At 42.6% G+C, this 70,799-nt stretch overlaps 4 protein-coding genes across 5 annotated transcripts; 3 read left to right on the top strand and 1 right to left on the bottom strand.

Moving 5' to 3' along the window:
• The first annotated feature begins 19,970 nt into the window (after positions 1-19,970).
• Positions 19,971-30,015, top strand: rgmb (repulsive guidance molecule BMP co-receptor b). The gene is made up of 3 exons (XM_030103995.1): positions 19,971-20,480; positions 25,451-25,992; positions 27,724-30,015. Exons 1-3 carry the CDS (start codon positions 20,363-20,365, stop codon positions 28,486-28,488), a joined length of 1,425 nt encoding a protein of 474 aa, XP_029959855.1. The 5' UTR covers positions 19,971-20,362; the 3' UTR covers positions 28,489-30,015.
• Positions 30,016-33,594: 3,579 nt separating this feature from the next.
• erap2 (endoplasmic reticulum aminopeptidase 2) lies at positions 33,595-40,869 on the top strand. Its single transcript, XM_030103993.1, has 21 exons — positions 33,595-33,655; positions 34,279-34,655; positions 34,775-34,961; positions 35,035-35,204; positions 35,296-35,434; positions 35,511-35,645; positions 35,746-35,866; positions 35,969-36,123; positions 36,224-36,337; positions 36,422-36,553; positions 36,694-36,825; positions 37,145-37,213; positions 37,312-37,487; positions 37,589-37,668; positions 37,756-37,939; positions 38,021-38,177; positions 38,271-38,455; positions 38,573-38,734; positions 39,500-39,640; positions 39,869-39,950; positions 40,520-40,869. Exons 2-21 carry the CDS (start codon positions 34,489-34,491, stop codon positions 40,664-40,666), a joined length of 2,835 nt encoding a protein of 944 aa, XP_029959853.1. The 5' UTR covers positions 33,595-33,655; positions 34,279-34,488; the 3' UTR covers positions 40,667-40,869.
• Positions 40,870-42,069: 1,200 nt separating this feature from the next.
• Positions 42,070-53,364, top strand: lnpep (leucyl/cystinyl aminopeptidase). Of its 2 annotated transcripts, none has more exons than XM_030103992.1 (22): positions 42,070-42,533; positions 44,971-45,065; positions 45,661-45,863; positions 46,271-46,382; positions 46,563-46,820; positions 46,926-47,116; positions 47,300-47,438; positions 47,858-47,992; positions 48,110-48,230; positions 48,325-48,476; positions 48,561-48,674; positions 48,780-48,911; positions 49,062-49,196; positions 49,757-49,917; positions 50,010-50,098; positions 50,183-50,366; positions 50,517-50,673; positions 50,835-51,019; positions 51,102-51,263; positions 51,530-51,670; positions 51,776-51,857; positions 51,991-53,364. In XM_030103992.1, exons 1-22 carry the CDS (start codon positions 42,506-42,508, stop codon positions 52,120-52,122), a joined length of 3,108 nt encoding a protein of 1,035 aa, XP_029959852.1. In that variant the 5' UTR covers positions 42,070-42,505; the 3' UTR covers positions 52,123-53,364. The 2 variants fall into 2 exon arrangements, with proteins under 2 accessions (XP_029959852.1, XP_029959850.1); XM_030103990.1 differs by having other exon boundaries at positions 46,923-47,116.
• A 4,680-nt stretch (positions 53,365-58,044) lies between these two features.
• Positions 58,045-61,794, bottom strand: slc14a2 (solute carrier family 14 member 2). The gene is made up of 10 exons (XM_030103994.1): positions 61,683-61,794; positions 61,176-61,247; positions 60,933-61,092; positions 60,279-60,468; positions 60,021-60,149; positions 59,607-59,799; positions 59,305-59,452; positions 59,054-59,188; positions 58,878-58,927; positions 58,045-58,799 (listed from the first exon to the last, which is right to left on the bottom strand). The coding sequence occupies exons 1-10, from the start codon at positions 61,767-61,769 to the stop codon at positions 58,341-58,343; spliced, it is 1,623 nt and encodes a 540-aa protein (XP_029959854.1). The 5' UTR covers positions 61,770-61,794; the 3' UTR covers positions 58,045-58,340.
• Between the last annotated feature and the right edge of the window lie 9,005 nt (positions 61,795-70,799).

Below are 70,799 nucleotides of genomic sequence, written 5' to 3'. Positions count from 1 at the left end.
TTATTTGATCACAGCGGCATTTCGCATTTAAAACCAAGCCAAATATGAAGCGGAGAGCTGTGACATGGTAATGAGGTACAAGAGGAGGAAATGGGTTTTTGTCTCTGGGTAATTTCAGCCCTGCCTGTGTTTGTGTGTGTGTGTATGTGTGTGTGTGTGTGTGTGTGTATGATGACTGATGTGCCTGACCGTGACCTCTGCCCCAGAATGCTATGGACACCTGTCTTCCCACGCAAGATCCTCCAGGAGCCTCCAGTTCAATGGAGGCCTGATTTATTAGACCCCAAGGGCTTCCTCTCCCTTGCTTTCTGTGTCTGGCTCATACTCTCCTTCTTTCTCACTCTCTGACACACACACACACACACACACATACTCACATATACCGACAGCCATCATCCTGAAGGGCCATAGAGAGAAAAAGAGAGAAATGGCTCCTGTCATTTTTCCTCTTTTAACTGGGGCTGTGCAGCGGTCTCTGTCACAGAGCACCCGAGGGGAGGACATCCAACAAAGGAAGAACCTTTCACACTTTATTGTCTTTTACCACAGAGAGCTCAAATCTCTTTTCTCACTCTCTCACTGTCTTCTCCACGTTTTTTTTTCCTACACTTCTCTCACATTCCCCCTATTCGTCTCCTTCCCCCCGTTCTTCGGCCTCAGTACATCTCTTTCCATATCTATATTTCATAAAGTTTGACGCGCTGACAATGCCCTTTGAGTGTGCCAGCTTGTCAGAAAAACGGAGAGGGCAAAGAGGGAAAAGGGAGCGGAGCGGAGTGGGACTGCTGAGCAGCTCAGAGACATATTGAGTGTGAGAGAGGGATGGACATCTCAGAGCCAAACGGCGGACGGTTAGATCACCGAGACCTTCGGAGAGCTGGAAGCCGAAACAGGAAGCTGTGCATACGAGCGTTAAAACTTCACATATTAAACACGTCAACATCGAGACGTCAGATGAAAAACACTGTTGTGCCTCATCATATCCATGTTACCTTTCATAGTTTGCTGGAATCCAGAGTTCCACACATTTTCTGGAGCTTTTTTTTTTTTTACGTCACAAGATAAATGGGTTTCCATGTGTGCTCGATTAATACACACAAATTCTTCCAAGGCCAAAGGTGACTTCAGGTGATTTACTGCAGCCTTGCTGCTTTAATGTTTATGTTTATGAGGATTTTCTATTCCAAACTGAAGCTGGTTTACAGAAGCAGGACCTTCTTACTGCCCTGCAGGACTATCTGGACTCATCTGCTGAGTTCATGCATGTTTTAAATGTTTACACATTGAATAATCTCAATCATTCCAATTGGATTAATCATTTATTCGAAGGGATATAGAGGATACCAAATGCAGCTGTTTAAATTTCAGGAAAATCTTAATGCTTTTGGCTCTTGGCTTGAAAAATACAACAGTTACTTGTGACAAACGAGTTTTTGAAATAGTAAAATAAATGCATTTCCAATGAGGGCTGGAAATGACATTTTGATACATTGCCAAAACATAGACAAAAAGACAGCAGCATCTGTTTTGCGATAGTACAATAAACGGATGTATCGTTTTGCTAACAGGAGCTGTCGTGATTTCAACGGGACGTTCAAGATAACGTGATATTTTTAAATGTCATTTTAATTGAAGGTCACTCACCTTAGCGTCGATTTCTGTCAACAAATGCATCTGGACCCACCCTTACTTCTGGAAAAATGACAGGCGGTGTCGTTTATATTAGAGGCCGACGTCAACAGAGTGACAGGTCCGCTTGTTAGCAAACATCCATCCATTTATTTATCTTCTTTTCCACTTAGTGCAACTTCAAGGTGTGGCGCACCAGCACTGATCTCAGCAGACTATGAATGAACACCCTGGAGAGGTTATCAGTCTGTCACAGGACAAACACAGAGAGAAAGTCAATCATGCACAATTAGCTTTAGATTCAAGGAGAAAACGCAGCTAAATGCCATGTAATATCCTCATCTTGAAAAAAAAAAGTTCCTTAATTCAGTGTGAAGTAGCTTTTGGAAGTGAGGCAACTCTGTTTGCTGTGGCTACTGACGGCTGTTAAAGCCAGAGACGGTGTGTAATGTTTGTTGTAGCTCGTTGGCTAACAGCATCACATTTTACAGCTCAATGTGTCAGTCATTCATCATTAGGAAATTATTTTAGCCTCATTAAAAAAAAAAAGACGGGCGAATGGTGTGTCATCATCACATCAGTAGATTTGGATTACTCCAGAGGTTTGGAGAGTGGCTGTATGCTAATGACAGGGGAACATGGCTAATAGAGCATCCAACCCAGTAAAACAGTCAGAAATATGACTCTCTTTTCACACTTTAAAGCAAATTCATTTAAATATGAGGAAATTAAAAAAAAAATCCTTAATGGTTCTCTGCATTTTATATAAAACAGTATTCATCAGGATACATCACATGCCAATTATGTACTCAATCTCTTGAAAAGTAGCTTAAATTCAACAAAATCATGTTTCACAGCTTCTACACTTGAGCCCTTTTTAAAGATTACCAGTATAATATTGAGTGCCACTACAAACAATGGGTTATTTTCCCCTCAAAAATGTAAATTTATATTGCAAATGCAATGTTAAAAAAAAGCAGAGCTCACTCTACATCCTGATCATGTGATCATGTTCACACAGACACACACTCACCCTCTTCCTGATAACAACAATGTCAGGGAAGCGCAGAAGCACATGATGAAGAAAAGCAGACAACACCTGAGAGGGAAACTTAATTGTGAACACATGCACACCTTGATGTTTTTCCAGGGTTGTTCCTGCTTGAGTCTAGGGTTGTGTAAAGTTTATTTCTGACCCTGAAGTCAAACAACTGAATTTCACCTGCTGAAGCCTTTTCACCACAAATTGTAGCCATCTAAATCCAGGCTCAAGCGTGCGCTGAGTGTGACTCACTGGGTGTCGGCAGCAATTTTCAGTATCCTGTGCATTTAGCACAGTTTAAAAAAAAAATCTTAATACTTAAATACATCACTATCAGGCAGTCTCAAAGGAGGAAAGGAATACCGATCTAAAGCAAAAGGTACTAATATTATGATGCTTTATGCTACAAATACACCAAGAATAACAGATGTATCAATAACAACCATTTTCCAAAGTATTGTATTTCATTCAATGAATCAGTTTTAGCTCGAAATAGAGGATTAACAGCTGCATAAGTTACCAAACAGGGTCGCTTGGCTTGGTTGATAAAGGTTGACTGGTGAACAGTTGCTCCGTTGGTGAATGATTCAAAAGATTTATAGCATTGTAGTATCATGTGTTCACTAAAACTCTTTAAAAAAAAAAGTGAAATCAAACAAGTGTGTGTTCATGAAAGTGGGATGGAAGGCTTTCATTTGGACTGAGGCAGTTTTCAAAGTGTTTCGGAAAGCATGGACTGACTTTACTTTGTTTTCATTGGGAAACAACCATGTCTATGTTGATGGACACAATACAGAGGAAAAAAAAATCAAAAGCATTATTTTACCTGAGGGGTCCGAAATTATAGGGGGTGGTGGGTGAGAGACTGTCTGTTTTCTGCAGGAGAAGGGTCCAGATTGTTTCCCATCCCCCCATCAGTGGCCCTGTTATTTCCACTTACATGTGTTTTATCCCCAGTGGTCCTTCAATGATTCATTTTAATGCATTTCCAAGTTTGTGTGAATCATGCTGAGTAGCCTTGTGTCTGAATGGTGCTATATAGGCTTAATAAATTGCTTTGCCTTGTGCAGAATGAGTATCGAAGATCGATTCGCTGTTTAAAGTTTCGACTTCTGCATCTTTTTCTCGTTTCACTGAAATAAACTTGATACAAAAATCAGATGCCAACGGTAAAATAACTAAATATATTAAAATACATTCAATATTTAATAATAATTTAAAATAAAATATGTTTTAATCAAAAATTAAAGTAATACTGAATTTCAGTTTTTAATAATTGACTTTTTGGTTCAATCTTCTCTTTTATTTAGTCTTTTTAGTTTGTCCTGGTTTCTGCCGCAGAATTTGATTTTAAAAAAGAACAAAAGGTTCTGAGAGCATAATTGCTAAAAACCCAGAGCAGTGATAAAATACATCAAATATGCGGAACAACTCAAACAGAGCCGCAAGTTAATTTTTTCCACGCAGCTCACTAAAAATTAATAAAGTCTTGCAGGATGATATTATTATACCATGTCTTCAGCTTGAACCTCTGCAGAGAATCAATTATGTAAAATAACTAACCGTCTCTTTGTGTTTCTTACTAGTGATGCATTTAAGTCTATGAGAATTTATCTGTGCGAATAGCTGCAAAGTTACAGGAAGTCCAGCATTGGCCTCACACAGCTGGTCGTATTTGCGCTGTGTGCACTCTCTGAACAACTAGGCAGTTATACACACTACACTGCACACACATGCGCGCAAAAATACACTTTCAGGAGGACCAGGGTGGGGATTGAAGAAATGGCTCGGAGCGACCTTCAACTGAACCGTTTCCCTGTGGACTTCTTGGCCTTTTTGCAGTCGGCAGAATTTTTTTTTTTTTTTCTGAGAGAAGAGGCTTGCAGCGTCATTATTTTCATCTTCCATGCAGGAGATGAAGCGCTTCAGGAAGTAAATGGCTCGACACAGCTGGTATCTTATGGTCTGAGTTGGGGGTAGGATAATCAATACCACCGAGGGAGATCAGTCCAGCTGTGTGTCTCTCAACGGCTTTCACAACCTGTGTGTGTGTGTGTGTGCTGTTTCCCCGGGTGACTGTTGAGTTGGAGCGGTTATAAGACATAGTCGGAGACCCTGCCATGACGGCTTTTTCATTTTAAAATAGTTTTTTCTGCATTTGTGATTAGCGCATACATGACTTTGGAATGCTACACTTTCAAGATGCTGCTCGCAGTTTTTTAGATGGAAACATCCAGAAAGGACTGCAGAGTCCCGCACTTGCTCGATGATTGTCATTCTCGGGCCTTCAGCGATTAATCTGTGTGACTCTTATCCAGCAGAAAACATCATCACTTGAAATAACTTGTGGTTATTTCAACATTGAAAGTGAGTCACGGCAGTTTGGCGCCAGCGGTGGGGGATGCTGTTCTTTTATAGCATCTTGTGTACTCAAGTTTTTCATTCGTTTGACAGTGACGTGCACATATTCAGAGCACATATGTATGTAGTCTCTCAGTTCATCTGTCTGCTTCATTCAATTTGTATGCATCAGTTCTGAGAGGAGCTGAGATACTCACAGCATGGATGAGTTTTTGCTTAAAAACGCTTTTAAAATATGAAAAAAAGAAGATTTTTTGTGTGTGTGTGTGGAATTTGCTTGCTGTTCCATCATTTTGACTACGTCCTGTCTAAATCAAATGTTTTGAAAATATTTATTTTTTCTCAGAATGTAGCTTTAGTGACTGGATCTAGCCTAAAAATCTGCGTCTTCTGAAAAATTTACAGCCTGAGAAAAGCCCAGGAGATTTGACTCGTGAGAAGAAAAAACAAAAATGCTTCTTAAAAGATATCCCAATTGCTTATCAGAAACTACCAAAATAAGGTGAATATTGCAAACACAGCATCACTATTTCCCACTCCTTTCAACTCTTTTCAAACTCGCCACTTCACTGCCACTTTCACTGAAAATGCCTGTCAAATCTCGATCTGCGTCTCAGTCCAGTGTCTTATTTGTTGAGCCTCTTCCTGCTTTATTTTGATACACTTGCCTTTACTGTCTGCCTACTGTGTGTGTGATTCTCCCTGTTGTGATTCAAGTGTGTATTCTCTTCCCCAGCGTTTATAAGCTCTCTTCTCTCGTGTGTCCGTTTTCAGATTGTCTTCATACACTGGTGTCGAGACGTCCCGTACTGCTCCTTGTGTTTTCCTGTGGCCTTCTCGTGTTTTTCGACTTATCTTTGGAACACCCTTTCTGAATACCTTCACTCAGTTTGTGTTAAACCTGTTTGTGAAGCTAAACTTTTTTGCAGTTATGCCGTGTATCTCTACATTTATGATCTGTGAAAATACCCTGATTTATATACTGCGATGGGACTTGATATTGTCTTGTCCGTGTTATCCAATGACTTAAATATTTTTCATTGATCAAAAATTAAAGGTTGAATGCTTTTGCTAATGATAAAGGAATTTTCTTCATTTTATAACAGCATCAAAAGCCTCGCCACTTTTCAGTTCAAACACAAATACTAAGCCTACTTTGTAGATTTTTAGTTCATGTTGAGTCGTGGAAGAATCCATAATGTGCGTCTGACAGTGAAGGAAAATGTTCTTTCGAGATCTTTCAACAAATGAATGAGCTTTACCTCTGATGTGAGCTAAACGCTGCTGACACACAATGACAGTCCAAGAAAGATATAAGCAGGCATCGGACTTACAGAATGGTCTCTGTTTCATACATATTTGAACTTTTTATTGACTGACTGCTGTTGTGGTGTGAAGAAATTGGAAAAGAAGAAAATGTTCCAGTGACAGTATTTCATAAACTGAGACCTGAGACTGAAAAACACTCTGATTGCCTGTTGAAGGCCAGACTCACCCGCTTCCTGGGTGTCAGATTTACTTGTGCGTTTTTGTCCTTGTGCATTGTACAGCAGCTGCAAGTGGTATGTGTGGAAAAATGTGTGTTTGCATGTGTGTATGTGTGTGTGTTAGCATGTCTAAGAGTTGTACCCAGGTGCAATGCCTGAAGGTTCTTATGGTGAGGAGTGTGTGTGTGTGTGTGTGTGTGTGTGTGTGTGTGTGTGTGTGTGTGTGTGTGTGTGTGTGTGTGTGTGTGTGTGTGTGTGTGTGTGAGTGAGAGAGAGAGAAGGGATGACAGGGAGTGTCAGGAGGATTCTTTTCTCAAATCCCCAAAAGAAGAAATAAGGTCAAATTCTAAATATTGTAACAGAATAAAAAGGACCCAAAGAGGAAGCTGGAGGGCATTTTTATGTAAATGAAGATCATCCAGTGAATTAAAAAAGCAGAAGTGAATTTGGAAATTTCTGTAAGCCAAACAGGACTTTGACAAAGCACTGAATTTTTGGTATTGCAGTGGCGTTGTCTTTCCTTTGTTCATATGATTGGATGACACTGAAGCAAGGTAACTTGTAATTTCATGACACAGAGGTGAAAGAAAACATTTCATCAATATTTCCATCCCATTTCATCATTTCATGTTTTTTTTTTTCTTCCAGTTTTTTAAACAGTTGTTTAACCTTCATAGCTGGACTAGTCAGTCAAGTGAACAACATGAGCAGATGAAGGCTTGTTGGATCATGGGGTTTTTTTTGTTGTTTTTGGATGCCCTTGTGGATGCTCTGGTTCTCGAGTATGAGTCTGCCTTTTGGTTCGCTACGATCCTTGACACCAGCTATGTCAATCATCAGTAAAAAGCACCAACATTGACTGATATTGTGTATTTTAAAAAGGAAGAGCCTCTTAAATGTAAAGACAATCAAAATTCACGATCATATGTTGTCAGAAAAAAAAAATCCGGTATGTAAAAATGTCTGTGCTCATGAGACGAGGCCCAGGGTCAAGGCGGGATGCTCCTTATAGCTCACAGTTCAAAGGTCAGTGCCTCTGAAGCACTGCAAAAGCAGTTTCAGTTTTAGAAAGTAAAGAGCAGCTGTTGAACAACATCTCTTCCAGGAAGGCCAAAGCTCTCAAACTTAACAAGAGACAACGTGAGTTTAGAGTTGATCAAGTCATTTTCACTATGAAAATGTGAGAGTTTTTTTTTTGTCTGCTGGTGAAGCTCTAATTACTATTCAGAGAAGAAATCCTTTATATTCCCTGAGGTGAAAATAAATCAGGAAAAAATGATATGTAAACCAATCTTTTAAAGGGATTTGATTGGTTCATTACTCTCTGAACTATGTCCACAAAGCCTTTTTTCCTCTGCATGATTGATATTGATATGATGATCCTCTTTTACATGTGGTGATCTCTTCTGCTTCTGCAGGAGATAGATACCCTACTCCTGTCCCAACATTTCTGATAACTGTTGCTGCTACGAAATTCAAATGATCTTTGTTCATTAGATGGATTATTTAATCCCTGTATCCTGTTTTCTGTATATTTTGAAAAGTGTTTTATGAATGTGGATTGTATGACTTAAACATAATGGATGAAATTTGCATAAAACCGAGGAAAATATGATGAAATAATGAGATCATTGAGTGGAATGGACATAAAAAAACATGAATGGCGTGTTGAAAGACACCTGCGAGGCCTTTTACCTTTCCTCCTGCATTATTCCGTTTAGCCCTCTGGTGATTGGGCGTGTGCGGCTGTGAATAGCGCGCTTGTAAAACCGCACACACACACACGCACACACACACTCACACACTGAGCCAGCTCAGCACACCCACACAAACACATGCAGACACAATGGTGTCTGAGTATTTCTCAACACTCAGGCCTTGAGGAAAGTGGGATAAATCATGTGCGCAAATATTTGGTTCGCAGCCCGAGGTTCCATCTGAATAAGCTGTCAGCAGCATATGTGGGTGACGTGTGAACATGAAAGAGCCTATTTTCACTTTGTGCTTTGCTGTTTCTGCAGATATAAGGAGACCTAAGCATATATAGCTATGATTTTTGCAGTAGGAGAAAAAGGAAAGAAGCGGAATTTACCCTGTATCTGATGGAACTGGTGATAAGTTGTAACAAGAGATATGAAACTAAAAAATATCAAAAGTTAAATATTAATAGACTACAGCTTTTAAACGGAATCGGCGGCTGATCCCAGCTGTTCAACCCTCATTCTGTCACTTCTGGATGAAACATGTATCACAAATGTGTCACAATTAATTAGACCCGCTCATCATCATATTTTTCCAATGCTTCATCCTGGTAAATGATCTGTCATCAATGGAAATTTATGTGCCCTCTCTTAAAATTGAGTTAAATGGGAAAATCAGACATGAAAACGATCTCTGACAAATCATGTCTTTTGAACTTTGATCATGGAGCCTGTGCTACTTTCATTAAGCCGAGCTGCTTTCATCGGTCTTAACACAAACAGGGAGCGAGCGGCTGAGAGCCGTGATTGAAAAACAAGATTTAATGACTTCGAGCACTACGCCGTCTCCTCTGGACACTCATTTGTATGGATTTCCTGTCTTTGAAGCTGATTTATTTGAGGCGTGTCACAACATTTTCAGCGTGCAAATAGTAAATTCAAACACTGTAGCCCGCTTTGAGTATCGAGAGCCCTCATCGATCAGCGTACTGTACGAGTGCTCCCATTTCCACGGTTTTCTGAGAGCCTCTTCACGTCCTAACAGCAACTGTGTTTTTCAATCAGCCTTGGATGCTGCGCCCCACCCTTTCACCCCGGCTGGGTGGGCCGGTCGGCGGGGTGCTGTGCACGGTGTCTGTGGCCAGTGATGTGAATTGACATGCTGTTTAAAAATGGATCCGTCTGAATTATTCAGTCTGTTATTCTAGTGTCACGTTTGGCGATGATGTCCCGTTGTCACGGAAACATAGTCCCATGATCCCGGGCTTACAGCTGAGACCCCTCTGGATGGACAGAGAATTAGAAAAAATAAATAAAAATACTGTAAAATTAATACAGTCACAGCGTGGCAAAGTGTGATTATAATAAGACTTTGCCAAACGGAGGCTGATAGAGGATATTTTCATATGCTTGCTGACAGGCTAGGATTATACAATCCCACAAAAAGAAATTAAATGAGATGTTGTAGTGTACGGTTTCTAGTCTAGGGTGGAGGAAATGCAATACGTTCCAGTAACAGATGAATCCATGCAGGCTGATGTCTGTCTTTCTGAGTACACACAAAAACAGAATGGGTCCCGGGTCGGGATGGTCAAGCTTTATGGATCTCCAGCGAGACATGAACACATGGAAGAGTCATCAAGCTCCCAGCTGCTGATCTGGAGCTTCTCTCCCCGTCTGCCTCTCAGATCCTCTCTGCAGTGAGTGGCCCGGTCTGGGGGGTGAGCACCTCAACCCTCTGGACACTCAGCGCAAAGGAAAACCTGCTTTTCACTGTCAATAAGCTCCTGGTGTGCATGTGTCTTTGTGTCTGAAAGTCTGTGTGTGTGTCTCTTTGTGTGTGCGTATACAGTGAACAATTCTCTGGGAGTGATCGGGCTGCAGAAACGGCTGTGGCAACAGCTGGGGAATCAGACGGTGGGTTTGACTTCCACCTAAACGCTGGGATTTACTCACTACCCAAAGCCCAGACACACACAGCGCGTGAGCCAAGAGGAACATGCATATGCATGCAATCACTATCATATGCGCACACACACACACACACACACACACACACACACACACACACACACACACACACACACACACGCTCACTCTCGTATTTCTATCCTTGTGGGGACCGTCCATTGACTCCCATTCATGTCTAGCCCCTAACCCTGACCCTTACCCTAACCCTAACCCACACCACAACAAAGCCTAACCCTAAAGAAATGTTTTTGCACTTTTACTTTTTTCAGTAACAACAACATGGTCAAGAAAACACTGTTTCTCCTACTTAGGACCGGAAAAAGGTCCCCACAAGGCACGTCGTTCCACGTTTTGCTATCCTTGTGGGGACATTTGGCCCCAACAAGGATAGAAATACGAGAACGCACACACTCACACACACACACACACACAAAGGGCTCTTTTCTCATTTGCACAGCTTGCATCATACTTTTCAGGTCGTTTCATCATCTGTTAGCCATTTTTCATCCTAAGCTTTTCACTTTAAACAAACATCCATAACACTGTCATTGATTTATACAGAAAGACAAAGCGAGAAGAAGAGAGTCTCCTGTGAGTGAAATGTTTCCCTTTCAAGCCGCCAACATGTGATACAACATACAACCTGCTGTTTCAGTTCTTTAAAGAGTCATTCAGCTCCGAGCCGTGTTTGCCCGGATAAACTAACAGCATCAGCGTTGTTTATTTCTCCTCAGCATTCATAATAACACACCAGTGTAATGCCATTACTTTTGGCAGTCCAAACTGATAACTACAATAAAACTTAAAATGCAATTACGGAAGTTTCCATGAGTGCATTGCTTTTGCTGTGTGTTGAAACAGCTGAAGAGCTGCTGTCTCAGTGTTTGTCTCAACAGTTTCTTCTTTTCAAGCTTCCTGTTTACTGCATGATGAGTGCCTCAGCGAACTTCAACTAACTCAGGTTAATTATCTGCGCTCACTTTGACCTGGGGGTCACCATATTTTGACGTCCTAAAGGAGAAAAATTGGCCTGGCCTCAGGAAAATGTAAATTTCAGAATTAATTCAAACATTCCGAAATATAACAAAAACAAAAAGCTCTCCTCACAATTCCGACCAGACAAATCATTTAAAACATACAGACGGTGGATGTGGTGCCTCGAAAAAGCTGCCTTTGAGCTTTGATGTTTTGTATTCGGATTAGAAGCAATGCGGCTCAAATACCTGCTCCCTCTGTGAGTGTAAAGCCGCCCACACTCTGAAAATATGTCACACACAACAAAATACCCTGGTATTTTGTGCAAAGTGCCAGTCAATTTGAATACGCACTCAAAAGTCCCTTGAATAACAATGAAAAGCAAATGTTGTCATCAGTTTATGAAGCTTGCATTCACTCTCTGGACAGGGCATTGCAGGTCCTCTCTGGACGCTTGCAGCTCATCTAAACTGTTTTGTTTATCTCTTTTGTCATTGTGGTTCATGAATATCTTTGCGCGACTGAGGAAACGTGCACTCCTCCATGTGTGCGCCGTCTTCTGACTGATGTAACTTCATCTTAACTTGATGAATGAATCAGTGGTTTGGCTGAACCACACAGCCCTTACAGCTCAGCTAATGCTTCACAGCAGTGCAACAATTAAGCCGTGTGGCATGAACAGGACTTCCTAATTAGAAGAACCACCTAAAAGTTATTGAGTAACCATCTATTTTTAGCAGCCTGCTATAACACGTTTGAAAGATTTAAGTAGCTGAGATCAACAACCAATTTTTAGTTACTTCCAAATCTCTGATTCTAATTTAATGTGTACATTGAGACTCAGACAACTGAACCAGTGGAACATTTTAGTTCATTCAAAGACTGTTAATGTAATGTGAGATGATGTGGCACCTGAGCACAGACATTTCAATTCTACAGTGTTGCACGTGCAGCCCCAGAAGCCGGTGTGTGGCATCTGCTGTCTGAAAAACTCAGATATTCAGTCACATTTCCACAAGATGAATATTCTACTCATCCCTTGAAAAGCTGTGCGCCACAACGCGCCCAAGTTAATGTCAGTCGAGATATGTTAATTCCCGCTGCAGCCATTTAGAGACACACAGCCTGCTGTCTTCACAGTGTGACTCCAAATCCCTCCATCCCCGTCTCGCTTTCATCCTCACCTGTCAGCAGATGAGAGCGCCGCACACCTGCGCTAACCCGCGTCGGAGTGTGTGTTTTTTGAGCGTGTTTGCGTGCGGCCACCGAGGAGCTTGCTGTGCAAGCACATTCGCAGCCAGCATTTTTTGACAAGCCTAATGAATCTCCGGAGAACTGCTACTTGCCAACTCGCTCTTGTTCCGTCTTGTCTTCATTGTTCTCTTTACTGTGTTTATGCCTTCTTGTTTTCTACCCCCCTCCTCGTGCTGTTTGTCTGTCGAAACCGACGCCGTCGTGGGCTTTTCTCCTCCATCAGCTGTCACGTTCCCGTCGTCTGTTCCGGGTAACGTGCCCATGATCTCCCAGAGAAGTAAATGGTCCGAGAGAGGCCTTGCCTTTGATGAATTTCTCCTCGCAACACAGCTGAATATCGCCCAGATGTCTGGAGCATGTTGGAGGGAACCTTCTTAGAGGAAACTTTAATTATACCAACCCATGCTATATTAGTCATGGCTCGGCTCAGCTTGTCTATCCAGAATCCATTACCTATGCCTGAGGAGGCCTTGTTAGTTCACAATTGATTGCTAATTACACAACATTATGATACATCGGCCTCATCTTTCCGTAATCACAGTAATTAGGGAAATAATGTCTACATGAGGTCTACATGGGCAGGGAGGCAGAAGAACCACGACTGTGCAGAACAAAAGATGCAAATTGGGTCGCGCCGAGATTCGGCTTCAACGTCCTTCCAGATGCACCAGTGGCTTTCGCACACACAGACACATGCTCGCATGTCAGTTGGAAAGTTGTGACTGCACCGCTGATCTGTTGCCTCACATGAACCGAGGGGGAGCGTGCGCACGGAGCACAGAGCATGAGTAATGAAACTCTTCACACTCATTTGGCTTTTTGCACTTCAAATGAGATTGGCACCGCTCGGCGTCTAAAACACAACCATTAGATCTATAATGACTCCGCAGCCGACTCCCCGTGGACTGAACACACACACACACACACACACACACACACACACACATAAAAACCCTCCCAACCCCCCCAAAATAGTCTATGTATTATGCATTCCACCCATCTGCCACTCTGTGAGCACTTTATCCCAAGGGGAAGACGGGGGAGGGAAGGGGGGAGGCGGAGAGGAGAAGGAGGCACTCACAGCTGGATGTAGGGGAAGAGAGGGGAAGGCGAGGCTTCTCTCCTTCTCTCACTCCCCCCTCCTCCGTCTGTATATCTGTCAGGCTGTGGGGCTGCTGGAATGTGAGGGGCTCACCTGTGTTTGGGACTTCCTCCTCACAGACAGGTATGAGCATATGAGCCAGAAGTATGAGTGATTTACAGATGTCCACCCCACCAAACGCACACACACACACACTCATACACGGCGAGTGTGTGTCTGTGCATTTACATGGGGCTTTTTATTCCTCTATAAATCCGAATAAAGATTTATTCCACTCTAAAATGACCATGTAAATGCCTGAAAACTTTATTCAGGATTGAGTTTCAATCCGAATAGACCGGCGGGTTTATTCTCCTTTGGAGGCGGAATTATGTGCTGATTAGGTGTGACTTCATTCTCGTCGTTCTGCGCATGCGCCGTCGTGTTGATGCAATTTTCCAAGATGGCGTTCCGGGTTTCGACTCATATGAAGACGATTTATTTAACGGCAGTTTTAGAATAATTGAAGCGAGTGGATCGACGGGTGCTTAACAACGTGGACATTTTCAAAGCTATAGCGTCAAAGTTAATCGAGAAAGAAAGACGAGAAAAACATTGTTTACTTCCGGGAGACATCAGTACATCATGGCTGCCCCGTGTCCAATCAGAACGCTTCACAGACCCCGGCATGGGAGAGGACTTAATTCTTTATTTTCCCCATGTAAACACGACGTTCATGAATATAATTCTGAATGACTTAATTCAGAATTAACCAATTCCGAATTAAAAACACCATGTGACCACACTGCGTGTGTGTGTGTGCGCGTATGTGTGCTGACAGAGAGAGGTTTGTGTTTGTGTCTGGACGACGTGCACGGCCCAGCAGGAGATGTAAACTGACCATCTGTAACCACGAGACTGAAAATATTTGACAGGGTTTCGCCTTGTGCACGTGTGCATGTGTGTGCGTGTCGGACGGCTGTGATCAAAGCAGGGGATTGATACACGTTGACACACAGATGCATCGGCTTGAAGTTTCTGGAAGCATTGAAAATCGAGCGCAAAAAAACCCTTTTTTTTTTTTTTATCCACGCCGAAAAAATGATTTACGGAAGAATCACAGCTCCTCTGCTTGATGTTTGCCGGCCAGCTGTTTGACAAAACAAGTTTACCGCGGAGTGAGCTGGGGGCAAGAAGGGAGAGTTTTAATAGCGCGTCTTTGTCTCGCAGCTGCCAAACATTCACCCTGACCCAAACCAAACTGCAACCCCATGATCCTCATCTGCCCCGCGACATCCTTCAGCTGTTTCCTTCGTACTGCTCCGTGTGTGTGTGAATGCATGTGTGTTTGCTCGGAGAAAAACAGAGACTTCATTGTCACTGTGCGGCCCGACGCAGCTGTGAGCTCTTCAGATGTTTTCACACAAAGGATGAAATGATAGAGAGGACAGGGGTGATCATAACGCTGCATAAAACATATGCTGTGCAGTTTCAAAAAAAATATCTTGTCTCTGTATGTAATGTCTATTTAAAAGATAGAAGTGAAATAAGCACCAGCACCAGTTTAAAAAAAAAAAGGCTGTGACATAGTATTTTTGTTTTTCTTCCGTACCAGTCAATCAGTGCACATCAATGAGACGGAGCCCGGAGCTGGGCGTGTAAGGAGAGAAGGATCGATGTGATAATCTCTCTCTCCGGCCTGCACTGAGGGAGTCTTCGCCCACTGATCTGAGTTCTCTGATGACGCGACATTTCTCTTCAGCATTTTAAGAGATAAACTGAGCCCAACTGATAAGAGCTCCTCCTGTTCCAAGCTGACACTTTCTGCATTGATGGCGGCTGAAACCAACCTCCCTTTTCTCCTCGTCGCAGAGGGAAGTTCTGTGCAGGAACAGGTTGGTCTGATAAGGCCAACTCAGGTAAAATGCCACATGAGTTGGGCTGGCGGAGGTAAGCGGCTATCAAACGGCCTATTAAAGGATTCAGTTTCCACTCGCATTACTCCGGGCTTTGATACCTGGATTTTATCTGTTGTGTTATCGCCTCAAATCAGGAATACAGACACACACCTGCAGGCTCCTGTTGCCTTTACCTCATATCTCTGAGGCAGGTGTGTGGGATTTTTGTGTGAGCGCTGTGCTCGCTGGCACAGACAATGATCTGAGCAGGAATGAATGTCATGTACTGTTTCTTAAGTGCTATATGATTTTATTCTTGTCTATTCATGTATCATCTGTCATCTTGAGAGGTGTGATACATCTGTTCTGCCCTCTTATCAATTAATCTAAGCTCATAATTGACACCGATCTGCTGTTTTTCCAAAACATACACATGTATTTTAATGGCTGCTCTTCAGCTAATTGCATAATGCTGTTTCCAAAAAGGTTTAGAGAAAAAATTAATGTATCCTCACTGAGGGAAGATGAATGGAAAATCTGAGCGTAAACTTGAATGTTTATCCACGTCATTGTTTTCAACAATGCAAAACTCTCAACACTCTCCTGCTCTGCCACACACTCACTCACACACACACCCAGGTGTGTTGTTGGGCTTTGTGAGCTGTTGAATGACAGCCAGTCTGGAGCTGGGGTGTGGTGAGAGGGAGGTGGAGAGAGGCAGAAGTGGAGACGGGAGGCAGAGGTGTGGAGGTGAAGACAAGTTGGACATTCAGAAACAGACTGTCTTTGTGCCTGAGGCCAGTGTGTATGTGTTAACAGGCAAAGCAGCTTGTGGGTGTGTGTGTGTGTGTGTGTGTGTGTATGTGTGTGTGTGTGTGTCCTCTCTGGTCTCAGCTGTGGTGTAATTGATTAGACGAATTAGTGCAAAATATAGAATTAATCTCCATGAACAGGGTCGTGTGTTATCTCGGTGTTTCAGTGTATATGGGCAGATGTGTGATTAGAACGAAATATGAAATTAGTCCTGATTAATAGCGTCGTGCTCACACATGTAATTGAATTAGACAATCTGCATTCTGTCTGTGAGCATGAATGAAATGTTCACCTGGAGTGCATCGTCTTCTGGAGAGGCTGACATCCACACGGAGACTATTTCTGGCACATCACTGCTTGTGGAGCTTCAGTCTCAAGATGTTATTTTAAGGATGTACAGCTGGAGAGGAAAATGATTTTAACCCTGTATCTTCTGCTGGATGTTCAACCAAGTCTCATCAGATAACATACAATAAAACCAAGAAGGAAATTTACATTTATAGATGGAAAAACTATCATTATGTGTGTAATAGTTACAATGATGTCTATAAAACCTAAGTCAAACAAATTTGAAGATATTTTATCTCATACATTTTTACTATAGCAGACAGCAGTGCATGGGGTTTTTTATTATGTATGCCCATGTTTTTTCTGTTGTCTGTTCACTTGTGACTTCAACACTTTTGGAACTTTTAGAAACCTAATCAAGAAATGTGACTGTCCTTTTGAACAGCTATAAGTTCTTATTTATTCATTTGTTTTAGGTCATGACACTTTATTTTAAAATGTACACGTTAAAATCAGTTTCACTGATCATATAAGTATCAATGCGACAGTGGGGCAATAGCAACAGATATTGGGAGTAGAGGTGGCAAATTTTCAACTTGTAAAAACATCTCGGTGCTTTCATTGTTTATAATCAGCGGAGTTTCAGGTAGATTTAGTTTAGACTAAGACTTTAAGTAATAAAGCATGGATTTGCAGGACTGTGCTATTCTGACACTGAAGCAGGATTTGCCCTCAATGCTGTGCGAGCACCGTGTATGACAGCTGTCCATCATGACAGCTGTAAAATCAGCTAAATAAACAAAGTTCATTTGCCAGTTTACGGTTTCCATTTATTCAGAAAAGCAAGTAAATCCAGCCTTGAAACACCGTCCATGTAAACTGTTACTGTTAGATTTAAGCCTTCAAAATATATGGCCACAATAGAAAGACGTTTTAATGCCTAAATTGCGTATTTGTTTGATTGTATTTTGAAAGTCTTCATCAGAAATGTAATTGGATTACTTGACAAGTCAAAAAAGTAAGTTAGCTGGTGGAGTTTCATGTTGCCACATCCCTTACTTACACACCGCTCTGATATTTATTAATCTGACCTGCACTGGAATGTAAAACTGGACTGCACACCTGATCTAAAATGTCTGTACTCTATAAAATATGGAGACATTTACCTTGTTCTGTGCTGGGAGCTTCATTTCATTGACCGCTTTTTAGTTAGAGATCAAGCAATCCCACCTTTGTCAGGTTACACATTAAAACGTAACCCGGTATCAAGCAGCATCAACTGCATTACAGGAGTCAAGATGAAGTTCTTTAAAACTCCACTCATTGGCAGTACTTACACCAGTTAATAAAGCTCAGCTGTTGCTCCTGAGACCGCTCGCTGCTCACTAACTCCCTCTGCTTCCCACAGGAGCAGCTCTCATGCCTTCTCTACACTTTGTGTGTTTAGCTTTCCCAGGAATGCAAATTCACTAACTTAAGTGTGCTCATGCACACATATGCAACAAGATTGACAGCGGATTCTGCAATATTTCCACCCTCGTGGATACACACACACACACACACACACACACACACACACACACACACACACACTCGCAGACTTCCTCACTGGTGAGGTCAGAAGCTCTTGGCACAAACAGGAAGCTCATATAATCCAATATCACAGCCTGTTTGAGTTGTACACATCATCTCCTGTGGCCACACTTACTGTGAGGACTTCATGAGTTTTGCAGAGACCGCGTGTGTTTATTTTACTGACACCGTCATCATGGAACAAACGGCTATGGCCGACTGGTTCGCCGTGATATGAGCGCATGAGTCACGTCGAAGTGAAACTGCCTCAGCTTTGACTCACTGCACATAAAATATCAGGCACGGCGGTGCTTTAGTTACTGCATAGCAGCCACAGTTACGGAGTTATTTACTTACTCGATAACACGTGCGTGTGCACGCATGCACACACACACATGCATTCACAGCTGTGTGCAAACAAGCTTTGTCAGAATGTGGAGGGGAGAGAAGGACCACAGCAAACAGCCCTGCACATACAAATAAATACAAAAAAAAACACATTTTGCAGTCATGCATTTGGAGTGAAAACTCATCTCAAACTTTGGATGCTTCGGTGCCAACTCTGAAAACCTGTCCAGCTTCACAACCTGGATCTGAAAGTGTAAGTTTGGCTGAGGCTCAGATTCTTTGCAACGCAATTTTTCAGCTGTATTTCCCTGCCAGAAGGTGGGTGTGCAGTTATTCAGTTATGAACTGCAGCTGTAAGTGGAGGGGACAGTCGTGACAAAAACAGAATATGCTGTTTTGTATTGGGCGTCTGTCACTATCTCAGGGGGTTGGGGGTTGGGGGGGGTTGGGGGAGGGGGGGGGGGGAATTCACGTTCTCTACCAGTGCATTTTCGGTAGTTTCGTTCCTTTGACTTCACGGATTTCCAGGAGCTTCACTGCAAACTTTTCACAGTTTTTTTGGATTGCTGTGTCTGTGCTGCTTCATGCTGGCCCTTTCACAGGTCGACTCGTGCTGTGAGAAAAGTAACCCGCACAAATCCAGAGGTCAAGACAGAGAGAGCCTGCAAAATAATGAGACAACCTGAAAAAAGAAAAGGCTCCCAAAGTGAACTGGGACTCAACCCAGTCACACTATGAAATGAGAACACTTGCTACTAGTATCCGGTTCATGCAAACTCCACACAGTGTCAATCCATCAATATTCTCACTGTTTGAAACACGCTGACCATTACACCGCCTTGCAGCTTTACATGTCCATGAAAAATGATTTCTTTTTCTTTTTTCCATCACACCCAATCCAAACATAAACCTGCTGTGTTAAACTTCTCCCAACGTAAAACATGATTTTATTGTTTCTGTGTCCGTATTCTTCTTTATTTCCTAGAGCAAACAGGTTTGTGACAGGTTATGTCATGCTGTTTGGAAAGCACGATTTATCTCGGACTGAATTTCATTACCACAGCTGCTACAGACTGCAAAAGTAATTTGTCCCCAACTTTCTTCTCAGGAAGATGAATATGTTTTTGTGCTGTTTGGGTGAACGGATTCATCTTAATGTTGCACTATAAACAGTTTGCATAAGGCAAAAGGAGAATATGGTACATTTTTCTATTATAGAAAGAAGAAATAATGCAAATGAATAATAATAGAGATTTGTCTTTGCTTCCAAATACAATGGCAACACCACGGTCTTCTCTTTAGTATAAACAGCGATTTAATGGAATCACACCAACGTTTTACAACTTGTATCACTTTTAGTGTTGCTCTCTCTCTCTCTCTCTCTCTCTCTCTCTCTCCCTCTCCCTCTCTCTCTCTCTCCCGGTAGGCGGGTTTTCCGCCAGCAGGGTTTGGTTGATTTCCTATTGATTTGTCGGAGGGGCAGAGGAGGAGGTGGAGAAAGTGAAAGAGGAGGAGTGGCGGAGGAGAAGCCCCGGCCTGGCGAGGGAGGGAGGGATGTGATTGTGCGTGTTTGGGACGACAGAGAGGAGCGCGAGCACAATCAAGGCAAAAGTCCGACAGCGGGGAGAGCGCGCTCCCAAATCACGTGGGGCTGTGGATTTATTCAGAGAAAAAGTAAAAGTGCCGTCAAAGTGACTTTTTTTTGCTCCTAGATTTTGTTTTTCCTCTTTCCTTTCTCTCTCTTTTTCTGCCTTTCCACCCCCCTCCGCCCTGCATTCCGCGGAGCAGCTGTGTTTTAATGCCCCTGCGCACCCGAGAGGCAGAGGAAGGAGAGAAGAGTGAGGAAGAAGAAGAAGAAGAAGTAGTGAGGAGGCCTGGACACCACCCCTCCTCGCCCTCTGGAGGTCCGTCCACTCTCCCCTCCTGGCCCTGCATGGACGGGGATGGGGAGAGCCGGATGCTGTTGCAGCGGGGCTGAGCGCCTCGCCTCCGCGTCTCCGGTGCGCCGCTTCCGGCCGCTGCTCCTGCTGATCATCGCTCTCTGCTCCGGTGCTCACATAGGTAAAAAGAACTCACTGCTGTGACTCGTGCCGTCTCCCAACACCACCAACCTGTCATTTCACCCACTTTTGGAATCAATTTCTCAGCACTTGCGTGCGCTCTTTTGCACTTGGTGGTTCACCTCGGTTGCTTTGATTAGTTTCCAGGCGCTTGTAATGGTCGCGGGGCTGATCCTGATCCTCGTCCGGATCCTGGTGCCGGGCCCAGTGCTGCCTGACAATGGCTCTCTCTAAAGCGGCAGTGCAGCAGTCTGAGCACGGATCGAGTTTCTCCTCCTCTCTCCTGGGCCGTCATTCTCCCGTCTGCGCCTTAATGGCTCATGGAGGAGGGGAAGAGAGCAGAGGAGAAGGCTACTGCCTCTCCTCCTGCGCACAAACAGCACGTTTATTCAGTGCAACGTACAGGAAAGTACAATCTGCTCTTCTTATCAGGAAGTTGAACAGTGTATATTTGTCCAAACCTTCAGTTGAGCACAGTTTATGTTGATTTAAAGCAGAATAACAAAATCAATGGGCCACAACATGCCATCAGATAAAATGCTGATAAATATGTAACGGGAAACAATTAGGAATTAAAGTAAATAAATGCTTCCTTGTGGATGTTTATCATTTGACATTTACCATCAGAAAGCCCTGTGCTTTGTCCTACAACAATTGTTTGACTGAAAAAGAGGAAAAGAAAAACAAAGAAAGGCTGTTAACCTTCCTAGTAATAGAAATAGCAGCCAACTGCTGTTCTTTATAGATGCTGATCAACACTGCAAGCTCGTGATGCTTTCAGTGAAAGTAAAGTGATCTAGATTCTTTTCTTCTGCAGTCTGGCCGTGTGTGTGTGTTTCTGTGTGTGTGCAGGGGGTCAGCAGCTATAACAGCAGCTGTCTGTTGAGCAGTCACACCTCCAGTAATTAGTTTAACAGGGCTCAGGCAGCGGGACAAAACCGCCTCTGCATACAATTTGGTGTTAACGGAGAGACCCGCTTCACACTGAACATCCTCCTGGCACCTACCGTGTGTGCGTCACCTGGAAAGAATGTATATTATTCAGGCTGTTGTGCCAAACACAATGTTTTGTTTGTTAAAAGTTGTGCGTGTTTGAGGCGTTTCAGGTGCATTTCATTGTGGCTCCTGCTGCCAGCTCCATGTGGCTGTTTTTGGCAGGAAGGCAAGCGTGTCTGAATTGTTGAGTATTGTTCGCAGCGTCTGGCGAGCCAGAGAGGGAGAGTGAGTGGATGCTGTTGTGAGCTCCTGTAAAGCTTTGTATCTCTAAGCTTGGGAGGCTGTTTGTGTGATCTGAACTGTGCATGTGAGAGAGTGCACACAACAGTGTGATCAATAAGCACTTCGCAGGCCATTCCCTCAGCTAGGAGATGATCCCAGTAGATCCTTTTTACTGATCTCCAGAGATCAAAGAAGTTGGGGGGGGCGGCCGGATCGGGAGACAAAGAATCGCTAAAGCAAGGGCTGCGAGATTGAGCCGGGGGTCCTTTGACCTCTGTCTGATGGGAGAGACGGTGCCTCAGGACGGCGAGGAGGCTGGCCAGGGAAATCAGGCTGAGACGACTAACGGCTGAACGCTGGAGCACGCTGACGGAGGCCAGTGATTCAGGCTGTAAAGAAAATCTGACAACAGATGGGGTTTAGGACAAAAGATGAGATCAAACCCAGGAGATGATGAAGTCAGTTGTGAGTGGAGAAAAAAAAAAAAGCTTAATACAGGACTTGGAAGCGCTGGTTGTGACTCTTTTACTGTGTCTAATAGAGACTTTCCTCAGCGGATGATACAAACCCATCTCTATACACAGTAGTAGCTCACGTTGGGAGTTCTTTATTCTCTTCTTAACAGTATTTTAAAGTCAATTCAGTATCCGTCGCCGAAGCTCGACTTAGTGGAAATTGCTTATTTATATGCATAGATTGGATTTTCTTTTTTTAAGTACACCTATGAATACTTTAGAAAGAGGCTTAAGAAGATAACTTCACGAACGGGAGATCATGGGAAGCCTTGTAGAACAAAAATAAGAAACACAAGCTTTAATTCTAAACATAATAATATCCAGAGAATCAGTAATCGTATGAAAATCCCCATTTTGCCTAATTTATTCAGGCAGGCACTAGTGTGAAGTCAACTGAAGAAAAACACAAGAGGAGCTGGTGTAATGTTCTCCAGCAGTCACTACGGTTTCAAGCTTTGAACTCGAGTCTTTTCTTTTTAAAGTTTTGCTTTTTTATTTCACGTCACTTCTCTGGTAAAATGTTCCAGAAAAAGTTATTTTTGTGTGTTTTTGTTCGTTTCTTTTTGGCCAGCTCTTGATTCTAATACCGTCTGAAAGAGAATAAAGTCACTCTGATTAGATTGGGAGCCGTATTGAGGCAGAGCTGGCCAAATCGAAGGGAAGGAGGAGGTTGTTGGTGTGCGTATCAAAGACACAATGTGTCCTCAGTACTCAGACAGTCTGTGCAGCAGTGGCTGGTATGGCAGGCTGTGTGTGTGTACGTGTGTGTGTACATGTCAGTATTTAACAGACAGGAGAGAGATTCTGAATCGTGGTGTGAGTGGGGGTTTGTACCCTTGCACCCTGATTTTTTTTTTAAAAATCAGAGCAGTACTGCCCCCAAATGGTGGCAACCAGCTCCTTCCTTCACCCCCAAAAAAGCAAATAAGTCTACAAAGAAAAGCTGGAATGTGCTTTTATACTTGAGTGTGGTAATTATTCAGTCGCAGCTTGTTAGCTGGTCGCTTTACAGTGAATGAATCTGTTGATTTCAGTAGAAATCCATGCAGCTTTTGCTGATACTTGGCCATTAAGAGATCATACCACATATGAAGATCACTGACTGTGTGTGTTTAACAGAAGCACAACCAGCATTCTTTCTAAGAAAGTGTGTGTGTGTGTGTGTGTGTGTGTGTGTGTGTGTGTGTGTGTGTGTGTGTGATTGTGTGTGTCTGTGTGTGTGTGTGGCTGCCCATACACTGCAGAGCCTCTCTGTTTCTGGCCTAATCTAATAGAAGCACGCTGTGACTGATGCATTAGGTCTGGTCTCTAATCTCGCTTCTCTCTCTCTCTCTCTCTCTCTTTCTCTCTGGTGATCTATGATATAAAAGGCTGGTTTGACCCCAGTTGCATTCAGAAATTCACAATGAGATCGACCACAAGACATTTTTAAACCACAAAATCTGCCCCTGATGGGCGTACAATCACCGCTGTGTAATCAGTCTATTTTTTTTTGCAATTCCAAGCTACATTTTTAATCATGTGTGTCCTTTGCAAAAGAAAAAAAAGCTGCACAAGTTCATAAATAACAAACCTAATCAACACCAGTCTGACCTTTGTGTATCAGCAGTTGCACCATAACACGCTCCACGTAGTTAGGGTGATACAATTTTATTTGAATTCATTATTGTGTCATGCACAAACAATGTATCCAGATCAAGAAGAGGAAAACACAGCCAGACTAGCAACATAAATTACAGCTGATACTTAACAAACAGGCCACTCTTGAGGCTTTTTCTCTGGCTTTAGCCGTCTATTTGTTTTATGGCTGTAGAAAAAGTCCAATATGTAATTTGTTTTGCATTTTTTCTCCATATAACTTCAAAATCTAGCATCTCTTAAATATTTCAGTATCATTTGGGTGGGTTTGACGGTCCTGAATAGCTCATGTCAAGAATGTGTGCGACTGTTGGCTGTGAGAGGCCCTGTGGGCTCGCACAATGAGTCGATGAGAGTAGCTGGCCTTTCTGTTTTGCTTATGGTAGTTTTTCAGTTTTTTGAAAATATGCATTTCCTTTTTTTGTTATTAAATTTTCAGTGTTTTTCAGAAGTAACAAACAGTCCAGGATGCAATTGTATCCTCTGAAGTGTTAAATTGATACAGTTTGTAATCTGATATTATCAGGCCACAAAAGGTTCACTTGTTTATTGAAAAAGTAATCATATTTGGTAACTTTATCATTGTTTTTTGAAATCAACAAATCTACCCAATTGAAACTTTTTAATAGGAAAAAAACCAAAAGATTCTTGAGAAATAGTGGCGCTATGTTTGATCCAGTTCTCTGAACACATGAAGCTAAGTTTTTTTTAGTTTTCTGAAGTATTTCCAGTGTGTCCGGGTTTGGAAGCAAGCACTGTGATCACACTGCAGTACTTCATGGTGTGTTGACATGGACGACAGGAAAGCATTTAATCGAAGTACTGCATGTTCCATTTGGAGGATATTCACATCCATAGACTGAGTGATATGTCTGCTTTGGTCTATTTTCTACTTTCATATTGAAATTACATTATTGATAAATGCCATATGACATTTTTCAGACTGAATTGAATAAGTAAAAGAAAACAAACTCATGTCTTGAAATATTTATTTTCCTTGTGTACAAATGGTCTGCGAGGAACCAATATGGATAAATATAAAAAGAACTTCACCTGACTCAAACAATTCCCAGAGCCAGTTTCCCTCTTGCATTGTTGTAAACTGTCAAAAGTTATGAGCTGTGGGCAGGATTACTGTTGTCCAGTGGTCATCTAAAGGGTTTTCAGATGTTTGTATGCACAGCACACCTGCATTGTCTGAATTCTCTTGTCAATAATACATCTCTGCTGTGTGCTCCTTGGCCACGCAGACGCTGTTATCTCACTGGAGGGAAAAGCGCGTTTCATATATTTTTCTCTGGCCGCTCTTTGGTTTATTACACTTGAGTTTTATTACACTCACACAGGAGCGGTGCCGATTGATCAAGAATTTCAATCAGCAGCTGATTCTCTTTCTGGTTTTATAAGGTCAGGGTGTAACAGGCGTCTTCTGTTGTGCGTTCAAGATCAAAGCCTTCTCAACACTGTAACAGTGATAAGATCCCCCTCTCCAGCTTCTTCTGGTTCATTCTTCAGATATCCTACATCCATAGCTGGTTTTCACACACTTTTATGTTCACAATTGTGTTGCAGCTTTCTGAGCATCATGTCTTCTCTCCAGGTCAGTGCCAGGTGGCCACCCCGCAGTGTCGGATCCAGAAGTGCACCACTGACTTCGTCTCCCTGACGTCCCACCTGACCCCGGCCGTGGATGGCTTCCACACCGAGTTTTGCAAAGCTTTGCGCGCGTACTCCGCCTGCACCCAGAGGACCGCCAAGTCTTGCCGGGGAAACCTGGTGTTCCACTCGGCCGTGCTGGGAATCTCGGACCTGATGAGTCAGAGGAACTGCTCCAGGGACGGGCCCACCTCCTCCACGCACCCGGAGGTCCAGCTCGAGCCCTGCAACTACCACAGCCGCACCCAGCACGCCCACGCGCACGCTCACGGGCACTCGCACGCGCACTCCCACGGTCACGGCCACCCTCGGCCGGCGTACCTGTTCTGCGGGCTCTTTGGGGACCCGCACCTGAGGACGTTTAAGGACAGTTTCCAGACGTGTAAGGTGGAGGGGGCGTGGCCTCTCATTGATAATGACTATCTGTCAGTGCAGGTCACTAATGTTCCAGTGGTCCCTGGCTCCAGCGCGACGGCAACCAATAAGGTGAGAACAGTTAAAGGGGGAAACAAAGAAATGGGCTTTGAGGTCTAGTACGCTGCTATTAAGGCTGTAAGAGCCTCCTAAGTGAGAGCAGCTGGTGTAATCTGGTTTGTTTCTGTGTGTGTGTGTGTGTGTGTGTTTCTATAAGGACCTCTAAGTTGCTTTTCTGTGCCTCAGAGAGAAAATCTTATCAATGCACGGCTGGAAAACACCCTTGCTCTTCCTGCTCTGCCTTATTCTCTCTCTCTCTCTCTCTTACTGTGAGTCTCTCACGCCCAGGTGTGAGACAAGCAGCCTCAATCTTGTGACCGTCTCTTGTGACTGAAGCAGTGTTGGAAACTTGACTTGGCCATTGGCTGCGTGGAGCCTGACCTCTAATAACATGGAATGAGATGTGTGAAAGGACCCACTGTTTACTTACGTGTGTGTTTGTGAGCACATGTGTGGGTGTGCTTGTCGTAAGTTCAGAAGTGGCACTCCTTACAGCACCGTGTGTGTGTGTTAAAGGTCCCCGCACAACAGAAAGACACTCACAGATACACACGTCTGTACGCAACACCGACTGGACAAGGAGCCACACAAGGTGATCTTTGTGGCGTTAAAGAAGCAATGTTGATGTTTCCCCCAGTGATCTGCCCTCTCTAGCTTGGTCGATAGCTTTAATTATTAAAGCACATACACACACCCATGCACACACTTAGTCATGCACATGCAGGCAGAAACACCCACACACACATTAAGCAAATACTGGGGTTGCTACACGGCGGAGCATAAGGTTTGACCTTGTGTCAGAGGTGGGGCAAGTTATTAGTCACGATTATTAGGGACACACACACAGCCTCTCTCACACAGACACAAACACACACGCACACAAACATATACATACGCGCACACATTAACAGCCCTGCGGCCTTAATGGCCTGCCAGGCCTCATTCCTCACGGCTGTCATGTGAACAAAGCAGCCATTCACCGGAACTGTGATGCTAGTGCTAACCGTAATGCTCACACCACACCCTGCATCCACCACAGCTTCCAGTCACCACTGCAACCCTGTGTGAGTGTGTGTGTGTGTGAGTGTGTGTTCATGTGTCAGCATGTTTGCATAGCTGTGTCAAATTACAACTTGTTAAAAAGTCATTAAGTAATTTCTCGTGTCATGTGATGAGCCAATGACCTGTTTTATGGACGTATGTGAATATTTGTGTGCAACCAAAGAAATAAGTTTTTTTTTTTTTTTTTTTTGTGGAAAACCTGTTTGAATAAACAAACATTAACTCTACATGAAATCAGCAATTAAGTTCCGTACATAAACTATTCAGTTTTTGGATACAATTGAATTTTTCTTCCTCTGCCAGTCGTTTTCAAAATGAGCTGCTTAATATTCCAGCCTTTAGAATTTTCATAAAAGATAATTTTAACGTTTATAGATTATCCTACAGCTTTGTTGATCAGCAAGCTAACAGAAGAGTAAAGACATTAAAACTCTCATAACAGAAAAGTCACAAATGTTATTCAAACTTGTATTTGTAGCTACTGAGCTGAAGAGTTTGCAGCCTGTTCCTTTATTGCCGGCGTTGCTCTGTGAACTCTTTGTCTTTACACCACTGATAAAAACTCTGTTAGTCATTAGCTGCTACAAAGGTAAAGCTGCATATCATAAATGCATAATGAGGCCGTTAAACCCAAGTGATAAACCCCAGACAGAAGCGTAACTGTCTTCTCTGTTTTTATAGGTCACCATCATCTTCAAGCCTTACGAGGGCTGCACGGACCAGAGGGTCTACCAGGCCGTCTCCGACAGCCTCCCTGCCGCCTTTGATGATGGAACCGTGAGCAGCGGAGACCCCATCCACGCCTCTGCGGGCGCCGACGGCACGACGGGGAAGGTGCGGGCCCTGTGGATCTCGGAGCGTAGCCCGGGGCGCCACGTGGAGCTGCACGCCGGCTACATCGGCGTGACCGTGATCGTCCGTCAGCTGGGCCGCTACCTGACCCTGGCGGTGCGGATCCCGGAGGAGCTGGCCCAGGCCTACGACGCCACCCAGGACCTGCAGCTCTGCCTGAACGGGTGTCCCAGCGGGGAGCGCATCGACCGGGCGGGCCACCTGCCCCTGCCCCCCTCCCCTCCGGCGCTCGGCCTGCAGCTGCAGCAGCTGCGCCGGCCCGGCTACTCCTCACAGACGCAGGCGTCCCCCTATGCCGCCGCCGCCGCGCAGGTTTTTGGTCGGGAGGGCGCGGAGGAGCGCTGCAGGGACCAGCTGGAGGTCCATGACATTTACTTTCACTCCTGTGTGTTTGATCTCCTGACCACCGGAGACGCTAACTTCACCGTGGCGGCGTACAGCGCGCAGAAAGACATGGAGAGCCTTCATCCTCACCGGGACAGATGGAGGATCTACCCTCGTGGCTCCGCCGCCTCCACCCTACACTCTGATACTCGGCCCATCAGACAGCTCGCTCTCATCCTGCTGTGTGCTTTGAGGGCTGCTTTTATGTGAGAGCGGGACTTCTTGTGAATGTCTGTGCACTAGAAAGACAGTTTTGAGAGCTGCTTTTTTTTTTTCTTTCCCCCCCTTTCTGCTGAGCACTGAGGGCTGGTCCGTACTGCAGAACACAGCAGGCTGGACAGACCTGCGTCTCCCCTGGAGGAACCGGCCCTCTGCAGGTGAAGAAACAAAGCAGATGAGACGACCTTCACTTTTCCTTCATCTTTAGATAGAGCGCAACCGACAATGACACAAATGCTTCTGTGCGGGTGAATCAAGTGTAAATAGTTCATTTTGTCTTCAGTGCACAGTGTAATGATGTAGACTTTGTTTTTGTGCCATTTGATGTGATTTTTTTTATTACCTCAGACAGAGGATGTTTGTTTTAACAAAAGCACTTTATTTTTTTTTTCTCTGAAATCCACATCAGTGTTTTCTCCTCTCACTTGCTGTCATCCACAGAAATCTGCAAAGATTTCAGCTTTAGGGATCAATAATTTGGTTTCCCAATCCTTTACAGTGAATAAAATGCTGGGAGCTACCATTTGTCATTCTTCCTGTAGCTGATTTGAGTCAGCGACTCAGTTTGAGTTAATGTGAGCAGTTCTGTTGAATGTATTGTGAATATTGTCACAGCAGATGCCATCAGTCTGGTTTTGTTACGATATGAATTTGTTGCTTTCTCTCAGTCCTGATTTCAACCGTGTACATGGGTTTGTGCGGGTGCTGCAGTGTTTTTTATTAGCCGGTGACATGTTTGAATGTGTGTTTTTTTTTTTTTGTTTTTTTTTATTTCATCTGACTCCAATTGGAGGTATTCACACCTCTTTGCCAATTCTCCGCTGTGACTATTCTGGCTCATGTTTTCTAGTGTGTTGTTATTAGTGTCTGGGTAGCTTTGGATGGTATCATTTGAGCCAAAGACTGTTTTTATGTACAAATGAAATGACAAGTCAATGCCAAACCAGCACCATTTCCCTTCTCAGAGTTTCTGAAAAGGTTTGAAACTTGCTACTGTATACTTTTTTTTTTATTATTTCTCTGCCAGAATTTACAAGCTGCTCCTGTCACATGTAGAATACTGGAAACAAAAACTGCGAATATCTAGAAATAACTTCACTACACTGTGTGCTGGGATTTGCGCTTCAGCATCATGTTGTGGGGCTTTCATACCCATTGAAATTTCAACCCCGAAGCCTGTTTTTAAAATCTTAACATTCGGTATAATTCTACTCGATTAGTTTCGATCTGTGACCTCGATCTCAGTTTCTGGCTTTTTGATCCTTTCATCATGTGTGAGTGTCCGTTTGGTGAAGAGTGACTGGTCGATGTTGAAATACTTAACTTATTTATGAACGTAGTGTCCTGTAGAGGAAGTTAAGCTCCATATTCTTGCTGTTGGATAATAATTTAATAAAAAAATGTCAGATGTGATTGTACTGCCACCTAGTGGTGCTATGTTGCTACGTCCGTGTGTTACTCAAGGCGTTTCAAAAAAACAAAGAAAAAAATGAGGAAGCAAACTTTGTGTCAGTGTTTTATTTAAAAAAACAAAACAAAACAAAAAACAATAAAGCTTAAACGGTTAAAGCTCGCTCCTTGTTCCTTAATTTCACCTTCTTCATATTTACAATTAAAATAAAAGTCATATGAAGGATTCCAACTTTAGAGAAATTCCTGAATGACACTGTACACACATGCCTTCACACTAGAGCAGACACACTCATATTTAGGAGCATTAAACCATCTGTCTGAGGTTAGCAGTCGATCAGATACCGGGTTTGGCCCCACAAACACGAGTTCCTCCTAACTGTCACTGTCGGCAACACCTGTGTGATGCTGGGCTGAAAAAGGCGCCACTTCAGATCTGCAGAGTTCCGGAGCGCGGTGTGTATCCGGGCAGTTTCGTGTTTATTTGAAAGTCTCCCCATGAACCGATATGTAAGACATAAAGGCAGGAAGGGACTCATCATCTCTGAGAGCAGAAATCCTTCAGTCAGGAAAAGATTCCTCAGGTCTGGAGTTTCTTTTCAGGGTCATTCTGTGCTTCAGAATCAAGCTCCTTGTCTGAAAATGCAAATACAGAAATGATACGAATGATGCAAAAAGGATTTTTCCCTGCTTAACGCAGTGGGAGGAATTCAAACTCTTACCATTTAATAACAAGACAAATGGTCATCACAGTGTTGAAGATGAGCGTCTTGATGAAAAGCAGTCTCATACACAGAACAACCACCGTGTTTGTCCACACAGTCACATCTGGAGATCAATATGAAATACATGAATTATTCTCAATAACAGTTTTTAATTATGTTCAAACAGCTGAATTTTACCTGCTACTTCTTTATCTTCTTTGTAGCTCTCTTCACAGTCATCTGAAACGTCTAAAGAAAGAAAACAGGTTTCACATTTTGTGAACAATAACTCCAGCTTTGAATCGACAGTAAATATTGATTGTTTATGGTTGAAGGTGATCAGCTTCACCTAGCGAGGCGGTGTGCTGCCTCCTCTTCACTTTGGAGTGGTGTCTGTGGCTCACAGAGCAGCTGTACGACGGCCAGTCTCTGGTGGCCACTGTGATGGTCGCCACGGCGCTGTGGCCCCTGTGCCTCCTGGCTGCAGTCCTGCTGTACGGCACGGAGGATATGTGGCCCTCGGACGCCGACCTCCAGCTGACCTCCAGCCGTCCTCTCCTGAAGTCGCTCACCATGCAGACCAGCAGGGTCCAGCCGAGTCTCTCTCCCGTCAGGTGGACCGGAGGGGCCAGAGATGCCAGCCCATCGCCGTCCACCCCACCTGACCCACACAATCAAGATAAAATACCAAAACAAGTGCAAGACTGAGCCAGCGGGTTGCAATCTTTATGACTGAATAGAAACACGTTTGTCCTCCTTCCACCAAATGAAAATCATCTTAGCATACTATTTCTTCAAAAATCAAGGTAAACCATCTGACGAATCATTCTGTTCTGCTATATAAATCCAAAATAGAGCTTATGTTGCAATAATAGAATAAAAGAACATGTATAGAAATTCAAAATGTGGGTATTTTTGTCTAGAAGCTTAAAAGTTTGAAAGGAGGTCTGGAGGAAGTCTGTCCAAATGGAATTAAACAGCCAGCTTATAAGGGCACTCATGTGCTTTAACGCTTTATAATTATATTAGTGATGCAATTAACATCACTGTGAGATGCCATTCCAAATATATCCATTTGCTTTCGGGTTCTGATTCTGGAAAAGACTGTCACAACACATCATTTGTACTCCAAAAGACTGAGGCCATGTAGCACAAACCTCAAAATTCTTAGTAATTTTGTTGCAATAAGACATGAATTATATTGCCTTAACAGTATTCCCAGTCTTAGTAGTAATGCTTCAGTGTTCAATGATTACTACAGTGACTGAAATAAAGTCTCTCTGAAAATAACAGGTTATTTATCCAACTGATAGAAAAACAAGCAACACCAAATCATGTTGTACAAATTGAGATCATTTACCTGTGCATAAATAGATGATTGGAAGGTAAAACAGGCTCCTTGATGCCTCAGTCATGTCTGCTGTAGTGAGAGTGTCTGGGGCTCACTGATAACTGCCTGCTCTGTGTGAGTGTGTGTGTGTGTGTGTGTGTGTGTGTGTGTGTGTGTGTGTGTGTGTGTGTGTGTGTGTGTGTGTCTGTGTGTCGAACTGGGGCATGCCATTTGGCTTTGCCAGGAGCAGTGCATTGTGGGGGGACAGACGTATCATATTGTTATGACCTTATACTAACAATGGAAGCTCACCCAGGCACACACATGAATGCACAAACAAACAGAGGGGAGAGAAAGACGCAGAGAGGCAGCGTGAAGCCGCACATGTGAAACTCTGCCGGCTATTTACACACAGGGAAGAAAACCGAGGACGACTGGACCACAGTCACTGAATAATCACCACGACTGGCACACCTGCTGGCAGCCGCTCAGTTTGAGGTGAGAATCTGCTGATATCAACACACCCAAACATTAGGTTACACCTGCACACACACATGTGGATTCATCTTACTTTCAGGACTGGAAGTAACTGAGTACAGTTACTCAGGACTGTAACTTTAATATTTTGGGGAACTTGAACATTTATGAGAATTTTAAAAAAGAGTAAACTATACAGTATGTAATCTACATTGCTACCATTGAAATTGTGGTTTATTTATTTACTCCCAAAATTCAACCTTTGACTTAACCCTGACCTTAATGTAACCCTTAAACAACTTTTAACTTCACGTCTGACCAATTTTCTGTATATAGTTTGGTGATTTTTGTCTCTACAAACATTTTCCACAATGTTTGTCTGGTTCACACTCATCATTGCGCAACATAAGAAGCACCTCAATGACAATTCTTATTACACACAGACACACATCACTTTAAAATGTGGCCTAATATAAACCTATTGGTCGATTTGCCTCATTGCGGATGTATGATGCTGTTTAGGTTAGGGTCACTGTTGTTGTCACGTCTATGTTTGTCTTATTTTGGGAGTCCCTGCTGGAAACAGTTGATACATCTCAAAAGATTTGTCTGTGTAAACACATTCAGGAAAAAGCTCCCAAAATGAAAGTGAAATACCATTACTTCTTCAGTAGATTGTAAAGAGTTTTCATTCTTATCCATTCTTAATTATAGGCAAATAACACCAGCAGGTATAAAACTCAGCTCAGTACAGTTTCATACAGTTTCATCTGATATCCAAGAGAACAGACCGGTTAAATGACAGCATATGAACCCATAGATCCGACATATAAGTTCCAGTTATTTCAAAGAAAAAGCGGGATATTACTAAAATGTTTAAATCAATTTAAAAAACAATAGAACTTTCAAACAGGCAGTGATTTTCTTTAACTTTTAACAATACTGATGTTTCTGCTCAGGTCTCACTGTTTCTATTCTGTCCATTATGCACAATAAAAACAGTTTAAGCTCCAATGATTTACTATGATTTACTTTGGTTCTAAAAGGTCAGTATGGACCCTTTAGCAGCCTAGATTTTGGCTCACGGGCCGTATGTTTGACACCAATGTTCTGGTACTCTGTCTTCTCACGCAGGAGTTTCTTTCTTTTTTTTTTTAATTGAATTATGGGCTGGAGCTTGAAAAAGAAAGTGAAACCTAAGAGGGACGCGGAAGAAGCATGAAGTAGAATGACAGCGGTAAGTAAGACTTTTTACCGCATATTTATTAAAACAATGATTATTTGACACATTATGCAACGACAGTGTAGCGTTTACAGCGTTCTGCAGCCCGCTGTCCTCAGAAAGGTTTTAAATCCAACATTTTGGGCGCCTCAGCACACAAACAGCACGAGTCCCGGTTTTGCAACCTGGTTTGAACTTCTCTGCTCCTGCAGCTGTTGTCACCTCAGTTATAGCCCTGTCCTCACCCGGCTCTGTCCACACGGAAAGTCATGTGGTGTTTTCATCACATGTTTGGGTCTCCTTTAGGGTGACGACTTGTTGTGGCCTCAAGTTCACCAAAGCTTTTTGCTCGAATGAAGCAGGTCAATAACTGAAGGCATGACACGTGTTTTTTTTTTTAATCAGGAAGATAGACATTTTATAGGGAGGTGCTGCAGTAAATGAACTGTGTACTAAATAAGAAAAGCCTGAGAGGGTGAACCAAACAGGAACTGCTTAAGTGATCCATTACTGTTGGTTAAACTGTCTGATTTTTCATCATCTGTCAGGTTTTGGAAGACTGATCAATTTTGGTTGACCTTCACAAGGTCATAGAAACAGTGACTTTATTTGCACTCGTTCGTCCTTTTGTCTTTCAGGTTTCGAGAGACCAAGTTTGAAGATCGTGTTGATGATTTTGCTTCAGCTGCATTTTCATCCAGCATCAGCCGGTCCTCAGTAACCAGATCTCTGGGTTACGACCGGCTGACACCACTGCGAACTGTCAGCTTTTCTCAGGGGTCGGCTTTGTTTTTTTTTTTTTGTTTTTTTTTTTTGCCGATCTGTGGTTTGAGAACATTTCCTCTGCAATGGTGTGGCTGAAGCTGTGTCTGCTGTCTTTGTTCGCCGTGTCCCTGGCATGGTCTGAGGACACACTGAGCTCACAGCAGGAGTCCACCTTGGCTCACACTGGCGAACCGTCTCCTTCAAGTACTGACAATCTGTCCTTCCCCTGGAGTCGTCTGCGCCTGCCAAGGTTTGCTTCATTCTTTCGTGTATCGTTCAGTTTTGTTTATTTTGTGACGATAACATCACAGTCATCACCTCCAAGAGCGCCACGTTGTTTTAAAAGCCACCCGGGTGTCTTCATAACAGATATATCATTCCTCGTCACTACCACCTCCTGCTGCACCCCAACCTCACGAGTCTCAGCTTCACTGGATCGGTGCAGATCCAGATCGATGTGCAGAACAATACGAACTGGGTTGTAGTACACAGCAAAGGTCTGCAGATCTCCAAGGCCACCATTCTGGACCAGAACCTCGCTCATCTCTCAGACAAGGTAGTTATGAGACGTGATGAGTTTATTTACAACTGTGACAGACAGCAGACCCAACTGTCTCCTTTTATTTCAGGTCCTTCCAGTCCTTCATCACCCCTCCCATGAGCAGATTGGCATTTTCTCCCCCCGAGTTCTCATCAGTGGTCAGAAATATTTCCTTTATATTGAGTTTGCCGCAGATTTTGCAGAAGGCTTTTATGGCTTCTATAAGAGCACTTACACAACAACGGCAGGAGAAACCAGGTCAGACTGAGATCCCTGTTCAACAGCACCCGCATACAGATGTGCCGTAATCACAGTAAACCCCAGCAGTGCCTCTGATGTCTGCTTTCAGGACCTTAGCTTCAACTCACTTTGAGCCGACGAGCGCCCGAATGGCTTTCCCGTGTTTCGACGAGCCGACGTTCAAAGCCAATTTTTCTGTTCGGATCAGGAGAACTCCAGAGTACATTTCTCTGTCCAACATGCCTGTGGTGAGTGCTGCATTATCACACATTTTGAAATAAAAAAAAAAAAAGGCCACGATTAACACAATTTTTGCAATTTCAGGTCAAGACAGTAGAATTGAGCGACGGCTTGCTTGAGGATCACTTCGCTCCAAGTGTTCAGATGAGCACCTATCTGGTCGCATTTGTCGTCTGTGATTTCAAATCTGTCACTGCAAAGACATCTTCTGGGGTGCAGGTGTGGTTTTCGTTTTGATTTTCGTTTTTTTTTTTTTAATACAATGTAAATTGCAAGAAACAAACCATTTTCGTTTTTTGTTTTTTTGATATTCACACAGGTGTCCATCTACGCTGCCCCCGAAAAGATTTCTCAAGCCTATTATGCCCTGGAAGTTGGTGTGAAAATGTTGGACTTTTATGACGAGTACTTTAACATCCCCTATCCTTTACCCAAGCAAGGTGAATCCATTTCCAAATCTGGTTTTGTCACACCAGGCCCTTACATTAATATTTCTGGTTTCCGTGACATTTTCTGCCCGTGACATGCGTCCTCTCTCTCAGATTTGATCGCCATCCCAGATTTTCAATCGGGTGCGATGGAGAACTGGGGCCTGACCACCTACAGAGAGACCAGCCTTCTCTTTGACCCCGTCACATCCTCTGTTTCTCATAAACTCTGGGTGACGATGGTGATCGGCCATGAGCTGGCTCATCAGGTGGGAACAACGCGGAGACTGTTGGTCCACAATATCAAGGCAGCTTGAACAAATCTAATGGTATATAAAAAAGATGTTAAAGTCACAATCCTCTCTGCAGTGGTTCGGCAACTTGGTGACGATGGAGTGGTGGAACGACATTTGGCTGAATGAAGGATTCGCAAGATACATGGAGTACATTTCAGTGGAGGCCACCTACCCTGAATTCAAAGTGGTACGTGGACAGATGAGTCTTTTACGAATGTCACCGTTATATTCCCACACTTACACACTTACCGTCTTGTGTTTGATCTCACAGGAGGAATATCTCCTGAACACCTGTTTTGCAGCAGTTGGCCTTGATTCTTTGAATTCCTCTCGGCCGATATCCAGCCCAGCAGAGAACCCCACTCAGATAGAAGAGATGTTCGACACAGTCTCCTACGATAAGGTACGCTTACATTGTCTGAGGAATGCACAGTTTCAACACTGGGACAGAGAATTATGCTTATTTTGTCAAAAAAAAAAGTGTTCTTGCTTGGTTTATTTGCAAAGATGAGCCATTTTTCTCTGCATGTTTATTTCTTCCAGGGAGCTTGTGTCCTGCACATGCTGCGTCATTTTCTGACAGACAACGTGTTTCAGACCGGGATTGTGCGATACCTTCGCAAGTACAGCTACAGAAATGCACAGAATCAGGACCTGTGGGACAGTTTGACCACCGTAAGAAGCCCGAATGCTAATTTTTTGGTGTGAATAAAACATCAAAACAGCGAGCAAAAATAGAAATTTTACTAAACAGACCATGAAGTTAAAAGAACAAAACTTTTAGTTTGCACATATTTTTATATTTAAATAGACAAGCACAATCTACAATTTCAAAGCCATGAACTAAAATACCTAATGTGCATTAAATATGTTTTAAGTCTCTTAAAGTAGCATAATTTCTGTACTTCACTGAACTGCAGTTGGTTGCCCAGATGCTATGAAAGGTAGAAAGAACACAAACAGTAATATAGAAAATGTCATTTTGTGGTTTTAGACCTGCTCAGACGAAGACTTCATCGCTGGAAATCACTGCTACAGCCGCGGCCAAGCTACCAAGAATGCGGTCAGTAAATTTTGAAACATCAACTCACTGACCGTGTTCTTTTAAACGTCACTAAGTTTACAAGATGGCGGCGATGGTCATTGGTCTTTGGTCTGCAGTACCTGTTTGCAGGGGAGCATCTGAACCTGACGGCCATGATGAACACCTGGACTCTGCAGAAAGGGGTTCCTCTGGTCACAGTGACCAGGAAGGGGTCTCGCCTGCTGCTGAGACAGGACAGGTTCCTGAGGACAGTGATGCCCTCCGACCCTGAGTGGCCCGCGCTGCAGCAGGGGTATGAAAGCGCATATATTATTTTCGCTTGATAAATTACTATTCTATTTCTATTGTCTGCCGCCAAGCTTTGGTTTTTAATTGGCGTCCCCTCTTGTGCAGTTACCTTTGGCACATCCCTCTGACCTACAAGACAGATGCTTCCGGCGCCGTCCACAGACACCTCATGATGTCTCAGACAGGTAAATGAAGCAGAGACGATGCCGTTAATACGGCCCTGCGGTTATGTTTGTCATCATATTGCTCTCTCTTATTTGTGTTTCTATTAGACAGCATACACATAGGAGAGGAAGTCAGCTGGGTGAAGGTAAACACCGACATGACGGGCTATTATGTGGTTCATTATGCGGACGGCGGTTGGGACACAATAACCAAACTGCTGAGAGAAAACCACACCGCTCTGAGCTACAAGGACAGGACTCACTTGATACACAACGCCATTCAGTTGGTCTCGTAAGTGTGTGTCTGTCTCACACAATCAGAGCCTTTTCTGTGTTTCTGGAGGAAAATTGAGTTGATTCCGTCTCTTTACAGGGCAGGCCATCTCCCTCTGAATCAAGCCTTAGACCTGTTGGGTTACTTTCCGCGGGAGACACACACAGTGCCACTCCTCCAAGGGCTGAACTATCTGGAAGCCATTTATCATATGATTGAGAAAAGGGATGAGATCGCTCTCAAACACAACTTTCGGGTATAATGCAAGCTTGATGTGTTTATGATATTGTTTTTACTCCGTGAAAATGAGTGAATATAAACGGGTCTTTCTTCTTGTCTTTTTGCGCAGGCGTACATTCTGCAGTTTTTCCGTGCCGTGATCGACGAGCAGACATGGAGTGACAGCGGCTCTGTGTCCGAGCGCCGGCTGAGGTCCGAGGTCTTGTCGCTGGCTTGTCACCTGGATGATCCCCGCTGTGTGGAGCGAGCGCGTCAGCACTTCAGAGACTGGCTTCAGTCCAACAAAACACTGAAGTCTGTCTCAATCATACTTTAACGCACACTATCTGCAAAGACAAATACTGTCATAAACGTCATGCAGTTCAATGTTTCGTGGTGTTCCTAATCTGGACGTCTTTGTGCCTTCTCCAGTCTGCCCACCGATGTGGCCACGACTGTGTATTCGGTTGGAGCGCGGGAGGATGACGGCTGGGCTTCACTCCTGGACACCTACAAGACGTCGCTCTCTGAAGCTCAGAAAGACAACATCTTGTTTGCTCTGACTTGCAGCAGAGACACGAACAAACTGCAGAGGTAGGTCTCACTCCTGCTGCATTTTTTTTTCTAAACGGTAAACAATGCCACCTTGTGGCAAACACAAAGAGGTGCAGTACTGCTCGCAAAGCATCCGTCCAAACAGTTGACGAGTCAGAATTATCTCATGGGAGATCCATGATGATATTCAACATGCTTCACAGTGAAAGAGAATACTCGGTGTCTGTTTCGTGGTGCATGTTAGTGAAAAAGATTTCCCATAATGGCCTTCTAATATAGCAAGACTGACTGATTTTCTTTCTTTTTTTAAATGGTTGTTTTAAATGACAGATGGCAGAAATATGCGCCAAACTCTGCAGCTGAATGAGTGAATGAGGAAGTGAAACACTATATGTGACTGAAAGTGGGCGGAGTCAGAGAGGAACTAGGTTTTGAGGGAAAAACCTGCTCCGTATCAGTTCAGTTCCTGAGAGTCGGTTACTGCAGTATCTGACTGAGAGGTTAAGTTACCTCCCTGTGAAACAGGTTAGAGTTACTCTTTATTCACTGGATTTCGTTTCCTTCCTTTATGAAACTGAAATCTCTGCGTTTCCCTCATTTCAGGGTTAACAGGCGCAGAGTTTTCACAAATCCTGCTTTATAAAACAGACCCCTGGACTTTAGAGCGTTAACTGCACTTCTATATTTATTTCAAGCCACAATCACATTCGAGCTGATAATATTGTGCGTACTTGTGCCGTTTTGAAACCAAATCCTATACACTTATTAAAATGTGTAATCTGTTTGTGTCTCTGTGGGTTGCAGACTGTTGGAGCTTGGTCTGGAGGGGGATGTGATTCGATCGCAGGACCTGTCTCATGTCGTCATGTTTGTGGCTAGAAACCCTCAGGGACATCACCTTGCGTGGGATTTTGTCAAAAAGAACTGGGACCATTTGGTTCAAAAGTATGTATAAACATACACTAACAGTCAAAATAACCATTACACACTTTCTATATATCATAGCATCATTTTACCTCTGTGATTTCTGAATTTGATTTGATTTTCATGCTTTAGGTTGGTCTTAGATGTGCTGTCGTGTTTTTATTTTCCTGCCACAAATAACACTTTATCTATTCGCATCAAAAACTATTTGCTTGTAATTATTCTCATTGCTGTTATCCCGACCTGCAGGTTTCAGTTGGGCTCACCTTGTATTAGAAACATCCTTATTAGCACCACAGGTCAGTTTTCATCTCCAAAGGAACTCACTGAAGTAAGTATATATTTTGTCTTTGTTGTTTTTCTTATTTGTGTGTGTGAATTTTATCGCTATTGCTGCATTGTCATTTCGTTCTGCAGTGCATCTCTGATCTATCTATCTATCTATCTGTCTATCTATCTTGGTTGCACATATGCTTATTTATTAGGTCTCATATTACTATCTTAACTTGCCTTTTCTGTTGCATAATATTAAGTCCAATAAACAACCAAATAATTTTTTTTTTTTTTTTTGCAACAGAATACAACATTTAAATAAAACTGTTGGTTTTAGCAATTACCACTCATCTACTTTTATTGTGAAAACTTGTGCCAAAGAAAATATGCATGGGAAACAGGGATTCATTGAAACTATTTTCCAAAATGTCAGTGTGTTTGAGTTTATGTTGAAACACACAAAGCAACAATGTCGAAGTGTTACTATGACACACCTGCTCTCAGTGAACCTAAATGAAATGCAAAGAAAATGAAGAAAATCAAAGAAAAGAAAAATGCAGATAAAGGGGAAGTGTCAGATTTTCAGTTATATCCCTGTTTTTTTCTCTGTGTCTGTTTGACCCTTAGGTAGAGCTGTTCTTTGAATCCATCAAGGAGCAGGCGTCTCAGCTCAGAGCGACACAGATCGCCCTGGACAATCTGAAGAAAAATGTTCGCTGGGTTCAGAGAAACCTGGGGGTTCTGAGGAGTTTCCTGAGTGACCAAATGAAGTGAAAACCCAAAGACAAGCTGTAGTTTACTGACGCAACACGAAGGACACTTGATTTTTTTGTTGTTTTTTAATTTGATTGAAACTGATTGAATGTTAATTGTATTTGCTAAACTTGACAGTTGTGTTTATACAGGTGTGAATTTGTTAGAAGAAAATGTGTAATTGGGGGAACTGGCAGCTGAGGAAAAATAAACTGAGAAAAACAGTTTTTGCGTCATTAATATTTTATCGTCTGTGTGTTTTTGTCAAAGCGTCGTACAGAGATCCAATCCAATCCAATTCGACGCAGAAGTTGTATTAAATAGATATTACGGAAAAGAGTTTATTGTGCCTCCTGGTAAGAATGTTATTAACCAGTGTGTTTGATTTTTTCCGTGTGCATGTGTGTGTGCGTGTGTGTCCTTTCTTTAATTATTTAAGATTGTTATCTCAGATTTCTCAGAAACTCATCCTTCCCTTGTATTTTATTTTTTTTTCTTTTTAGAAAATAAAAAAAGATACAAATTATTAGAAATGTTTAAACAGCAAGATAAAAACTGGATCCTTTTATTTCCTATGATAATGATGCCAGGGTTTATAACTGTGTTTTTTAAATTAATGAGATACATGATAGCTTTAGTGAGCATTCCAATGAAAAACAGAAACTGTAATGGAGTTAGAAAATATGTTTAATGAGTTGGCCTCCAACTTATTTTTTTTTTTTTTGTTTTATAAAATTTATTATTACCGGCCTTACACCTTGGATCTGAGGTTCACATCTGTCTCAGGTAATGAATGATGTCCCAGTGTGAATTCTCATTATAAAAAATAAAGAAATAAAGAAATTACAAATACTGTTTTGAATTTGAGTACAAATACCCAATTTTTTTTCTGTAATTGTGGTAATTCGAGTTTACAGGATGGTAAGCATGGAAGTATGCCAGGAATTTAAGTTTAAAATCAATAATTGCGATCTCTATACTATCATTAAAGTTTGATTCAGTGTTTGTTGAGTTAACCATGTATTACAGTAAAACTAAAACACTAAATCATACTTTACTATTACCTTGAGGGAATTCCTTGTTTGACTTTTACCCATCCTATTTCCGGGATGCAGTGTACAGCTACTTTAGGGCACTCTGGAGAGCTGATGGGGTCACAGGTCATGCTCAAGGACCCACGGTGGTAACCTGTCCACTGTGGGATTCGAACTTGGTTTTGAGGGTTGAAGTGGAGGCTGGTGAAAGGCTGACATTGGATCAAGGGGTGAATGAGGATGTGGGGGGATCGTCCTTCACTACAGGGACCCCACAAGTGTGGCTAAATATTAATAAATGCATGTGCATTGGCGTGTCGCGTTGGCCCCGCCCACTCCTGCTGAACCATCCAATCAGAGGACAGCGCTGTAATTCGATGGGAGGTTGTCAACAACTGGTCAGAGAGGAGGAAAAGTGTCATTAGCTCGCTTCTTTAGTTTTTCCGCCAGTCTAGAGCACAATTTATTCCCACGTTTTTAGCTTCGGGGTTCGTATTTTTCGGATATTCCCGTCACACTCGCGTGTCGAGCTGTTACGAATAGCTCCGGGCGATGAAGTTACGGAGAGCGGCTAGCGGCGGCTAACTGGATGTCTTTCGGTCACTTACAATTGTCAGAAGTTGGCTAGTTCCGAGCTAGCTACTACGTAGTAAGCTAGCGTTCGAGGAGTGCGGGCAGGCTGCTGTTTATTGTGTGTGGTAGCCTGCGGTGGGCTCTGACCGGCTATTAAAACACATCACGTCTCGTCGGGTGTCTGCAAACGTGCCGAGGTTCCCCGTCGGCCGTGGACCGAGAGAAGGAGGAGGTCTCGGAGAGATATCCCACCATGGATTTATTTGACAGCAACAGTTCAGGTAAGGCGAGGAGGAGGTTCACACACAGTCACAGCAAGCTAACAGCAGCAGGCCGGCTAGTAACTATCGGGACAGTGGCTGCAAGCTCTCTGGGAGTGACATTCACCCGAGGACACATGTTGAGAGACAGGGTGATCGGCTTTTGAACTAACCAAATGAAAGCAGCTCACTAGTAATAGGCTTCTATATGAACCGGGGAGCCTCTCGGGGGCTAACTTTAATCTTAGTGTCTGTCCACAGCACTGCAGTGACATGATAACATTTGCATAAGACTGCTTTTCTCTGAAACAAGCTACAATGGACTGCAAGTCGTCTAGTTCTTTTCATGTAGATTTTTTTTTTAATCTAACACAGCATAATACTAGCTCTGATGTTTGACTAGAGGAATTAATTCAATGGTCGATATTCCTCATGATAAGGTAAATTAGCTCTCCATATTTTTAATGAAGTGTGCTCATCTTTTCATATAACACTGACACAAGGCAAAATTCAGGATACACACTAATTCAAAGTTCAGTACACCTTTATTGAGACTGACACAATAAATCATACTGAATAAGAAAAACGCTTTCCATTAGAAATGAACCTCTGCCTCATAATGTATTAGATTCAAAGACTCAGTTTTGTCCCAGATTCTAACCACTCAGTGCTCTTGAAAACAGTAATGCCCTGTCAAGGCTGAAGTTTACTGTTGAAACAGAACTGTACTCTTTCTGTTTAGCCTGCTTTGTGCCCGAAGGTTTGATGATAGTAGCTGTGTTTTGTCTTTTTTTTGTGGAGAGTTGATAACTCTCTCTCAACAGGCTCCCAGGAGTCAGCTGCTTTATAACCTCTTGCTATGATCCCCAGGCATTTACAGAGCTTTATTAAAGTAAACAAAATAAAAGCTAGTGCACACACACCTATCACAGATCTCAGAAAAAAACAGAGGTTTCTCAACGTGGAAGTAGCTTTAGTCAAATCACAGCAGTGCTACTTCCTGTTTTTGGTCTGTGTTTGTGTTCTTTGACATGACTTTGTGATTTTTGGTTCAACACAAACATGACTCGTATTTCACATCTACGACCTGGTCAGGTTAACTATGCAGTGGCCTTTCCAGATTCTTCTTCATGGGATTTCAGTGCATAACGAACATTATATTAACTGCACAGTGACTTGGTTTGTCTCAAACTCAGTAACATATATTGTCTGTAACTTTGAGGCAGATTTGATAAATTGTGTGAACAGGAAGAAAGCATTCAGCAGCTACAAGGCTTTAGAGCTGAATAGTCAGACAAACTTGATGGTAACTTACATTGGCCTGGCTTGATGGTGACCATAGTTCTCATCTAAGAGTGTGAGTATGTGCTAAACCAAATATGTCACAGTATTACCACAACAAATCCCTGCAGCTGCTGCCAGAAGACATGCTGATCGTTATTACATTTACTGTATATTTATGGGTAAGATTGGGGTATTATTGAACATTGCTCATAGTCATAACCTTCTTTAGAGTTCTTAGTTTATTAATAGAGATTGATGCCATTGCAATGTGGTCTATGCAGATAGCCTTTGCAGTGTTATCAAAACCATATATATTACTATATATATAAACTGAACATAGGATGCAGATCGCTCAGCTCTCATATTTATGGACTGTTCACATCTGTGTTCGTTGTGTTTGAGTAAATTCAGTTGGTGTTACTGTCTTTATTGTGTGCTTTTTACTTACATTCATCATCAGCTGAGAATGAAAATGTATTATCTTCAGCCTTGGCATTGTCAGAAAAAAGAAGAGAGTTGCATCGCACAGTAACTACCTTAGTTATTGAATTAAGAGGATACACATGCCTCTGATTGTTTCAAGAATTAGCGAGGAGAGAACATGGCTCCCAGAAAATGACATGCATTTTGTCAGACAAAGCTCAAGTCTTGTCACGATGCTGAAGGTGCATGTTTATTTGAGGAAATGCTGGCTTTACAAACCGCTGTAGCATGTGACATGAACGGATGATGCATATTCATTGCGTCTTTTTTTCTATATCATGAGGCATTTCTAAATTGTGTGATTTGATTGCAGCTACGAAAGTCACTTATTTTGCTCTTTGCTTGATGCCTGAGCTTAAGTATGTGCCACAGTTTAGATAAACCAGTTTAATGGGTCAAACAACAAGGAAACCCTTTCAGAGGTGAACCAACAGGAACTGGAGAAACTCGTTTCTTGTTGTGTTAAATGTGGCTTCATAATTCCTGCATGCTTTGACAATAGAGTGCCTTTACCTGAGTCTTTCTTTGAAAACTAGAACACTCCAGAGACACTCCACCAATCTTAATATGATCCAGAATGTGTAAGGGTCAATAATGAGAACGTTTTGTCTTGCGCTATCTCTCCATCGCCATGCTCGTTCCTCTTTTTGTTAAATCGTCTGTCTGATTTCTCTTCCTCTGTGTGCTGCAGAACACGCCAACCTGCCAAGGAACATGATCGAGAACAGCATGTTTGAAGAAGAGCCTGATGTTGTGGATTTGGCTAAAGACTCTGGAACATTTCCGGTAGGCTAATGTCCTCGGCTGACAACTGGATCAGATTAGTAAGATATCAATGATTAGTTGATTGCGGGGAAAAAAAGAAATAGCTGAGAATAGCTGATGAGTCAGCCGGGATGTTTGTACTGTCTTACTTTAGCACATCTTTCACTGCCATGCTCATTATTTTGTGTTTGGCAGATTTTTGAATATAAAACAACAGGTCAACTGAAAAAAAAACAATTTGTCATAAAACACTGCTGTTGTGTGATTGTCTGAGCTATAATAGCATCCTTAACTTCAAGGCTACTGTTTATTAAACTGATTCACTGCATTACAAAACCTCCTAAAAGGAGTCTTGTAAAGTTTATCCCTCAATTGTTATTTTATTCTCGTTCATTCTCTGACATCCAGCATTTGCTTTCATAAAGTCAGATGTTTTTTTTTTCTGTTCATGACACCCTCCTGTACAGTGATTGTAATTCATTATTTCTGTCTTCTTATAGCCTGCATATGATATTAATTCATGAATTTACCTATGTAAAGCTAGTCTACTAATAACACTGGATAGGAAACATAATACAGTTTATCGACATTATAACAAAGTGCATACTTTCCCTAGACGCTCCCTGCTCTTGACCCCGATGAGGTGTCGTATGAGCCTCGCAGCTCGCGGCTCCTTGTGCGAGGCCTGGGAGAGAACGACATGGACGAGGACGAGGAGGACTGCGAGTCTTCAGCTCGTCTGCTGGGCATGTCCTTCATGAACCGCAGCTCCGCTCACAGATCCAACACTTCCCCGTACACCAGACAAGCTCCACCGAGGTAACGCACTGAGTTGGTCATTAATTTTTATGCTGTATTATATGTTTGCTCTGAGTGCAGCTCACTTCAGAGTGAGAGACGCTGCAGGCAGGCAAGAACTAGGGAAACATAAGTCATGATTATATTTTAATGCAAAAGTTATATCAATATATAAAAAGTGTTGTATTTTTCTATGCCAAATTTTAGAAAATGTCAGTATATTGTAAATTTCAATGTGTAGCCCAGCCCTATGTCAAATTTTTGCTTCAAATTGAAAATGCCCTGTGGGTTACCTCTGCCCTAAAGCTTGTTTTTTTTTTAATGAGACTGTTCTCTTTATAACCCTATTTACATAGCTGTGTTATTTATACTAAATGAGCTATATGATCACTATATTATCGCTAATCTTTCACTATTTTTGGTCTCAGATCATGTTCACGACCTTCAGCACGCACAATGGTCGTATGCGTGCTACTCCTGGTGATAGTGGCCTCTATGACCATGGTGCTGTACTTCTTACCAGGCTGCACCTTTACCAAGGTAAACAGATGTTTTTGCTGTGTATTTATTACTATATTTTATTGTGGGTAGGTTTTGCAATGATGACATCCCTCACTCTTTCAGAGGATTAAAGCATTTTTCAGATACAGAGTCTCTGTATTTGTCCTTTGTGCTCAGTCTTGACTGCTGTCTTCTGTCCCACTGAAATATGGTCTGCAGACTGGTTGTCCCAAAGCGAACAGTAGCACTCCCATTGAGCCAGTCTACCCTACGTCCTCCACCGGTGACGTGTTTCCGTGGGCGCGCTACCGGCTTCCTCAGAGTGTACATCCCGTCAGCTACGACCTCACCCTGAACCCCGACCTGGACGACATGACCTTCACTGGGCGGGCTGTCATCACCATGTCTGTTTTTCACAACACCGACCGCATCGTCCTGCATGCAGCGAATCTCAACATCACTAAAGCTACCTTCAAGGTGGGAAAGAAAACGTTTCCATCTTCTAACAACTCCAAAAAACGCCCTGTTGGGTGTTGGATTTGCTGTTTTGCTATTTGTTAACTCAGCGTTTGCCTCCAGCAGCTGGGTGATGGGGACGCCAGGGACGAGACTATACTGGAGTACAGAAACAATGAGCAGATAGCTGTGAAGTTCTCCGAGGAACTGCAGGCAGGCCAGCGCTGCGTTTTGACCCTGGATTACTCCGCCGCCCTCTCTCACACCTATGGTGGTTTCTACAACAGCTCATACATCGATAAAGATGGAAACAAAAGGTACAGCAGGCTTTACCATATCTACAGGTGGAATATGTGGCCGTGGATCCAAGTCATGACCAAAAACTAAAAAAAACAATATTGCTTAAATACTGATAAACAACTGAAATTGAATACTTACACTTTAATTTACCACATTTATCGGCCCGAGTGTAATCATGACCATCTTCCTTCTGTCCACAGGGTCCTTGCAGCTACGCAGTTTGAGCCACTCGCTGCCAGGAAGGCCTTCCCATGTTTTGATGAACCAGCATTCAAAGCTACTTTTCAGATTAGGATCAGCAGAAAGTCGGACTACATGGCTCTCTCCAACATGCCGTTGGTACTGTTACATTTGTGATATTTACGCTACTGTAGAAAGGGTTGAGACACGCTCGCCAGGGCTTTTGAATCCTCAGTGCCTTCACATGTGATAGCAGTTATCTAAGATTTAGCATGAAACACAAAATTCGTCCATCTTCTGCATTTCTTTATGCAACGGAGTGTCACGAGGCGCGGGAGCTGATCCCAGGTGACAACACACAAAGGCAGGGTAGACCCGCCATCGGCAGGCCGCCAGTTCATCACAGGGCAGAACGTAGACGGACAGCCACACACACATTCATACCAGTGGGCAGATGCAATCACCATTCTTAAAGTGAAGTAGAACTTTGTTTTTACAGCTTTTCAATGCAGGTTTTTAACGTTCATATCTGTGCCTACAGCCTTGTTGAGATTTTTTATTCATGCTCTGATTTTCAGGCTAAATCCACCCCTCTGGAAAATGGCCTTGTGCAGGATGAGTTTGAAAAGACCACCGTCAACATGAGCACGTACTTGGTGGCGTTCATAGTAGCTAATTTTACTCCAATCAGCAAAAATGTTTCAAACACCCTGGTAGGTCTGACAAAATAAAATCCCCATTTTTTAATGTCTGTGTTTTGTAGAATTAAATTGTCATTTTTACACTGCCTTAATTTGTGTGCCTTTATCTTATACTGTATTTTGTCATAGGTATCAGTCTACTCTGTGCCAGAGAAGAAGGAGCACACTCACTATGCTCTGGAAATGGCCTCTAAGCTGCTGGCATTTTACAATGAGTTCTTTGAAATTGAGTACCCCCTAAAAAAACTAGGTGAGGACACACGCTTGCTCAGGTTATGCAAAGTATCTCTATTTCTCTCTCATGTCTTTACGTTCCGAGTACGCTCCTCATTGTGTTTCGACAGACTTGGTCGCTATCCCTGACTTCCTGGCCGGAGCCATGGAGAACTGGGGCCTCATCACTTTCCGGGAGACCACCCTGTTGGTTGGCAAAGACTCCTCTCCGCTGGAAAAACAAGTCGTCGCGTCCGTCATCGCGCACGAGCTTGCCCATCAGGTAATTTCCTCTGCCGTTGTGTTTGCGACAGAAAGTGAGATCACCGGTTTGTGATTGGTCCTCGTCTCTGACGCCGCGTTTCAGTGGTTTGGAAACCTGGTCACGATGAGCTGGTGGAACGACCTGTGGCTCAACGAAGGCTTTGCCACTTACATGCAGTACACGTCACTGCAGACTGTGTCGCCCAACCTGGACACTGTAAGTTCAAAAATCTGCCCCATCAAACATTTCTCGCCTGTTTAAAAGAAGATAAATCTGCGCTGCTCTCTATATGCCTTTGCTCAGAGGTCTGTCTTTTCTCAGGGGAATTTGTTTCTGGCAGTGCGCTTCAGAGCCTTGGACAAAGATGCGCTGAACTCCTCCCACGCTGTGTCGGCGGAGGTTAACGCAGATGAACAAGTGGAGGAGATGTTTGACTCCGTCTCCTATGAAAAGGTGCATGTTCAGATAATGAGAGCAGCAGATGCTGTCAGTGTTTCCAACCTCAAAGAGACGTTTAAAGAGAATCCTGTACTCTCATTTCTAACAGTAGTTGGTGTTGTTCCATGTGTGATTGCAGATGTTTTTGTGTGTCTGATCTTCCAGGGTGCCTCTGTTCTCCTGATGCTGCGCGCTTCACTGCCAGAAGAGCAACAGTTCAGGAAGGGTATTATCCAATACCTCAAGGAATTCAGCCAGTTAAATACGGACACTGGTGACCTCTGGAATAGCCTCACCCAGGTTTGTGTTGGTGTTTTTGCTTGATTGTACATGTTTTGTTTATGTACTTTTGTTGTGTTTTTTTTTTTTTTTTGCAGTAGTTGATGTCAGACCTGCTCTGTCTCACAGCATATTCAGAAAATTGCTAATGATAGTTGACTCTATTATCATTTATGTGTATTTTTCAGCTTCGACTCACTTCTTATTCAGTTGAGAACAAATGCAGTGCGTACACAAATTGCTGGGAAAAAGGGGTTTGAACCCATTGCCCAGAGTTTAAGTGCAGCCTGTCAGCTCATTACTTTACCTCTGATCTCCATGTTGACCACATTAAAGTTTAATGTCTGCCTACTTAGGGCCCTTTCCCACATGTTGTTTCTTGCTGTAAGAAGGGCACTGCACAGTACTTTGATGAAGACTTTGTGTAGTTTGAGAAGAAAGACTGGTGTACAAACCCTAGAAGTTATACAAACACATTGTGAGGTCAGCTCTGTCATTTCATACTCTTAACATTATTCCTTTGTGTTGATATAACATTGTATTTTGGCACAAATAGAGCGAACCTGTCTGTCTCTTGTCAGGTTGATGTCTCCTCTCTGCACCAGAATGTATCGGAGATGATGAGCTCATGGACGTCACAGAAAGGCTTCCCTCTGGTCACTGTGAGTGTTCAGGAAGACCAGGTGGAGATCAAGCAGGAGCACTTCCTGCTGACGTCTGACGATGCCACGCGTACTTCAAGGTGGGTTGCATGTCAACACACACACTCACACACACACACACGGATCATAGAAGCATCAATTCTCAAACTGGAGGATGTCCTCCTGCGTTCAGCTTGTGGAACATCCCGGTGACGTACGTCAACGACAGCTGCAGTGTGGCTCCTGAGTGCAGACAGGTGTTCCATCTCAAGTCCAAGTCAGGTAAAGCATGAAGGAATATTCTCAGTTATTGATACATTATGTTGGTCGATATTCATGATTCTGCTTGTTTGTGTTTTTTTTCAGACACTCTGAAGCTCCCAGGAAAAGTCAAGTGGCTGAAGCTGAACTATCAAAACACAGGCTTCTACATTGTTCACTATGGAGATGAAGGCTGGGCTGCGCTGACGGATGCTTTGTCCAAAAATGTCAATGCTTTGACGCACGAGGACCGTGCCTCGCTTATACATAACATCTTCGCATTGTCCAGGTACGAAAGACAACCTTAACAGTGTTTTTCAGTTGTGCATCGGCGGGGCCTTGCTAGTAAAAACAGATCATCAGCAACAATATGAAAGGGCGCTTTCCTGTTCTTTTCACTGTTATGTTCCTCCTCTCTTCCTTGTCCTGAATTTAACAGACTTGGACGCGTCTCCTTCTATCAAGTCCTCAACCTGCTGAAATACATGTCCAGCGAGACGGAGACGGCGCCCGTGACAGAGGCGCTGTTACAGCTCAACAGCATCTACAAGCTGCTTGATAAGAGACAGGAGTCCGGTCTTCAGGCCCGCATGAAGGTGTGTGCTGAATGAAGTGTGTCGCTTCCACATTTCAGAAGTCAGATTAAATGTTTATGCAGTATGATTTAAGACTTATTTGATTCATTTCATATATTTTTTGACTCACTCTAACCTCAGGTCTCTTGTTTCCATGTTTATTTTCCTCTGTTGTTTCACAGGATTACATTCTGCGCAGTTTTGGATCTTTAATGGACAACCAGACGTGGGGAGAGGAGGACAGCGTGTCCAAACAGGAGCTGCGCTCAGCGCTGCTCGGAACAGCCTGTAGCTTGATGCAGGAAAATTGTGTTCAGCATGCCAAATCCCTCTTCAAACAGTTTGCAGAATCCAGTGGGACATTACGGTACGTTCAAAGACGCACGGAGGATTTAACCTGTTGCAGACTAAGTCTTCATTGCCTTTTGTCTCATTTCTTTTGTTTTCAGGATTCCAGGGGATCTGCAGCAAGTCGTTTTCACCGTCGCTGCTCAGTCGGATGAAGACTGGATGACTTTGCTCAACATGCACCAAAACGTCACCTTGGATTCAGTGAAGCGAAAAATGCTGCAAGGCTTAGCATCCACCCAGGACGCACGGCGAATAATCTGGTAACGCTCTATATCTGCTTTTGTGGTTTCATTCAAACAAAAAGGTTAACATTGTAAGTTGGAATATACTAATGCAAAGCTATAACAGAGTTTTTGTTTCAAACTAATGGGCAGACCATCACTCTCAATCACACCGACTTGGAGTTAAAAATTTGTCTCTCTGTCTGATGTTTATATTGACATTTATGTTTTCTCATCATGTTCTGGTAAGTTGTGTGGAGTCAGTTCACTGGACAGCGTGTGAACTCTTCCTCTGCTCCCTGCAGGATTCTGAAGGCGGGTCTGGACGGAACCTTCATCCAGACGCAGGACCTGCCTCTGGTCATCAACACTGTGAGTCAGGGTTTCGCAGGCTACTTGTTTTGCTGGGATTTCATTCAAGAGAACTGGGACCGCCTTATAGAAAAGTAAGTGATCCTTATCACTTCTGTACAAATTTTCACAGAACGCATCGATAGATGTTTTCAGATTCCTGTGATTTATTTATTTATTTATTTATTTGCTCTCTGTAGGTTTCCTCTGGGTTCCTTTGCCATTCAGACAATCATTAAATCTGCAACCTCCCAGTTCTCTACACAGGCACACCTTGATCAGGTATGTTTTTAATGTTTTGCAATAAACCACCTTCCTAACCTAGATATCTGTGGTGTGTTTACAGTTGTTTATACGGAAGCTGTTAATGGATCAGGATCCAGCTTGATGTGGCTCGTCTCTGTGCGTGGTGCAGGTGCAGGCGTTCTTCTCCAGCCTGAAGGAGCGTGGCTCTCAGATGAGGAGCGTGCAGGAAGCTTTGGAAACAATCAGGCTGAACCAGCGCTGGATGGACAAGAACCTGCCGTCGCTCCAGCAGTGGCTGTGATCCGGCGCCTCGTCCAGCCCCCACCCCAGTGACGTGCAGATGGGGTGTGTCTTTGCGACAACAACAGCAGAGTTTGCACTATCGTAGGACCGTCTCTCACCTCCCCGGCGGCCCGGCCAGGGTGCGAGCCGGCGGTGACGGCCGTGCTCTGGCTCCGTGCACCGAGAGGTTTTCGTTGCTTGAGATTCGTCCTGCCAGTTGTACTGGATAGCTCAGGGTGGCTCTGATCGCGTGTCCGGCTCGGCGTGGTCAGGCGCAGCACACACTCCTCACGCTTTGATGCTGGCGACCAAACCTCCCTCGCAGCTCTCATCGCAAACCGCAAGCCCGAGCAGACAATCACGCTTCGCCCGCACTCCCTCAGCCCCGGCTGGACCTTCGGCTCCTCGGTGTATGAGCTGCGCTAAAGTTACCTTCAAAAATCAAAAGTATGATGAATGTAAGTGTCTGTGTGATTAATGTAGGTCAGATATGAAAACGTAGCCATCATGCAGTCACCTGCACTGATGACGTCAAGTTACTGCTACTCAACTATTCTATAGATACTCTAAATTACTCGTGCAACAACATGGATATAAAGAATTAGGTCAAATAGTCATTTTTGAACTTGGCATTGGTTGATTGGTTGATTGATTGACAGCTTATAAAAACCAAACTTGTGTTGGCATGTGTTGAATGTACTGAGAAACCTTCCCACTGTGTACAATAGAAGAACAACAGTGCAGGTTTGAATCAGCAACCAACGTGTCTTAGTGAGGGCAGACGACGCACACTGGAGCCAAATCTTTCTTTTTCTTTCTTTCTCTTCTTTTTGTTACAAGACATACACCAGCTTAGCTCCAATCTGCTACTGTTACTTTGTGTTTTGTTGCCTGCAATAGCAGCCGCTGTACAGATTTTGCTCCTTGACTCCATTTGCTTGTAAAATTGTAATTATAATGTAAATATGCTGCAGTCTTTTTCCCTAGCAGGTTTGGATGTATTGTTTTAAAATGTACTGACTTTTAATGTTTGGAGATTTGTTTTCTGTTGCGCGTGAAGATTGTACAGAGGAGCTGGATGCACAAGATTGACCTGTAGTCTTGGTCAGAACCTTATAAGGTATTTCTTGCGTTACACAACCAAAATGCAAATTATAATGAAAAACATTTGATGATAATCAGCTCATCCAAAAAAAAAAGAAAAAAAAACTGACCTCATTGCTCCAGAGAATGAGAAGCAGTTACTTATTGACTGTCTCAACATGCTACTGAGGTGTTATCTGATACACACCGACAGTCCACTAACTCAAAGCTTTATTGAAAATGGTACCTGCACAATAACCGATCTCATTCTGGCTGGTCATTTTATTTATTTATTTGGCATCTTCTTTGTATTTCTGTGGTTTTTATCTTATCATTTGTGTCATATATGTTATTTTAATCCCCCCCACCGTGTTCCAGACTGGTCCAGGTTGTCATTCCTGGTGATGACTCCTCTGGCCCAGCCAGTACGCACAATGTGGGTCATGTGGGTCTGAAATGAGGGATAATGTGCTCATCTGTGACCATCGGGGTGGTTTCCTCAACCTGTAGTGCTCTGATTAGGCTGGAAAAGAAAAAAAAACAAGGAAGACAGTATAAATTAGAGGCGGGATCAGACTGTCCTTACCGTTGGAAACTCGCATGAGGAATCACAATACACAGCATCACTCTGAGGAGAATTTATCAAGTTAAAGAAGATAAAATTACACATTGTCAACTGTTTTTTTTTCTGATTTCAGAATTGTTTGACAGTCTGTGTTCATGAGTTCTGTGTCCTCTCTGATTCTTAATCCCAGTTAATTGTGGTTCATGCAGGTTTTTTTTTTTGTTTTAGTAATTTTTATTCCAAGCCTTAGCAGTCCTGTCATTAGGCAGCCCTGTGACTTTGGTGTCATACATCAAAGTTCCTGTTCAACAGGTACAAAAAAAAAAAAACCCAGTCAAATTGTATTTGTTTTTACGATGGGGTGAATAATGTAGATGCCTGTAAAAAAGTTTTCTTTTTTGCTCCTCGTGTTCAAAATATAAATAATTGTTTCCTGAAAAGACTTGTGCTTATTTTAATCATTGAACCCCCCCCCCCCCCCCCCCCCCCCACACACACACACACACCACACACACACACACACACACACACACACCATACATTCACTCTTAGGCTTCCTCATTATTTATCTACATAATAATACAATAACATTTGGGAAATGTGAAAAAAAATCCTGGATGTCTGAATAGGTAGTTGTCAAAATTTTCAATGTTTGATTGAGTATATATTTAAAGAGAATATCAGATAAGATGTGGACCGTTTATACAGGACACATCTATCATTTTCTAAACAGTTTTAACTACCTCCAGGCTGGAATCCAGAGAAAAATGTTTGACCACATATTTTCTTATAGATCCATTTTCATTTATGATTTTCTGCCTTTCACCAGTAGAGGGCGCCAGAACTCCACCTTATATGGTGGTACTCCAGTTTGAGAATTAATGATCGAAACAAAGTTAAAATGCATCTCAATTTCCAACAATTTGTACTTTTTCTCCATCTATCCAATTTCATCCAGCTGAAGTTAAGTGAATGAAGCAGAGTTTCTTCATGAGCAGGTCCATCACAACACACACACACACACACACACACACACACACACACACACACACACACACACACACACACACATACACACACACACACACACACACACATACACACACACACACACACACACACACACACACACACAGTCACATATCAGGACCTTCTCGCTATGACACAATGGTATGGCCTTCTATATGATTTTTGCAAGTTTTTATCTTATTTTTATTGCAACCATAGTGAATTTAACAGATGTGCAAAAACTACAGACTGCTTCTGATGAGGAGCAGCTGAAGAGGCTCTTCTATTATTTTATGAAAGGACATTTTCAAGGTTATATAGTCCAGTGGTTTCCAAATGGTTGGATGGTTGCCAGAAAGCTGCAAGGGGGAGTAAGAGGTGAAATCTGGGAGTTGGAGAGATCTTGTCAACAAAACCTTTGGCAGTAATACAGTCTGATGTACCCAGTGAGAGTAACAAATAGGACAATTTTAGCTTTCTAGGTAATATCTTTCATCCATTGTGATGCCTCAAACCTTTCTCACAAGCTTAGATCAATATCTTTCACGTGACACATATTCAGCTGTGCTCATTATTTATATAAGTGTTATGATATAAGTTGTTCGTAAAGGCAACAGACTTGCTGTCACGTTTGTGCTAGGCATGTGCATTGGGTTGGCCCTGCCTCCAGCTGGCCTACATCTACAGTATTAGTCACTGTTCTTTCAGGATGGTTATTTGTCATGTGCTTTCAGGTATTGATTGCATTCATGTTGGTTTATTACTTCGGGTTGGTTGAAGCTGGTCCAAATGGTTTGACGTGTGTGGGAAACCTGTCAAGTAGCTTGTATCCAGGTCACTTCTAAACAAAACCTGAAGAGAATAATGCGAAGTACCGTGGTGTTAGTTTTTAGGTTGATCTTGACCATCATGAAGCTGCAGAAGTCCTGAGTGGAGAGCTATAGCAGTAATGGAACATCTATGTTCCATTTAGAAAATATCTCATCACAGAAAATAAAGTTTTAAATGAAATTAAAACATAACTTATAATATTTTATTGATTACCTTGGGGAAAAGCTATCTTTCTGTCACAAATAATTGTGTTTTATACACAGTTCAGATAAGTTCTGACCTTTTATTTTGTTAAGTTGGTCTGATTTGAGATTCAAAAGTATACAAGTTGTCTGTCTTTCTCTTCAAGGACCGGTTTCGTTTAGGACAATAATTCAACAGATAGTCACCTGTAGACTTTTGACCTGTGTCATGATAATGATCAGGTTGAAGATCACAAGCATGTAGTTTTATTGTTTGCATGTGTACACGTGTGTTTAAAGGTGGAGGCTGAGGACAAGTTAGACTGGACTGCGGTTAGTTAGCATTCAGATGAGGTGAAGAAAGAGGAGCCATGTCAGAAGAATATTAACTTCAATCATTCCAGTGTCTCCATTATTGAAGTGGGTTACTGTGAAGATGTGAAATGAACATCAGCACAGTACAAGTGAGAAATTCTCTGTTCTTAGATGATCCTGCATGCTTCTTCTTAAGTTTACCACCAGAGGCCAGTCTCGATCTTCTGGGATCTCACTGCCTCTGGCATTGTGATTGTGACTGTATGTATATTATTACACACGACTTTGTTTTATCGAAGTGCTTAAACATTTTTGGAAAGCATCCAAAACACTGATCCAATCATTACCTGAAGTCAGAACAAACAAGCTCAATCAGTCCATCAGTTATGAACGGTGGAACTTAGTCACAGAAAGACGAGCTGCCCATCTATTAACATCAGTTGGTTGAATGAAAAAGATCTATAATCTGGATGTCAGCAGGCCTTCAAAAAAACAACTCATGACATTCGTGCCACGAGGGCAAAAACATCCTAAAATCTGCAGGAATCTTATGCCAACATTCTGCAGAAAGAATGCAGAAAGAGGCCATGCAGCCCGGTTTGACAGGGCCTGCATGGCCTCTTTCGGTGACTCTTCAGTGCATCCTGGCCCCGAGGTCAGAGAAGAGAACTTCAGGTCGGATGTTTGCAGGTTTGACTCCCACGGGGGACAGGTCACCTGACCTCCTTGCGTAACAGGCTCATGTAGTTCAGGTTAAATGCACCATAGGAATTTCCTCATGGAGTTATAAAAACAAGTGTGCTTTCTGTCTTTGTTCTGCGCAGTTTTGCAGCTAACTGTCTCGCTAATGTGCGTACCTATGCATTCCCGAACTGCATAAACAACTTAGTTCTTCCTGTATGTGGACGTATCGTGGACTTTATCGCACTCAGCAGCAATGAAGCCAGTCCAGTTTACTCTATGATACATTCAGAGATAACATCACCCGACACACTGAGAATCTTCATGCACAATGCAACACAGGTCAAGGTGCTGCTCCACTGTCATCGCCGTTAGTTTATAAGACGTCAGAAACCCGATCGACCTTTCTGTGTTGTTTGCATGTTCTCCCCAAGCAAGTGTAGGTGTTCTCCAGGTAGCCTGGTTTAGTGCTTGTGCAATTTACAAACAGCAGGTTTGCAGGTAGCTTTATGTTAAGTTCCACTCTTTCACCTACAGCAGACTTGAACATAGGCACAGAAAGCAGCTACACGCTCCATTAAACACAGGAATGTCCCGTGCACATTATGCAATGCAAACAGCAAAGTCCTGTGAAGGCAAATACATATTTTTTCAGTGCTCTTTAAGAAGGTCACGCTCTCCAACATACATTGCTGATTGACCACATGTGCCTGAACTACGGGTCATTCATGTGTTATTTTGGTTTACTGCATCTTGCTGCAGCATGACAGAAGGTGGCTTCAGGTGCAGAAGTGTTCCTCATCATTCCAACTCTGATTCATAGATTTGATCCTCATCCTAAATTTGTCTTGGGGGAAGGGGGCGGGGTCACAACTGGTGGTGAAGCCAAAAGAAGACTGAGGCAAATACTGAAGGTGTACAAAGTTTATTGAAATATTCAGGAGGCAAAAGTCTCCAAAATGGCTAATCCAGAAGCAAAGTCCGTAAACACAAAGAATCCAAAAAATACCAGATAAACTGGAAGAAAACTGTGGGATGTCCTGACACTATAGAGCAAAGACCATCTGCCAGTGGACACATGGGGGAAAGGTGTTTATATACACAGAGGAAGGGGAAAACACACATCAAACACATTGACAACAATGAGACGCACAGAGGGAAGGTAAAAAAAAAAAACAGACAGAGACGAGACTGGTGAGTTATCAGAAGAAAACATGAAGGGACAAACAGGTACGAACAGCAGACTTTACAAAGATATACACGCCACTCAATCACAGGCGTTTTCATCATTTATTTAACTGTTTTTTTTTAAGCAAAACTTGATTTCTGTACAAGTGTTTCTGAAGCACAAATAAGAAATGATTGTACAAAGATTATTTCATCGATCATTTACAGCTTTTACAACTTACTGAACAAACCAGAGTTGATCCTTGAATAAAAAAGACATAGAAAAATATCTCTAGAAGAGTCCAGAACTATTACAATAAAATACAGTCACTCTCAAACAATATTTACAGCTCTGTGTATTTACATTCTTCATCCACCTCTACTTCTTTATTAAATGATCTCATATTATCTCTCATCCTCTGTCATCCCCACTCTGTCTGCTGAATTGTGGAATTCAACATTTTCTGCATAGCTATTCTGACCGTTGTTCATATTTTCATCCACCCCCTGTTCGACCCGTTCAGATTCATGTTTCTCAAAGCTTGTCTTGCCGTTCGCGCCCTCCTCTGCTTCACCCTTCTCTATCCCCTCCTCCATCCTTTCAAGCATCAGTCTCAGCTGCTCCTTCTCGTTGAGTATCGTTTCTTCTTCGGCGGCTTTCTGCTGCTCCTCCCTCTGTTTCCTCTCTTCCTCGGCCTTCTCCTTTTTCTCCTGCTTCTTCATCTTCCAGAAGTAGATCAGGTTTTTCTCCGGGTACGTGACCTTCGCCAGCGGCAGCTTGAAAATGCGGTTGGTTCCAGTGGTGATGAGGAGGAAAGTGAGGGCCGATAGGCAGAAGGGCCATGTGCAGGCGGGCAGACCGAACTGTGGATGAAACAGTGGCTCCAGTCAGTATGGAGGTGTGTCATTACCGGCTGATGAATAAACAACATGTTTACTCACCGTCGACATGATGTTGGCGATGGCTGAGCCGAGGTATGCGCAGAAAAACGCTGCATCAGAGAAGAAGATAAACATCTGATGACCAAGTTTAAGTGTGGTTAAAAAGCCAGATTAAAGATAAGACATGCCTTATTTCACGTTTCACGTAAAAATGTTTTTATTAGGAATCTACTTACCACACACGATGGCGAGCAGGTGCACCTGCCAGGTGAGAGCATAAAACATTCCTCCAATGGCGATGCAGGCGAGCACACAGTTATATCCCCAGAGGCCAAAGTAAATGTCCCCAAAAGGAGCTGCCAGAGCCAAACCTGCAGAAGGCAGAACCAAAGATTAATACTAATAATGTATCTTTGAGGAATCAGGAAGTTAAAAAACATTGGTATGCCTGTTGAAATCTGGCTAAATTGTTTCGGCGTCTTCTCACCTGAAACCATCCCGACAGCAGATCCCAGGACAGCGTGAATGCAGGTGATTGGGGACGAGATGAAGAGTGAGATGATGAAGATTCCCCCTGTCCAGGGGTTGTCACAGCCGTAAACCTGGCCTACCCCCACAGGAACTGACATGAACAGCTGAAAAGGTACGGACAGAATTAAAAAAAAAAGGTTAAAGGCAATAATTGCTAATGAGACTGATGTTGCATTTTCTTTTCCCAGCAATATCATACAAAGCCAAAAATAAAAAACTTCACCTTGATTATTGTAAAGACTGTGCACAATCACTAACCTTGGCGATGTCAATTTCAGCCCAGGTGATGTTGGGCAGCTCCGTGCGTGGCTGGATGAGGACTTGGGGGAAGTGGTGGTTGAAGTGGCCGGTGGCGACCATGTGGAGACACACCAGTATGTTAAAAGGCAGCGTGAACACCGGCAGATCCCACCGGCTGTTAATAGACGCCAGTGCACTGGATACAATAGGGCTAGAACACAAGCCATACAGTACCGTCAGTGACAAATTTAAGATCACATCATAATATAAACATTATGAACATAAATTTTAATGAGTTGCTTTTACAAAGTACTTCTGTCTCTTGGTTATTATATAACAAAAATACCTGTGTTCCAGTCAAACTGGAACAACCTGTCTTACAACTAAACCTAAAGAAAAATTGAATTTAAATTCTGTTTTTAATGTCCTTACCACATCATGGACATGAAGACATTTGGTAACAGCAGCCACCAGTACCAGTCACCCGCCTTTGAGAACACGGCCATCAGCAAACCCACCAGGATCCCGTTGTAGCCGTAAAGCCCCGCAGCAATCGCTCCCCTGGAGGAAAATTGGCGGCTCAGTCAGTGCGTCATCCAGCCATCATAAACATGTCCATTTTTCGCTGCCTGAAGGAAATAACTGAGCATCATCAATCAGTTCAGTCAGGAAGCAGTCTGGTATTCACACCTGTTCTGTTTGAGAATAAGAGCAGAAATGGTGGCGAACAGCGTGCCCACAAAGCCGTTGAGGGCCCACCAGTAATTCTGCAGGATGAGGCCCGCAAAGATGATGAGGCCGCTCAGGGGGTTGTTGACGAACATCACCTGAGCCGCTCCTCGCAAGACCCAGTCCAGAAGCTGCAGGAGGATGAACTGCCCTGAGGGGGTAAATGAAAGTGTTTAGTAGAATGCAATGAATATAATGTTTTTTTATCGTCACTATACAATGTACAATGACATTTAAAGACAGCTTTTGTGGGGTACAAAGTACAAGTGTAGGAATAAGACATTAGATAACTCCAGAGACCATTAAAGACGCTGACAGAGGTTATGTGAGTGACAGAGCATACCGAAGGGAAGAGAAATGATTGTTTCCATTCAACAAAAACGGTTTGACAAGGAAACGGCTGTGTGTAGTTTTCAGTTAATTGAGATTTTGGATTCCTTTCATGACACGCCGTGCAGTTGTGGAAGGACACATGACATTCATATGTTCTCGCCTGTACTCAGTTACATCATTCAGGACTTTCCTGTCACTCAAGTTCTGCCATGTTTTACAGTCGTGCCAGGTTCTATAGTAGTGGCATCCACCTGTATGTACAGTTTTTTTTTTTTTACTTACTTGACATCCACTTTGCAAATGGCTCCATGTCTCCAGAGAAGTACGACACCCCCTTAAGGAAGCGGGCCCTGGCCCTCTTCAGCTTGCTCTGTTCTTGGTTCTTCTTCCCCTCGTCCTCAGAGTGTCCATGTTCAGGCTGTGCCATGAGGGGCTGGAGCTCCTGGATAGATAACAATTAGAAATCAATGACTCGGTTTATTTATCTTTGAGGGATCTTTGAATCAGCATGAATGATTTACGTACAGTGAAGGTGACTGTGAGGGGGCTGGGGCTCTGTGTGGCAGACGTGGAACAAGTGATATTCTGGTGAATATCCTGCGTTGAGAGAAGCAGAGTAAAACAGGAAACGGTAAAGTGTAATTGGACCTCAAATTTCAAGAAGTACTGCAATAAAAAATGTAGGTTTTACCTCAATGAAAGTTAGGTCAAAATAAGGAGTCAGTGTGTCCCTGGATTTGATCTCATTTGTATTATATTTTCATGCAAGTAGCATGCAAAACACATGAATTAATGGCTATAAATAAAATAAGTTACTGTAAAAAAAGACTCCATTCATCCCACAGTGGGAAAGTTTTGGTCTTCACTGATGAATAGTAAAGATATTTGAAAGATGGCTATAATAGAGATACAGTGATTAAACAAAAGACAATATTAACTGATCTGAGTAAGTCTGTGGTCTCTATCATTAGCTCATTCCATCAAACAGCCCTGCTGGTCTTGATGGACTTTGACAGTGAGAAGCGCTCCTACCTGTTTGCGGAGTGATGCAGGCATAAGTTCCAGAAAAGACACAAGTTGTACAGATTGCCAGCTTCTGCAGCTGCACAGGAGGAACATATTGCCAGACTTTTATACCAACCGGTGACAAAGAAAACTCCACCTCTTCATAGCTGTTCGCTCCTCATCCACCTCCCCATGTCCTCTGTTCATCCTCCAGAAGAATCACAGGAACTCAGCAATGATAAACTCAGCCACACCCAGACTGTTCGAGAAAGAGTTTTTTTTTTTTTTTGTTTGCCTGTCCCCTGCAGGGAGAATCAAGGATAACTGGAGGTTATGTCAGGCGTTTGCCTTCAGATACAGGCATGCGTTGTCTTGAAATACGAAAAACTGCATCCAGAGTAGTGGTGTTAAAGCCCGGTCCACGGTTCTGCATCTTTTCAAGTCTTTACTGGCCCAATATCATGAATCTAATCAAGTTTTTCATCAGCTGCGTTGGAGCAGAGAATATCCCGAGATGAGAGAAGCAGACCTTGGAAAAATGCAGGGTAGCGCCTTCCAGGACCAGACTTATCTCTGACCTCAGTCAGGACTGCAGGACCTCATCTGCACCCGATCCCTGTCCAGCACGCCGTCTGAGAGGCAGTACTTTCCAGGGATCACGGTTACTGCCAGGTTCTGTCATTAATAACTTATCTTAGGCCATGTTGAAGGGGCCCCTTTAAAACTGCATGTTTTATTTAAAATTTAAAAGGACTGCAGGTGTCAATATCAAAACGCTGAAAGAGAACACCCGGCAAACATTATCAAGTTAAACCATCATGACCCATGAGTGCTTTTTAAAACCATCAACTGTGTTCTTAATGTCCTGCAGCCTGTTTGCTCAGAATAATTCCCTGGAATACATGATGACTTCTTGTCCTTTCTTGTTGATAAGGTGCTTACCACTACTGCCTCTTCTAGTCTGCTTTCTCTCTCTCGAGTATTGAAGACTTCTTCCTTTTTAAAAAGAGTTTTTCCTTTCGACAGTCACTTATGCTTGCTCATGTGGAACTGTTGGGTTTTTATGTGTGAAAGTGCCTAGAAATTACTGTTTTACTTTCCAACATATAAATAAAGCTGAATTGAATTGAATGGTGAGTTGTGTTATACATATTACACTATCATGATAATTTAAATGAAAATGCATAATGTGAAATAAAGATAACATTTACATTAAATGCTTCACAATTAAATTTTGTAAAAAAAAAAAATGTTTCTTTAAAACCGATACATTGTTGCCAACTCTTCAGAGAGGACAGTTCTAAATGCCAGTTACATAGAGGCTCATTTGCATATATAGGTCGAATCAGATGATGACGTCACTTAAAACTGATACATTGTTGCAAACAATGAATGAAGTGAAAGAAGGGACATAGGTGTGTCACGTGACGTTACAGATCTACATTCATAGAGAGCCTTGAATCTTTCAAAGGGAGATTTGAATTAGAGGTACAGACATCTATTGACATACATCTATTGTGTTTTGGTTTTATTATTCTTTTGTTATCTTAGAAATGTTATGTCCAGTTAAAAATCAAATCTGATTGATGTGTTGTCTCATCACACGCAACATGTGAATAATTTGGATTATTGTAGCATTTCCTGTTTGACTGGCACGTGCACAGGGTGTGGGGAGCCATTTATGCCCAAAGTGCCTTTTTGTCCAAGTTTATTTTTATTTTTATTTTTAATTTTTGTAAGCGTGTGTGTGAAAATAATGCCCCAAAATAATAAATAATAAAAAAAATAATAATTATGTCCCATCGGTGGGTCACGTGATCATGTAGCCGCCCCTCACTCGCTGCTCTTCCAGACTGCCCTCTAACGACAACACTGCTGGTCTACAAACTGAGGACCTGAAGGAGGACTGAGATGGTCCGGTGAGGAGTTTGCTGGTTTGAGCACGGTGTGTTCTTGTAAAAAATGATTTACGAGGTGAATGTGCGTCTGACTCACACACCTCTCATAACGTTACAGAAGCTAGTGAGCCACACAACAAGCTGAGGAGAGAAAGTCTGTCAGGCTCCTTTGTTTCTGTGTGTTTCTTCTCTCTTAAGCTGAATGCATCAGTGAGGTTGATGATTTTATTGTCAAGTGAGTTGCAGTGTTTTCCTGTTTCTACAGGCAATGGTTATCCTATTTCTCTTAAGCTATGCAATGTGTTCATTATTTATAACTTTGGACTGTTACTACAAATGCACAGTCATGTGAGACATTTTCAGTGTTAGCTATCTTTGCATCTTGTCATGATCACATGATATGTGTTTAATCAGCTACTGTCCCATGATCCTGTTCTGATCAACACAGCCCGCCTCCTCACCAGACCCCACCAGGAGAAGCAGCTCAGCGTCCAACCATCAGGTCAAACACAGACTGACCCTCACAAAGAACGGTGTAGACAACGATACGGTATGTTGTGATTCCATCTTCCATTCTTCATGAATATGTGTTGCTGCTATTGAAACAGGTACGTAAGGTATGTTTCTGCATGGTGTTTCAAGTTCGTGGTCCATCGCCTGCCCCTCCAAAGGTCTCTGCACGGCCCTGTAACTGAACATACATCTTAAAGTTCCATTAAGAGGGCATCCAAATTCTTTGGGATCTTTAAACAGGTTTCTTTTTTTAAGTAATGTAATAGTTACTTTGCCTAGTATTTATCCTGCCTCTGGTTCTGTTCCTCGCCCAGCTGGTTTTGATAAATTCAAGCCTGTTACTTCATCATTATTCTAGGACTTCAGCTCATACTAAGCCTTCAGGCTCCCCCCGTGATATTTTCCCGTCTCATCTTCTTGAAGACATCTTCCCAGGCAGCTGGTTCTGGCCTTCATCAGCAGCCAGCAGCCTGTCCTCTGGTATCAAGCCTCTAGATTTTCAACATGTAGTACTGCAACCTCTTCTCAAGAACCCTGGCCTGGATTGGGCTCCAATTTTAGGCTTCTGTGAATCGGTTTTATAAAGGACAGTGATTTTAAATTGGACTCACAGATAAGCACAGTCATTAAGTCCAATTCCTTCCACCTCAGAAAGTTGGCAAAGGTTAAGGCCATTCTGGCACGTCAGCACCTTGCGCTGTAATACATGCTTTCATTTCATCCAGGCTGGAGCTGGCCAGTCAGGAACCCAGAACTCCTGTGTATTCTAGACTTTATTTTAAGATTCTTTTATTTGTTTTAAGTCTCTGGAAGGTCTCGCCTCACCTTACCTCCACTTCACCCCTGCACTCTTGCCGAGTGCCTCAGGTCAGCCGACCAGCAGCTCCTGGAGGTACCAAGTTACAAACAGAGGCTCAGGGGACAGTTTTTAAAACTAATCTTAAGACCCATTTTTGCTCCTTGGCTTTTAACCCAGTTTGAGACTCTGCTTCTGTTTTTATTGTTGCCGTTTTATTGTTTTTACAGTATTTTTATAGCTTTATTGCTCGTACCTTATGCTTTCAGGTTTTTTTTTGACTACTGTATTTATGTACGCTACAACATTTAGTTTGGCAGTTTTAAAAATGGTTTATTACAAGCAAAGCTGAGTCAAGTTGAGCTGAGTAAGATGTAGAAGCATCTGGTCAAAGCTGCAGAGGACGCAATACATAAGAGAAGAACCAATCGCTAAAAAAATTACAAGGTACTGGGCTCAGTTGATCATTTTCAAGTTTTTTGACATAATAATTTTGATTTATTTATTTTGAATTTGTAAAACTGGATCTCTTCCAGGGATGTAAATTTGATGCACTTTCTGGTTCTTCTTCTCTTTTCTTTTTTTGTTTTTTGTGTAACATCTGGTCAGGTTAAAAAACTAAAATAACTGAATATCAATGCATTTATGATTCGTTATCAAACAATCAGAAGTGAGTGATTTAAACAGAAATAGGATTTTCTAACTGGATTTATTCATTCAGTATATTATATGTGGAGTACATTCTGTATGACGTCCAGAAGTCCTGACTTTCAAAAAAGCTGAGGTCCAGCTGGGAATGAGAGCAGGCAGAATGCTGATGTGACTGTTGCTTCCTCGAACCCAACCGGTCGAGGGAGATGGCTGAGACCTCTGAGACGGGTTCTGCTGCAGGTTTTCACTCTGGGTTGTTTTGACTTTCTATTTGGTGGTATCACTGTGCGAATTAGCAGGAATGTTTTATAAATTGATTTCAAAGTTCACTATACTCTATGATACCATCACATTTTATCAGCGGTACAGGATCTTTTTGTCATCTTTTCTCTTTTGACTGTCCCCTAATCCCAGCCGTTTGACACAGGTCTCCCTTCACTTTGGTTTCTACTTTAGATTGTTATCTGGAACACTTCCTGTGCTTGCCATTGTCCTTTGCTTTGACACTTTGTATTTGCTGCTGAATGGATAAAGCCGAAAACAGCTTTGATTTTAGGGCCCTGCTGCTGTGAACGGTGGCTCCACGATGCCATTTGCAGAGTGTTATTGTATTATTGTAATGGCTGCATGTATTTAATATTTGCTGCAATAATAAGCTCTAAATTAGGAAGGTACCACATTGTTGGGAAGAGGATTTTGGGGGTGTTAGAGGCAGCGAATCAAGGCCTGTATTTATTTGATCTCTCTGTCCTTGCACTGTGATCGTCTGCAGGCTTTAAAAGCCCGGACCACTTCCCTTCGTCTCTCTTCCCACTCTCCTCCAGGCCCACGCCAGAGCCTGACACGCTGCAGCTGAAACCTTTTACTTACAGCTCAGTTTGGAGTTTTTCAGTCATAAAACTAAAAGAAAGTTCCCCTTTATGTTGTGTGACTCATTGTATTGCTTCCCTTTGAGGCAGGGTCGTGACACAATGGGAGCTCGTCCAGGAAGATAACTTTCAAGGAGTCACAAGTTTAAGAAACTGCAGGCGGTTTATCTAGTGATTGATTTATTTAATTTTTTTTTCTAAACAATTTAGAGAATTGTGCCAACGTGGATTTCAGACCCTGTTCAAATCAAACTATGGAAACTTTGGAAAGGGAAAGCTGGTTAATGTGGATTTAACCATTAAGTAAACTGACAGTGTATTCTGGAGCTGATAAGCAGTGAGTCGTCACTGCAGCAGACATCGTGCCATCACTGAAGACGAAACGCTTCAAAATGAGGGTCAGGGCCACAAGGATGCTTACTTTAAGCCCCTTCAAGGTGGAATGGAGAACAAACAGGTCTGGTGAAATATTTGTGTCAAATCAGTCAAACACACCAGGACCAACCTGGAGTAGTAAGTCGGTGAACAGGCTCTTGTAACCTGCTAGCATAAATCTGTTTTCTATTTTTGCATGTGATATTTGACCTAAAAAAAATTACCTAAGATTTGAAAAAAAAAAAAAAAAAGTGTGTCACACGGAGCAGTGAGCTCTGAGCAGGTATGTCTCCAGATCATCTGATGGGTTGTGTAAGAATTCGCTCATCATGTTGTCCATCAGTAGATTCTCATCCATCCAGTCAGCAGGAGCCCTGATGAACACGCTCTGCACTGACCGTGTCGGCGTGACGCGTCAGCTGCTTCTGATGCAGTGATTGAAGAGACTTCATGGGGGGAACTTATCATTCAACTGTCACTGAATAGATGATCGAAGCTTGAGGTCATGAAAGATTTTCAGGTCAATAATGAAACAAACAGACTGGATACGCGTCAAAGCTGACACCTAGTGGAGGACAAGGTAATAACACCTTGTGGAGATGAAATAATTTAATCTGTTGATGGAGGTTTTGATTTTTCTGGCTTTTGCCTCAAAAAGGCCTCAGCGGACATAAAAAACATGTGTGTGGCCTTGTTCTTCTGTATCTGAAGTGACTTGAACCTGATGTCACATTAATCCACTTGACCTCATGTTACCATGAGGATAAAAGCAGGAGAAGAGATGATTTAGCATCAGGCAACTGGGTTTGTAAAGTTGTAGTTTTGTGAGTTTAAACTAAAGTCTCCAGGAAATGAGTATAAATCTGTGTTTCCCCATCAGGCATATTAAGTGTGTGTACATGCCTTGTATTTTTTTTTTTTTTTTTTTTACTTTGTTCAGCCTGAAAACTGGGAACATGCTACACATCTGGGGTCTGAATTACCTTATGTCCACAATCAATCAATGATTAAATTGATTCTTAAACCAAACAGGACAAAAATGAGGTAAATGTCATAAAAAACAAAATAAGAAATTTTTAATATGACAGTGGCAATTTATTTTTGAAAAGCAGGTTAAACTGAAATCAAAACACTAAATAAAATAATTAATTCAAGCAATCAATTGGAAAGATACAATATTCAATATATGGTTGTTGTGATTATGGAAAGATGATGTTAGGATAAGCGTATGGATCAGGCCAGCGATCAGGAAAACGCCGTTTTAGAGTCTGTAGAGTGATTTTATTGAATGGCATCATTAAATGATTTTATTATTAACAGTTATGTTCCACAGCAGAGGGTCTTTCAAACTGACTCTTATTTGTAGTTTTAGGTGACACTTTCATGTTGAAAACAAAAACAAAACACTTGAGTACATGTTTAACTGTGCTTCACGCCACACTCGACATCGGTTCAGCTTGGTTTCCTGCAGTTTACAGTTGTTGTGTCCAAAGATCTCAGTAACATTTCCCATTGAGAAAAGAAAGCTTGTGTTTTGTTGTAACAACAAACGGCAATCATTAGTTTTCTTTCATCCATCTTGTAAACTTGCTTTATCCAAATTTAGATTTCAGAGGTGCATCACAGAGCACACACTGCATTTCACATCTGGTGACGAGTTTACAAACAGATGATAAGCAGAAATGCATGTTTTTGGACTATGAAAGTAGGAAGAAACTGGCACATGTAGAACATGTAAATTTCACAACAAATGCCTCCAAGTTAAAACCCAGAGTGGCGCCGTAACCGCTACACCGCTGTGCAGCCCTGTTCTTTATTATATCTCTTAAAAATCAGAAAATCTGTTTTTGAAATTGATAGCAAAAGCTTATAGAGTGTTTACTTCCCAAGTTAAACCTGTTTTCTTTGCTCTGTGTGTGTGTGTGTGTGTGTGTGTGTGTGAGGTGGTGAGGGGGGCTCCAGCCTCTGCCAGAGTCTGTGGAACCTGATACTTGATGACTCCCCATCACAAGAATGTGAGTTTCCTTCTCTTGGAGCATCTGGCCCGACGCCTGGCCACATCTCCATCTGTGTGTGTGTGTGTGTGTGTGTGTGTGAGTGTGTATGTTTGTGTATGTGTGTATGAGAGTGTTACTTGTTACTATTTGCCCCTTTTTTCACAAGTGGCCTCTTTCACCACGCTGACATGGACTCCGTGTGGCGGTTTGTTTTCTCAGTCGTTTGCTAACATGTTTCTTTTTAACCTTCTGGAAGGAAATAAAAGTGATTTCTACACATTTCTGATCTGAAATCAAGGGTGGAGAAAGTTTAAAATGACACACATGATTGTGGGTCGTTAGTAATTATATTTTAAAAGAAATGTGTTTGTGATGTGCAAATCACATTGAATGTAAAGTCGTTTGAAGAACAGTTTCTATAAATTGTTTACATGTTTCAAACTTGTCTGCGGCACCTTTGCCTCATTTGCCCTAATCAAACACAGACAGAAGAGGATTTTCCATTGCTTTTCCTGTGAGCTTAGAAACTTGGAAAGAGAATGCGATTTGATTGTAATCTGCAATCTGACCACTAGATGTCCCTAAATCCGCCACACTTGACACTCCGAGGCCAAAGGCAGTGAAAAAAACACACCTTGGAGCCCATCCACCTATGAAAACAGTGTTTCTGCTGACCTCCACTGGTTCCTCACCTTCCCTGGGTGATGGAGAAGTTTACTTTAGGTAAATGTTAGATCAGAGGGTGCAGAGAAACACTGCCAACACTTACAAGTGGTTAAACTTTGCCAAAATTGCTTGAACGAAGCAGAAAGACAACAGACACCATCTGTATTAAAAAAAAAAAAAAAAACTACATTGATTATATTTTATTAAACAACATTTTAACTGGTATTGAATGATGGAGCCTGACAAATCTCAAGCCCTGTAAAAGTGAAAAAACGTTGAGTTAGTGTTCAGGGTTTGGGGTGCAGTAGATGATGTGAAGGTCTAATAAATATGTATAAGTATGTAGTTTCCCAGAAAAGGAAATGTGGCAGCATGTATATACATGTGCTATGTTTTACTTATGACTACCATGTCTCAGCACTTTCTGCATTCTTAGCATTTTTGTTGTGTTAAACAGACGTAAATGGTCAAATATTTGCGCTCCTTCACTTTTCAAGAGCCTCAGAAAAGCACCAGTGGCAGGCAGTAAATCATCCCGGCGCTCTGAAGAGGTTACACATTCTCATGCGACATTTTTAAAGTTGTTTTTGTAATTCAATTACCTTTTTTCACAAGACTTTGCCTTTTTCAATATATTTGTGTTTGCAATCAGTCCGCATCGCATTATTCCATTAGGAGAGAAGGTGGGATTATTGTAATCAGTGTGCCTTTGGGTAAACATTTAATAAGAGATGGAATCCAGTGGCTAAATCATTTCTAATTAGACCAAACAAAAACTCATAAATCCTTTTAGTGTGGTACTTTCTGTTTTTATCATTGTCCATCCCTCAAAAAACGCGTTCTGTTTTCTCTCCACAGCATCGTATTACACAGACGGCCATCATTTTACTTTCACATGATCCCATCTATCCATCCAAACAGCGGTATTGGGAATAACACCCTACAAAATAACACATCACTGTTATTACTTCTCTATTTTAGCTTCAGTTAGCTTCAGTTAACCTACGTCTACAGTAGCTCTGTATTCACAGTACAAAATTACTAAAGTTTGCAAGCTGCTGCTCTCTGCATGTTTGTAGTTTATCTCAGCTATTTTTTTCCCGCCGCTGCTTCTTGCTGTTGCTGTTAATGTGTTTCTTTGGAGAGCAGGTATGATGGCGAGTTCTGCATGACTGTGGAAAAGTGAACCCATCTAGTGGGAGCATGTACTGTTCAGAATTATGGTTTTTAATATTGACTGGCTCACACTGACCAAAGTAATATGCATAATTCTCTATTTGACTCCCAGCTAAAGGATGTAAATTCAGTTCATGAATCAATCAGACTGACACAACTCGCCAAATCAAAGCATGCAGCATATATACTGTACATTATTATGA

The sequence above is a fragment of the Salarias fasciatus genome, chromosome 12 (assembly GCF_902148845.1).
Source record: "Salarias fasciatus chromosome 12, fSalaFa1.1, whole genome shotgun sequence".
In the NCBI taxonomy this organism is placed as follows: domain Eukaryota; kingdom Metazoa; phylum Chordata; class Actinopteri; order Blenniiformes; family Blenniidae; genus Salarias; species Salarias fasciatus.
The sequence above is the reverse complement of the archived record's forward strand: the minus strand, read 5'-3'. Positions and strand labels throughout refer to the sequence as shown.

Bases quoted from the DNA above. Each gene is read 5' to 3' on its own strand.
- rgmb (XM_030103995.1), top strand. From the start codon at position 20,363: ATGGGGAGAGCCGGATGCTGTTGCAGCGGGGCTGAGCGCCTCGCCTCC. The intron at 20,481-25,450 runs GTAAAAAGAACT...TCTTCTCTCCAG, and splicing joins CTGCTCCGGTGCTCACATAG to GTCAGTGCCAGGTGGCCACC. The intron at 25,993-27,723 runs GTGAGAACAGTT...CTGTTTTTATAG, and splicing joins GCGCGACGGCAACCAATAAG to GTCACCATCATCTTCAAGCC.
- slc14a2 (XM_030103994.1), bottom strand. From the start codon at position 61,769: ATGTTCCTCCTGTGCAGCTGCAGAAGCTGGCAATCTGTACAACTTGTG. The intron at 60,469-60,932 runs GTAAGTAAAAAA...TTACCCCCTCAG, and splicing joins ATTTGCAAAGTGGATGTCAA to GGCAGTTCATCCTCCTGCAG. The intron at 59,189-59,304 runs GTGAGAAGACGC...TGCCTTCTGCAG, and splicing joins TGCTGTCGGGATGGTTTCAG to GTTTGGCTCTGGCAGCTCCT.
- lnpep (XM_030103990.1), top strand. From the start codon at position 42,506: ATGGATTTATTTGACAGCAACAGTTCAG. The intron at 49,197-49,756 runs GTTTGTGTTGGT...GTCTCTTGTCAG, and splicing joins TCTGGAATAGCCTCACCCAG to GTTGATGTCTCCTCTCTGCA. The intron at 51,020-51,101 runs GTACGTTCAAAG...TTTTGTTTTCAG, and splicing joins GAATCCAGTGGGACATTACG to GATTCCAGGGGATCTGCAGC.
- erap2 (XM_030103993.1), top strand. From the start codon at position 34,489: ATGGTGTGGCTGAAGCTGTGTCTGCTGTCTTTGTTCGCCGTGTCCCTG. The intron at 35,205-35,295 runs GTCAGACTGAGA...GTCTGCTTTCAG, and splicing joins ACAACGGCAGGAGAAACCAG to GACCTTAGCTTCAACTCACT. The intron at 36,338-36,421 runs GTACGTGGACAG...TTGATCTCACAG, and splicing joins CCTACCCTGAATTCAAAGTG to GAGGAATATCTCCTGAACAC.